The 72,089-nt window shown below is 43.9% G+C and overlaps 1 protein-coding gene across 3 annotated transcripts; it reads right to left on the bottom strand.

Moving 5' to 3' along the window:
- Positions 1–1,967: 1,967 nt before the first annotated feature.
- LOC115155000 (cilia- and flagella-associated protein 54-like) lies at positions 1,968–37,219 on the bottom strand. Of its 3 annotated transcripts, none has more exons than XM_029701767.1 (18): positions 36,899–37,219; positions 35,864–35,969; positions 35,524–35,667; positions 35,181–35,349; positions 34,997–35,055; positions 34,656–34,913; positions 32,442–32,543; positions 29,219–29,411; positions 27,636–27,734; positions 22,658–22,773; positions 22,270–22,387; positions 22,072–22,160; positions 21,837–21,974; positions 18,932–19,082; positions 18,316–18,515; positions 2,769–2,932; positions 2,455–2,550; positions 1,968–1,996 (listed from the first exon to the last, which is right to left on the bottom strand). In XM_029701767.1, exons 2-17 carry the CDS (start codon positions 35,897–35,899, stop codon positions 2,547–2,549), a joined length of 2,040 nt encoding a protein of 679 aa, XP_029557627.1. In that variant the 5' UTR covers positions 35,900–35,969; positions 36,899–37,219; the 3' UTR covers positions 1,968–1,996; positions 2,455–2,546. The 3 variants fall into 3 exon arrangements, with proteins under 3 accessions (XP_029557627.1, XP_029557626.1, XP_029557628.1); XM_029701766.1 differs by lacking the exon at positions 36,899–37,219 and adding an exon at positions 36,345–36,873; XM_029701768.1 differs by lacking the exons at positions 1,968–1,996; positions 2,455–2,550; positions 2,769–2,932; ... (1 more) ...; positions 18,932–19,082; positions 36,899–37,219 and adding an exon at positions 36,345–36,874 and having other exon boundaries at positions 21,765–21,974.
- Between the last annotated feature and the right edge of the window lie 34,870 nt (positions 37,220–72,089).

The raw sequence follows: 72,089 nt of genomic DNA on the forward strand, positions 1-72,089 counted from the left end.
CGACTCAGGCCTTAATCTACACAGACCGGTGGGCCATAATATGCAAATAGCCATTGCCATATATGGATCTGCCATTCACTTTGAACTGGACTGTGTTTACAGCATGAGCAGTCATGAGTAGAAGCGGTTGTTTTGAGATCAAAGTGAGAGCTGTATGTAGCCACCTGTGCACATTTTCATATTCTTTGCTAGTTAGTGAGTTATTAGCCCAGTTATAGCTCATTTCTAGTCAACAATGGGGGAGTGGTTGCTTCCTACAAGAGCACAAAATGTGTGCATTTCAGACATCTTTGAAAAGCAAGTCAGGTGAAGAGTTTTTTTTTATGTCTTAAAGGGGCAGTGTTGTATTTTGAGACGGCTATGTAGCCAATAGGCAGATTGCAGCATCATTTGTCTGATTATCTGTAATAATGGGAATAATAATTAATTACATTTTGTAAGGTGGTTTCTTTCATCAAACAACAAAACATTTTCAGTCACCTCTTTGCCTAAAGGACAAGTGGATAAACAGGTTAATGTCAAGTCCTGCATGTTTTTTTTTCTCAAAAGTCTATTGGAATGTAGGCCTACATTGAACACCACACATTTGCTGCTACTGTAGCATAGTTTTTGATGGTAGGCCACTCTGGTAGGCCAACATTATGATCAAATAGCCACAGTAGGCTACTTGGCCACTGTTAAAACTAACTTAAAGCAGGTACAGCCTCAGTGTTCACAGTAAACATGCGGCAAGAATTTTTACAACGTTCAAGTTTGCACTCAGCAGACCTGAAATTTGGCCTGTACTAAAAACAAATTGTGGGAACATTGGTGGGGCTGCATTGAAAAGCAACAGAACTGTAATACATACCTATGGCAATATAAAATGTGTACCTGAAGAGGGCAGCAGACAAGGAGAGAACTTGCTGTGTAGGTGTCAGTAGACATTATGTAGAGTAACTTACCTCGTCTCCAGTGCCCACCAGGTTGCTGTCTCCTAGTCTGACTTTCAGGTTGATTCCCTCAGCCTCACGTGCATAGATATGGTACCAGCACACCTGCACCACACCGTGGAGAGACAACATGCTACTGTCTATATAATATGATCTACCATACTATCATTACAGTAAAACACTATCATATGAATCCCTAAAATTGCATCCACAAAGACATACAGTATGTCATTCCTCCCAGATACAGTATGAGAGTAGCATGAGAACATTACTGCCCCTACTTCAGACTGTACTTAGAGTGACAGTTGCTCTGGATATGATCCTCATGATCCCAATCATAATGATCACCATCCTCATGCTGTAGGCTACACAATGATTGCTCCAGACAGGAGTGTCTGCTTAGTGTAGACGTCCTATCACCTGTTCCTCCAGGGCGTAGGGTGCAGGGGTGAAGGTCATGGAGTGGTAGGTACGGGACAGGAGGATAGGAGGAGGAGGTCTAGTGTTTCTCTCCTCCTCTCCTCCTCTCTCCTTCCTCTCTGACAGACCAGAGGAGCTGAACAGCTTCCTCTCCTCCACCTCTGCCTTCTCTATCAGGACAACAGCCTCCTGTGACCAACACAGGAGAATACAAGGAATGGGTGAAAACCTCAATGGTGGGCAAACCTCAAGTAAGGCTAGCAGAACTAGCTATTTATTGTGTATACCAATTAAAGGCATTAGTCATTCTCTTGTAATGTACATATCAACATGACGGACAAGCGAAGCATTTTTATAGAATGGCATTTGTGATATTATGTGTCTCCAATCATAATGTGTCATATCAACAGTAAGACTAGCTGTCGCCATTGGCATCGGCTAATGGGGATCCTAATAAATCAAATCAAATCAAAATCAACATGATATTCAATTGACATTTTCAATGTCATTTTGTGTCTTTACCTCTAGCAGTCTCTTGGTGGCGCTGCTGTTCTGGTCCTTCCTGTGGGACAGCAGAGCCTTCTGGACCAGGAACAGAGCTTTGGAGATCGTATTCTTTCTGATCCGCTCCAGAAGCACTGACTCTGTAAACAGAGGTTTTAGGGATCACACATTCATTATCACAATAATTGGCAATATCTTCTGTTTATAACACATTATGATTATGACACATAGTCTTCCCTGTGGCTCAGTTGGTAGAGCATGGTGTTTGCAATGCCAGCATGGTGTGTGCAACGCCAGGGTTGTAGGTTCGATTCCCACGGGGGGCCAGTACAAAATTGTTAAAAAAAATTTAAAAAATGCTTGAAATGAAATGTATGCATTCACTACTGTAAGTTGCTCTGGATAAGAGCGTCTGCTAAACGACTAAAATGTAAATGTAAAATAACTAATGCATTACCTAAATACATATTCATGAAGTAGTCAAACTTAAGCACAATATCAGCTTGAAATACACAACTGCTTGTGTCAAAGCTGAGAACCTCATGCAGCCATGTAAAGTATGGAGTGCAGGGCCATGGGTGAGTGCTCTCAGTCTCACCTCCTCTGGTGCTGTTAGCCATGGTCTCAGGTATCTCCACACCACCAGGGGGCCTCATAGATCTCCTACTGTCACCAGCATGCTGCTGCAGCTCAGCTAAGGGAAGGTACACAACATACAGAGTGGATGGGTCGAGGGGAAGTGAGGATGGCAGATTTGAGATGATGAGCACAACAATAACTCTTAAGAAGAGAGGGATACAGGTTTGGTTTTGTGTACGTTTCAATGATGATGAAATAGAGGATAATGTCTTGGGAAAGAAAAGCATTCTGGGATGGTGGAGGTCTATCTGTCTGGAGGCCTTGCTGACATACCTGGGCAGGTGTTGAGCAGCTTGAGGGAGACTCTGTGCTGGACAGACAGCAGTTCCAGATGCAGGTCCATGGGAACCAGAGAGAGAGCGAGACGGGGAGGGACTCTTCACCCTCTCTCCCTCTCCTCCTCCTGCAGGGGAATGCATGGCCGGCCCAGCAAACTTCTGTAAATAGAGATGTGTGGTGAGAGACCTGGGCCAAAATAGCTGTCACCTCGGAGGTGGTTGTGTAGAGTCTTGCACAATGCAAAGCACCTAGTGAAAAGCACTAGTCTAGCAATGCAATAATACATTATCATCATTACTATCAGGTAGTAGGGTGTCCACCCAGTGGGTGAAAACGTGCTTTAGTGATTAAATGTATAACATATATTGTACCAAGACAAATGTGATTATTCATGTTCTAAATTGTTCAGGGTTTCTCTAACATTTCATTAACAGTATATCAAAAAAGTTAGATTTCGTAACCCAATACATCCGATAATAAGCACCGAGCTTTGTTGACAGAGCGGCATCTTTCTCGCCAACTTTTGAGGATTTGTCATGTTGTGGTGGTCGTCTTCATAGCTGTTTCCGATGGTTGCAAAAAAGGTAAATTAGCATGACACAAGCTGAATTAAATGTAAAAGGCTTTGAAAATAAAAAGCTTGCGGTAAGCTCAGTGCTCCTTTGACATTTTACAGAGATAAGCTTGTTTTTGTGAGAAATCTTTGAAAAATAACAGGAATTTCGGATGAATAAGAAGCGCATACACTGAGTATGTTCCTAATATTAAGTTGCGACCCCCCTTTCCCCCTATTGCCCTCAGAACCGCCTCAATTCGTCGGGGGAATGGACTCTTCAAGGTGTCGAAAGCATTCCACAGAGATGCTGGCCCAAGTTGACTCCAATGCTTCCCATAGTTGTGTCAAGTTGGCTGGATGTCCTTTGGGTGGTGGACCATTCTTAATGCACACAGGAAACTGTTGAGCATGAAAAAAACCCAGCAGCATTGCCGTTCTTGACACAAACCAGTGCGCCTGGCACCTACTACCATACCCCGTTCAAAGGGCACTTACTGTAAATCTTTTGTCTTGCTCATTCACCCTCTGAATGGCATACACAATCCATGTCACAATGGTCAATGCTGAAAAATCCTTTAACCTGTCTCCTACCCTTCATCTACACTGATTGAAGTGGATTTAACAAGTGACATCAATAAGGGATCATAGCTTTCACCTGGTCAGTCTCTGTCATGGAAATAGCAGGTGTCTTTAATGTTTTGTATACTCAGTGTTTACTAAAATGAAAACACACATGTCATGTCTGAAAATCGATATCTATCTTACTTCAATATTATTTTATGTCCTGTGGATTCGAGAAGAAAGATGACAAGTTCAATGGGAAAGTGAGCCTGTCAGGTAGCCTTCATTCTCGCACACAACCCAGCCTAGCTGACGTCAAAGCTGTTTCATCTTCCTTATTTTTGACCACTTTTTTTCTCTGGCCTCCATTGATTTAGTCACCCAAATTTTGGCCATCCTACAATAGTAAAAAAAAAAAAAAAGTTTTACATAAAATATATATATATATATATACAGTACCAGTAAAAAGTTTGGCACACCTACTCATTCAAGGGTTTTTCTTTATTTTTACTATTTTCTACATTGTAGAATAATAGTGAATACATCAAATCTATGAAATAACACATATGGAATCATTTAGCAACCAAAAACTATTAAACAAACAAAATATATTTTAGATTCTTCAAAATACATCTTTGCAAACTCTTGGCATTCTCTCAACCACCTTCATGAGGTAGTAACCTGGAATGCATTTCAATTAACAACTGTGCCTTGTTAAAAGTTAATTAGTGGAATTTCTGTCCTCCTTAATGCGTTTGAGCCAATCAGTTGTGTTGTGTGACAAGGTAGGGGTGGTATACAGAAGATAGCCCTATTTGGAAAAGACAGAGTCCATATTATGGCAAGAACAGCTCAAATAAGTAGAGAAATGCCAGTCCATCATTACATTAAGACATGAAGGTCAGTCAATCTGGAAAATGTAAAGAACTTAGAAATTTCTTAGAGTGCAGTCGCAAAAACCATCAAGAACTATGATGAAACTGGCTCTCAAGAGGACCGCCACAGGAAAGGAAGACCCAGAGTTACCTCTGCTGCAGAGGATAAGTTCATTAGTGTCTTTGTGAGATGCAAAGTAGGTGAACGGATGATCTCCGCATGTGTGGTTCCCACCGTGAAGCATGGAGGAGGTGGTGTGATGGTGTGGCTGTGCTTTGCTGGTTGACACTGGACAATGACCCAACACACCTCCAGGCTGTGTAAGGGCTATTTGACCAAGAAAGAGAGTGATGGAGTACTGCATCAGATGACCTGGCCTCCACAATCACCCAACCTCGACCCAATTGGGATGGTTTGGGATGAGTTGGACAGCAGAGTGAAGGAAAAGCAGCCAACAAGTGCTCAGCATATGTGACCCGATTCAGTAAACTAGGCGTATGTCGCAAGTCACGACCTTACAGAAGAGTCGTTTGAACGTAAAAAAATATTTATATCAAGGCAAAGGACAGCTATTTGAAGAATATAAAATATATTTTGATTTGTTTAACACTTTTTTTGGTTACTACATGATTCCATGTGTTATTTCACAGATATTTCATATTTTTTTGAAAATGCATTATAAATTGAGGTATCAGATTTACATAAGTATTCAGACCTTTTACTCAGTACTTTGTTGAAGCACCTTTGGCAGCGATTACATGCTCGAGTGTTCTTGGGTATGACGCTACAAGCTTGGCAGACAAGTATTTAAGACGTTTCTCCCATTCCTCTCTGCAGATCCTCTCAAGCTCTGTCAGGTTGGATGGGGAGCGTCACTGCACAGCTATTTTCAGGTCTCTCCAGAGATGTTAGAGGTATTGCAATGATTCCTGTATTGAAAATGTGAAAAATACTTGTTGGTCTGCTGTAGAATATCCTGAAGCTGCACTTGAAACATTAATGATATTGCTTCTTCCGGTTACTGACAGGCATGAACCCATAAAAAACTGACTGTTAAAACGGCCAAATCCCCATGGATAGATGATGAATTGAAAAACTGAGAGGGATGAGGGTAAGGGTAAGGCAAATACATTTTATATACACAAAAGTAGTGGACACCCCTTCAAATTAGTGGATTCAGCTATTTCAGCCACACCTGTTGCTGACAGGTGTATAAAATCGAGTGAACAGTCATGCAATCTCCACAGACAAGCATTGCCAGTAGAATGGCCTTACTGAAGAGCTCAGTGACTTTCAACATGGCACCGTCATTTTTTTTAAGAATTTAAGAACAAATTCTTATTTACAATGACGGCCTACACCGGCCAAACCCGAACGACGCTGGGCCAATTGTGCGCCACCCTATGGGACTCCCGATCACAGCCGGTTGTGATACAGCCTGGATACAAACCAGGGTGTCTGTAGTGACGCCTCTAACACTGAGATGCAGTGCCTTAGACCGCTGCACCACTCGGGGATAAGATGCCACCTTTCCGACAAGTCAGTTTGTCAAATTTCTGTCCCGCTAAAGCTTCCCTGGTCAACTGTAAGTGCTGTTATTGTGAAGTGGAAACGTCTAGGAGCAACAACGGCTCAGCTACGAAGTGGTAGGCCACACAAGCTCACAGAACGGGACTGCTGAGTGCTGAAGCATGTAAAAATCATCTGTCCTTGGTTACAACACTCACTACCAAGTTCCAAACTGCCTTTGGAAGAAACGTCAGCACAAGAACTGTTCGTCGGGAGCTAAATTACAGTGGCAAGAAAAATTATGTGAACCCTTTGGAAATACCTGGATTTCTGCATAAATTGGTCATAACATTTGATCTGATCTTCATCTAGGTCACAATTCTACATTTTCATGTCTTTATTGAACACACTGTGTAAACATTCACAGTGCAAGGTGGAAAAAGTATATGTGAACCCTTGGAGTTAATAACTGGTTGATCCTCCATTGGCATCAATAACCTTAACCAAACATTTTCTGTAGTTACGGATCAGACCTGCACAATTGTCAGGAGGAATTTTGGACCATTCCTCTTTACAAAACTGTACAGCAATATTCGTGAGATGTCTGGTGTGAACTGCTCTCGAGGTCATGCCACATCATCTCAAATCGGGTTCAGGTCAGGACTCTGACTGGGCCACTCCAGAAGGCGTATTTTCTTCTGTTGAAGCCATTCTGTTGTTGATTTACTTCTGTGTTTTGGGTTGTTGTCCTGCTGCATCACCCACCTTCTGTTGAGCTTCAATTGGCGGACAGATAGCCTATATTCTCCTGCAAAATGTCTTGATAAACTTGGGAATTCATTTTACGGTGATAGCAAGCTGTCCAGGACCTGAGGCAGCAAAGCAGCCCCAAACCATGATGCTCCCTTCACCATACTTTACAGTTAGGATGAGGTTTTGATGTTGTGTGCTGGGCTTTTTTTCTCCACACAGTGTTGTGTTCCTTCCAAACATCTGAACTTTAGTTTTATCTGTCCACAGAATATTTTGCCAGTAGCGCTGTGGAACATCCAGGTACTCTTTAGCGAACTTCAGACATGCAGCAATGTTTTTTAGGACAGCAGTGGCTTCTTCCGTGGTGTCCTCCCATGAACACCATTCTATTGTTTTACGTATTGTTTATTCGTCAATGGAGATGCTAGCATGTTCCAGAGATTTCTGTAAGTCTTTAGCTGACACTCTAGGTTTCTTCTTAACATCATTGAGCATTCTGCGCTGTGTTCTTGCAGTCATCTTTGCAGGACGGCCACTTCTAGGGAGAGTAGCAACAGTGCTGAACTTTATCCATTTATAGACAATTTGTCTTTGGTATCAGTTATTTTGGTGTTATGAAATCTCTCAGCAGCTCTGGCTGCAACTTGCTGAATTGCAGGAGCTATATGTTCTCTCATTGTCATCAAAATACTTTGTACCCGTGTGAATCATATGTTTGGTACCATATAATGTGTTGCTTGACAGACTTTAAGGCACTTTGGCACCATAGCTTTCTGACTGACATGACAGGGAATTGCAGTTTCTCTCTAAAAGATTTCCCATTGGACTCACATAAAATGAAGACCATAGGGTGATTTGCCTGGGTGCTGCTGTTGTGAGCTGTGGTGTCTGGAGTGATGTTCTTTGGATGGAGTGGGATGGGGACCACAGTTGGCCTTTCGTTGTCTTCCTTTCTCCTGAGGATCCCAGCATGGCTGCGCTGGCGCTGGTGATCTGGGGCTGGGATGTGAGGATCTTAGAGAGGTCTGGTCAGACCCATCTGATGAGGGTAAAGTGCTGGTGTGGGAGGAGTTGTACTGGGTCTGGTTACTGACCTCTGTGTTGTAGAAATTATATGACTGCTGACAACTCCCTTTGTGGCTCCTGCCTGATGTCAGCTACCTCTCGCCTCATGATGCTCTCGACCGTTGCCAGTTTCTCTCTCAGCTCCTCCTTATCCTGCCTCAGAACTGTCACCTCACCACAAAGCTCATTCACCTCTACCTCCAGTAGGGAGATACTCCCAAAGCCAGCTAGCTCGCGCCTCTGACATTCATCCTAGCTTTACTATCAACTGGCTAGCATCATCAGTCAGCTTTAGATGTGAAAGGGGAAAAAATGAATATTTGCTAGTTAACCATCTGATAATGTTGATAAATGCCATTAGCAAGCTAGCTAGCTAGCTAAATTGCAACTTGTTCTTGGAGTTTATTCACAAGGTTAGATAGAAATAGATCCACAAATGATATTATTCTCTGTCATGCAGAATTGTAAGCGTGTAACTTCAGAAGTTTATTCAATAATACAGACATGGGTGATTTCTGAATGAACTGTGTGAAAGTTTTTGTTCAATTTAGACCACAGTTAGTTGACTGAGGTGTAAGTGAAGTGCTGAAAAAAAAAGATATGAAAACACTCCTGTAAAAAACCTGTGGCTGGCATGACTTCAATTGACTAAATAGATTTGTCATCTGATTTCTAGGAGCCTGGTGGAGATAGATACAACCATACTCTAAGGCAGGATTCCTGCCGGACATTTCCCTGCATCCAGGTTGAGGTCTGCTACCAGCTGGAACATGGAGCACTCCATGTCAGTGTCAGCCATAAATATTTTTTCTGTATATACAGTGCATTCGGAAAGTATTCAGACCCTTGACTTTTTCCACATTGTGTTACATTACAGCCTTATTCTAAAACTGATCAAATATTTTTTGCCCTCATCAATCTATGCACAATACCCCATAATGACAAAGCGAAAACAGGTTTTTATACATTTTTGCTAATTTATTAAAAGTAAAAAACAGAAATACCTTCTTTACAAAAGTATTCAGACCCTTTGCTATGAGACTCGAAATTGAGCTCAGGTGCATCCTGTTTCCATTGATCATCCTTGAGATGTTCTTTAATGGAAGCCTCTCCAACAAAATCCAGGTAGAATCAGGAATTCCCCTAGGCATCTGTCTAGGCCCTTATTTACAGTAACCCTGGATTGTAAACTGTCATCGTCAAAACATATTGAAACAACAGTAGCCAGGAAGGGGAGAAGTCTGTCCATAATAAAGCGCTAATCTGCCTTCTTAACCTGTTGGGGCTAGGGGGCAGTATTGACAATTTCAGAAAAAATATGTTCCCATATTAAACTGGATTAAGCTAGGATATGCATATTATTAGTAGATTTGGATAGAAAACACTCTGAAGTTTCTAAAACCGTTTGAATGGTGTCTGTGAGTATAACAGAACTCATATGGCAAGCAAAAACCTGAGAGAAATTCTACCAGGAAGTGGAAATCTGGGTGCATGGGCTCTCTTCAAGTCGTTTCCTATTGAATACACGGTGACGTAGTAATAATTGTGCACTTCCTACGGCTTCCACTAGATGTCGACAGTCTTTACAAAGTTGTTTGAAGCGTCTACGATGAACAGAGCCCGAATGACAAGGAGGGGAAGTTGTTGAGGCAGGGGGTGACATCACTTCTTGGGGCACGTTCACGAGGGAGGATCCTCCCGTTCCAAAACCTTTATCAAGACACAGGAACCGTCCGGTTGAAATATTATTGAATCTTCACTTTCTGAAGGCCCTAAAGATTGATGTTTTACAACGTTTGACATGTTTGAACGAACGTAAATACAACTTTTTTTACTTTTCGTTGCGACATCGTCCGAGCGCTTTCTACACTTGGAGTAGCTTACTGGACGCACGAACAACAAGGAGTTATTTGGACATAAATTATGGACTTTATCGAACAAAACATTTGTTGGGGACCTGGGATTCCTTGAAGTGCCTTCTGATGAAGATGATCAAAGGTAAGGGAATATTTCTAATGCAATGTATGATTTTAGATGACTCGAAGATGGCGGCTATCTGTATAGCCTAGTGTATTTTTCTGAGCTCAGAACTCAGATTATTGCAAAGAGTGCTTTCCTCATGAAGCTTTTTGAAATCTTTCATAGCGTTTGCATAAAGGAGATGTTCATCTATAATTCTTTGAATGACAGTTTAATTTTGTATCAATGTTTATGACAAGTATTTTGTAAATTGTGGCGCTGATTCACCGGCAGTATTTGAGGGAAAATATTTTCTGAACGTCACGCGCCGATGTAAAATGCTATTTTTATATATAAATATGAACTTTATCGAACAAATGCATGTATTGTCTAACATGATGTCCTAGGAGTGTCATCTGATGAAGATCGTCAAAGGTTAGTGCTGCATTTAGCTGTGTTTTGGGTATTTGTGATGCATGCTAGTTGCTTAGAAAATGGCTGTGTGGTTATTGTGTCGATGTACTCTCCTAACACAAGAAGTGTATCTATAAAATGGTGTAAAATAGTCCTATGTTTGAGAACTTTGAATTATGACATTTTGTGGTTTTAAATCTGGCGCTCTGATTTTTCACTGGCTGTCCCACTACCCTAGAGGTTAACCCACCGTTCCTAGGCCGTCATTGAATATAAGAATGTGTTCTTAACTGACTTGCCTAGTTAAATAAAAGGTCTAAAAAAAATATTATAATAATAAAAAAATCGGCCAAATCGGCGTCCAAAAATACCGATTTCCGATTGTTATGAAAACTTGAAATCGGCCCTAATTAATCGGCCATTCCGATTAATCGGTCGACCTCTACTTTACAGGGTTGCTACTGGTGTGTAAAATGGTTAGACTCTACCAGACCAGAAAATGGTAAGACCCTCAATCTCTTGAGTTAAGAAGATAAAGACTACATCGGAACATTCAGTCTGCAGCTGTTTAAGTACTTTAGTCTAGTAAACTCGACCGAGGACCACAGCGTGTGTACCTTTGAGGATCCACTCTAACGAAGATGAGAGGGGAAGAACATTGCCCGATCAAACGACCATTGGTACGTCTGATGTATCCATTCTAAAAGAGACTTCCAGAACAAAGGAAAACCTACTACAACTACTAAGGACATGGTCCAGAGACTTGCACAACTAGAGACTTTCTGTCAAACTATTCGTCACAGACTGATGGGGAGATTTCAACAGAGCGAGACGACGAAGACATACAAGCGTAAATACACTGCTCAAAAAAATAAAGGGAACACTAAAATAACACATCCTAGATCTGAATGAATGAAATAATCTTATTAAATACTTTTTCTTTACATAGTTGAATGTGCTGACAACAAAATCACACAAAAAGAATCAATGGAAATCCAATTTATCAACCCATGGAGGTCTGGATTTGGAGTCACACTCAAAATTAAAGTGGAAAAACCACATTACAGGCTGATCCCACTTTGATGTAATGTCCTTAAAACAAGTCAAAATTAGCGCTCAGTAGTGTGTGTGGCTCCACGTGCCTGTATGACCTCCTACAAGCCTCTGGGCATGCTCCTGATGAGGTGGCGGATGGTCTCCTGAGGGATCTCCTCCCAGACCTGGACTAAAGCATCCGCCAACTCCTGGACAGTCTGTGGTGCAACGTGGCGTTGGTGGATGGAGCGAGACATGATGTCACAGATTCAGGTCTGGGGAACGGGCGGGCCAGTCCATAGCATCAATGCCTTCCTCTCAGGAACTGCTGACACACTCCAGCCACATGAGGTCTAGCATTGTCTTGCATTAGGAGGAACTCAGGGCCAACCGCACCAGCATATGGTCTCACAAGGGGTCTGAGGATCTCATCTCGGTACCTAATGGCAGTCAGGCTACCTCTGGCGAGCACATGGAGGGCTGTGCGGCCCCCCAAAGAAATGCCACCCCACACCATGACTGACCCACCGCCAAACCGGTCATGCTGGAGGATGTTGCAGGCAGCAGAACGTTCTCCACGGCGTCTCCAGACTCTGTCACGTCTGTCACATATGCTCAGTGTGAACCTGCTTTCATCTGTGAAGAGCACAGGGCACCAGTGGCGAATTTGCCAATCTTGGTGTTCTCTGGTGTTACGGATACAGGTAGTGTGTATCCTGTATTTGTATTTCTTTTTCTCTCCTTCTCCTCCTCACAGGTGACAATCATCACTCCCCAATCAGTCATCAATCAGTCCCCAAACAGAAGTCACCTGCTCCTCTTCCCTCACCCAATCACAGTCCCTTTCCCTTGGTTTAAAAACCCCAGTCAGTTACTCTCTCTCTAGCTCATTCTCACTCTGTGATCAATCTTTGTGTTCATTCTCTCAATCGCGCTTGTGTCCAATCGCTATCTCCCTGTGTCCCTCTCTCTATATTGATCTATTTGTTTTTGCAACTACCATGTCACATTTGTCCGGTAATCCTGTGAGTGTTGTTTGTTGTTTGGTGGGAAAAGGGGGTACCAAGACAAGTCGCCCATGGGCATACATTACCCGTAGGAATACTTTGTCTAAGTACCCTAGTTAGAACTGGGCGGACCACCCACTGTATTTTTGGTGTAGTTAGCTAGCTGTTGTGGAAATAGGCTAGTCTAGCTTAGTGGTATTTTTGGCTTATTGTTTCTTTGCTTGGGTCCAGCTCAGCCCCTTTTCTCACACCCCTTACGTGTGTTTAAAATAAACCTTTTGAGTTTGACGGTAGATTCAGTTGTCTGTGGTTTTTGGTTCTCACTGTTACTTGTCACGATTATAATTTGCATGATTTATGTTACGGGTCTCGTATCCATCCCCCTAGACTGCTGGGCCAAAGGGATTCGTAACATAAGTGGGAGCTCATCCGGGAACTGTCATTACTGACACCCATGCAAGTTATTGTGTGGTTAGTTCGGTGTTTGCTATTTGTTGGCTCTTGTGTTTGGTAGTAGTTCAAGATGGCTACTTTTGAGTTACAATCCTTTTTGGATAACCCTTCGTGGGAGCTTTTTGACAAATGTCGAAGAGTTGATTTAATGACCTTGGCTGACCATTATTCGTTGTCTATTTCGCACAATTAGTTAAGGCGGAGGTTAAGAAACTAGTGTTAAATGTATTGTTAGAAGAGCAGGTGCTTGTGTTACCGCTGCCTGAACCTATTACCCCTGTAGGGGATGTTGCTGCTCCTGTAAGCCCGTCGGTGTCTGAGACCGAGGGCGAGGCTAAAGCTCCAGCCACATTGCCCCGTTTTGATCCGCTCTCCCCAATGTCAACTGGTGATGCTAGAAGGGATGTCCGTTCTATACAGTTTCAACTGAAGCGGGAGAGAGGGCCCAAATTAGGCGAGAAAATCTCCAGTTAGAAATGTGTAAACTTGAAAAAGAACGAGAACAGCGGCAGTTAGAGTTGGAAATTTGTAAAATTGAGGCAGAAAGAGAACAGCGGCAGATGGATTTCAAAATGCGCCAAATGGAACTGGAGGCAGAGACAGCGAGGCTAGCCTTCGTTCCTACTGTGCTTGTTGTCAACCTTTTGTTGTTAACCAAAAGGTTGATAACAAGCTTGCTAAATGTTTTTCTAGTGTTGTCTCAATGGAAGAGGTAAAGAAGAAGAACGTGGCTTACTTTCTTGATGGTAATCTCCTCATGCGTAAATGGACATCCCATGGTGACGCGGATGGAGATTGGAATGCTGTTTACCAAATAGTGATTCCTACAGCCTTTCGACAAAATGTGTTATCCCTTGCTCATGATCACCAGTGGTCTGGTCATTTAGGAATCACAAAGACTTATGATCGGATCCTTCAACATTTCTTTTGGCCAGGTTTAAAACAAGATGTGGCTCAGTTCTGTCGGACATGCCACACATGTCAGATAACAGGAAAACCAAATCAGGTTATTCCTCCCGCTCCTCTTGTCCTATACCTGTCATAGGTGAACCATTTGAACATGTGGTGGTTGATTGTGTTGGACCGTTACCGAAGACAAAATCGGGTAACCAGTTTTCTGTTAACAATTATGTGTATGGCAACAAGATACCCCTAAGCCATTCCTCTGAGAAGGATTACAGCTCCGGTAGTGAGTAAAGCCTTAATTAAGTTCTTCACGACATTCGGGTTACCTAAGGTGGTATAAACTGATCAAGGTACAAATTTCCTGTCTAAGCTCTTCATGCGGTGTTAGCTACCTTAGTGCTGCGGTAGTGCTGCGGCGTTAGCTACCTTAGTGACTGCGGCGTTAGCTACCTTAGTGCTGCGGCGTTAGCTACCTTAGTGCTGCGGCGTTAGCTACCTTAGTGCTGCGGCGTTAGCTACCTTAGTGCTGCGGCGTTAGCTACCTTAGTGCTGCGGCGTTAGCTACTTAGTGCTGCGGCGTTAGCTACCTTAGTGCTGCGGCGTTTAGCTACCTTAGTGCTGCGGCGTTAGCTACCTTAGTGCTGCGGTGTTAGCTACCTTAGTGCGGTACCTTGGTGTTAGCTACCTTAGTGCTGCGGTGTTAGCTACCTTAGTGCTGTGAAGACTGTTTAGGAAAGGGCTCTGGTCTGTTAGTGCTAGGCATGGTCTACTGGAATAACCCCTATGCTGTTAACATGGTGTTACTAAGCATTGAACAGGCTCCCAGCTGACCTTGTGTGTGCCGGTGCTCTCCGGACCAGATTGAAATGTCCTCTCAATGGGAAGATTCACCCATTCTTTTTTTTTTTAATATGATAGTTTTTGGGCATCTGAGTGATGTTCGGTTGATTCCCGGGGTTATTTCATGCTCATGTGTATACGAGTTCTTGATCAGAAACTCTGGCAATAATACAGCCGGTACAATGCAAAACTGTTTTTGATAATTCTTTATCTTTAACTTGATTGCTGATTTCCAAACATTTGAGACACAAAAAGGGTTCTGATAATGTGTTTGCAGATGCTTTGTCTCGTGTGTAATAATTTTTGTATGTTTCGGAAGATTGACTTTGATCTTGTGAGTATTCATTGTACAGACTTTTGTATATACTCTGTACATACTTTTGGTCGCAATCCCCCCCGAGGGTTGCTCTTTTAAGGGTGGGAGTGTTACGGATACAGGTAGTGTGTATCCTGTATTTGTATTTCTTTTCTCTCCTTCTCCTCCTCACAGGTGACAATCATCACTCCCCAATCAGTCATCAATCAGTCCCCAAACAGAAGTCACCTGCTCCTCTTCCCTCACCCAATCACAGTCCCTTTCCCTTGGTTTAAAAACCCCAGTCAGTTACTCTCTCTCTAGCTCATTCTCACTCTGTGATCAATCTTTGTGTCCATTCTCTCAATCGCTCTTGTGTCCAATCGCTATCTCCCTGTGTCCCTCTCTCTATATTGATCTCTTTTGTTTTTGCAACTACATGTCACATTTGTCCGGTAATCCTGTGAGTGTTGTTTGTTTGTTTGGTGGGAAAAGGGGGTACCAAGACAAGTCGCCCATGGGCATACATTACCCAGAGGAATACTTTGTCTAAGTACCCTAGTTAGAACTGGGCAGACCACCCACTGTATTTTTGGTTAGTTAGCTAGCTGTTGTGGAAATAGGCTAGTCTAGCTTAGGGGTATTTTTGGCTTATGGTTCTTTGCTTGGGTCCAGCTCAGCCCCTTTCTCACACCCCTTTACCGTGTGTTTAAAATAAACCTTTTGAGTTTGACGGTAGATTCAGTTGTCTGTGGTTTTTGGTTCTCACTGTTACTTGTCACGATTATAATTTGCATGATTTATGTCACGGGTCTCGTATCCATCCCCCCTAGACTGCTGGGCCAAAGGGATTCGTAACATCTGGCAAATGCCTAACGTCCTGCATGGTGTTGGGCTGAAAGCACAACCCCCACCTGTGGACGTCGGGCCCTCATACCACCCTCATGGAGTCTGTTTCTGACCGTTTGAGCAGACACATGCACATTTGTGGCCTGCTGGAGGTCATTTTTCAGGGCTCTGGCAGTGCTTCTCCTGCTCCTCCTTGCACAAAGGCAGAGGTAGCGGTCCTGCTGCTGGGTTGTTGCCCTCCTACGGCCTCCTCCACGTCTCCTGATGTACTGGCCTGTCTCCTGGTAGCGCCTCCATGCTCTGGACACTACGCTGACAGACACAGCAAACCTTCTTGCCACAGCTCGCATTGATGTGCCATCCTGGATGAGCTGCACTACCTGAGCCACTTGTGTGGGTTGTAGACTCTGTCTCATGCTACCACCAGAGTGAAAGCACCGCCAGCATTCAAAAGTGACCAAAACATCAGCCAGGAAGCATAGGAACTGAGAAGTAGTCTGTGGTCACCACCTGCAGAACCACTCCTTTATTGGGGGTGTCTTGCTAATTGCCTATAATTTCCACCTGTTGTCTACTCCATTTGCACAACAGCATGTGAAATGTATTGTCAATCAGTGTTGCTTCCTAAGTGTACAGTTTGATTTCACAGAAGTGTGATTGACTTGGAGTTACATTGTGTTGTTTAAGTGTTCCCTTAATTTTTTTTAGCAGTATATGTACATTGCGCTTCTAAATCCGAATGAGCGGTTGTTAGGGTGCTAAATATCCACACTTACGATGAGGGTATTATTCAACTGTCTGTACGATTGTTGAATTCCTTTGTCTCTCCTTCCACTTTCTTTCCCAACCCCTTTTCATTGTGTACCCAGCCGTCATATCGGGTTTGTCCACTAGGGGGTTTTCATTACATTGTTAGTAATCAACGTATAATCTATTGTTTATGGATTTCTGTGTGATTCTTTCATTAGTTAGTAAATAAATAATCAAGCCAATTTGTGTAAGCTGATTCATCATGGAGACTTGGGTTTGTGCAGATTTATAGGACATTACAACGTTCAGAATGAGACTGAAATAGGAGCAAATGATTAATGGATGACGGATAGTATATCGAGATATTCAGATATTTTTGGTTAATTCCGGACCCGGTAACTCGTTAAATAAACTTTTCCCGTGGTGCCCTAGATTACTGCTTAATTAATTGTTATGATTATTTAATCGCTTAATAATTGAGCGTGGTATGTAATTATTCGATGAATAGCCGCCATCGCATTAATGGTAACAACGTCACGACACCATAAACATGTCTAATCCTGGAGTAACTTGCTGTCGGTTTGGCAGGAGGCCTTGGTCAATGGGAGGTCAAGGGTGAAGAGCTGAGGGCTTACAGTGGAGTGAGAGCGAAGTTACAGACATGAAGATACAACTTGGTTGAGCTGGTTGAGAGAATGCCAAGAGTGTGTAAAGCTGTCATCAAGGCAAAGGGTGGCTATTTGAAAAATCTTAAATATTAACACTTTTTGGTTACCACATGATTCCATATGTGTTATTTCATAGTTTTGATGTCTTAATCAAATAAAGAAAAACCCTTGAATGAGTAGGCGTTCTAAAACTTTGACCGGTAGTGTATACTTAACAAAAATATAAACGCAACATGTAAAGTGTTGATCCCATGTTTCATGAGCTGAAATAAAACATCCCAGAAATTATCCATACGCACAAAAAGCTTATTTTTCTCAAGTTCTGTGCAAAACTCTATTTACATCCCTGTTAGTGAGCATTTATTCTTGCCAATATAATCCATCTACCTGACAGGTGTGGCATATCAAGAAGCTGATTAAACAGCATCATCATTACACAGGTGCACCTTGTGCTGGGGACAATAAAAGGCCACTCTAAAATATGCAGTTTTGTCACACAATGTCACAGATGTCTCAAGTTGAAGGAGCTTGCAATTAGCATGTTGACTGCAAGAATGTCCACTACAGCTGTTGTCAGTGAATTGAATGTCAATTTCTCTACCATAAGCCACCCTCCATAACCAAAATTGTTTCAGTAAGAGGAGGGCAATGATCGGTGTCGTTTTGGTTTATCGTCCCAGCTCTCTCGCTCTCTCCTCTATCTCCTCTGGCAACAGCCCGACTCACACACGCACATGACGTGCACACAGAGGCGCACATGTGGATAGCTCTCTAACATCTTGAAAGTTTGCCTTGCGTATTATTTGATGATCAATTGTTTGTCTTTTGTTGCCGTGGTGGCAACAATTAAGCAGCGGCACAGTATAATGGTAATACACTGTAGTCATCTCCGTCGCATTTTGTAAGACCTTTAAAAATTGAACATTTTAAGACTTAAGGCCTTTAAATCAGATGAATTAATTTAAGACTTTTTAAGACTCTAAGTATGTACTTTTTTTGCTGTACAGGGGAGGAGATAACATTAGGTGTTAAGGTGAGGTCTTACCTGCATGAAGACCATGTCAGAGATGGCTGATCCATCACAGGGCAGTAGTCTGGTCCAGCCTCTGATCACTCCCTCCAGACCTCTCTCTACCACGTTCCACACTGACTGCAGCTGCTCCGCTGTCGACTTCTTGAACATTGACAAAGTGTCTGTGTTTTTCTCTGTGGGTGTCGACTCCACGCTGTCGTCTTCGCTTGATGCTGTGGGACAACATGGGAAAAATACATCACTGCAGATCAATGGACCTAAGTACACTGACATTGGAGAAGAGTCAGGGAAAATCTGGAATAAGACAATTATTTCAATATAGTGCACTTCTTTTGATCATACAGTGCCTTCAGAAAGTCTTCAGACTCCTTGACCTTTTCCACATTTTGTTACATTACAGCCTCATTCTAAAATGGATGAAATTGTTTTTTTTCCCCTCATCAATCTACACACTACCCCATAATTGTCATTATGGGGTATTGTGTATAGATTGCTGAGGATGTTTTTTTATTTAATCAATTTTATAATAAGACTGTAACATAACAAAATGTGGAAAAAGTCAAGGGTTCTGAAATAGGGTATCAGTGTGAGCCTCAGTGTGGTAGTGGTGGTAGTAACAGTTAACTACCTGTCTTCCTGCCTGAATGGACAGTGGAGTCAGCAGTGCTCTCCAGCACCATGGCCAGCCTGATGGTCATCTCAGCTAACACCATGGGATCCGAGTCAGCCAGCTCACACACATGAGCCACCTCACTGAGCACAGACAGGGTCCACACCCACTACACAGAGAGAGAGAGAGAGAGAGAGAGTGTATAACACATGAAATAAGTAGCTATCATGTACAATACATATTTGCAGAGATTGATTTGTGTAGAGCAGTGGTTCCCAAACTTTTTTATAGTCCCGTACCCCTTCAAACATTCAAACTCCAGCGGCGTACACCCTCCAGCACCAGGGTCAGCGCACTCTCAAATGTTGTTTTTGCCATCATTGTAAGGCTGCCACACATACACTATACGATACATTTATTAAACATTAGAATGAGTGTGAGTTTGTCACAACCCGGCTCATGGGAAGTGAAAAAGACCTCTTATAGGACCAGGGCACATATAATAATGATCAATAATTTTGCTCTTTATTTAGCCATCTTACATATAAAACTATATTTGTTCATCGAAAATTGTGAATAACTCACCACAGCTTAATGAGAAGAGTGTTCTGGAAAGGATGCACATAACTCTGAAATGTTGGGTTGTATTGGAGAGAGTCTCAGTCTTAAATCATTTTTCACACAGTCGGTGCCTCTATTTAGTTTTCATGCTAGTGAGGGCCGAGAATCCACTCTCACATAGGTACGTGGTTGCAAAAGGCATCAGTGTCTTAACAGCGCGATTTGCCAAGGCAGGATACTCTGAGCACAGCCCAATCCATAAATATGGCAGTGGCTTCTGATTAAATTCAATTTTCAGAGCCGCTAGTTGCAATTTCGATGAGGTTCTCTTGTTCAGATATTGGTAAGTGGACTGGTGTCAGGGCATGAAATGGATAACGAATCCAGTTGTTTGTGTCATCCGTTTCGGAAAAGTACCTGTGTAATTCCGCACCCAACTCACTCAGGTGTTTCGCTATATCACATTTGACATTGTCCGTAAGCTTGAGTTCATTTGCACACAAAAAATCATAATGACGGAAAGACCTGTGTGTTGTCCTTGTTAATGTAGACAGAGAAGTGCTCCAACTTCTTAATCATTTTCTCCCGCACATTGAATATAGTTGCAGAGTCCCTGTAATCCTAGATTCAGAATATTCAAGCGAGAAAAAACATCACCCAGATAGACCAGTCGTGTGAGAAACTTGTCATCATGCAAGCGGTCAGACAAGTGAAAACGATGGTCAGTAAAGAAAACTTGTCAATACTTTGCCCCTTGATAACCAGCGCACTTCAGTATGTTATAAAAGCATTACATGGTCGCTGCCCACATCATTGCATAGTGCAGAAAATACACGAGAGTTCAGAGGCCTTGCTTTAACAAAGTTAACCATTTTCACTGTAGTGTCCAAAACATCTTTCAAGCTGTCAGCCATTCCTTTGGCAGCAAGAGCCTCTCAGTGGATGCTGCATTGTACCCAAGTGGCGTTGGGAGCAACTGCTTGCACGTGCGTTAACACTCCACTATGTCTCCCTGTCATGGCTTTTGTGCCATCAGTACAGATACCAACACATCTTGACCACTAAAGTCCATTTGATGTCACAAAGCTGTCCAGTACTTAAAAAATATCCTCTCCTGTTGTCCTGGTTTCCAGTGGTTTGCAGAAGATGTCTTCCTTAACTGACCCCCCATAAACGTAATGGACATATACCAGGAGCTATGCCAGGTCCGCCACGTCTGTTGATTTATCCAGCTGTAACACATAGAATTCACTGGCTTGTATGCGAAGCAATAATTGTTTCAAAACATCTCCTGCCATGTCACTGATGCGTCGTGAAACAGTGTTGTTTGATGAAGACATTGTCTGTATAGTTTTTATTGCCTTTTCACCCAGCATTGTCCCAGCCATATCCACAGCAGCAGGAAGAATGAAGTCCTCCACAATAGTATGGGGCTTGCCTGTCCTAGCCACTCGGTAGCTCACCATATAAGACGCTTCTAGCCCCTTCTTATTAATGGCATCTGTTGCTTTTATACATGTCTTACTACTCTAAAGTCATCTTAATTCTCGCTCAAAACATGTGGCTTATTCTTCAAATTGGCATGTTTTGTTTCTAAATGTCTGTGCAAGAGTGAAGGTTTCATCGAGTTGTGAGAAAGTACTTTATAACACACTGTGGCTGAGGAAAGGCACAACTGCCAATATAAGTGAACCCCAAATCAATGTAGTTCTCATCATATTTGCGCCTCGTCGAAGGTCCAACGTCCCTGTCTGTTGTTCGGTGCTTTCCCGGGTAAGGGGGCAGTAGCTCTTGGGCTACATCAGATTCACAACTGTCAGTGTCCATGCTAGCTGAGCTAACAACAAATGTAAAATGACTGATGCTAGCATTGGATGTGCTCGTGGAAGCAGAACAACTTGTGTTGTCAACAGGTGCAAGTGTAGTACAGCTGGTAGTATCAGCACTACTAGAGCTGGTATGTGACTCTACATTTTTTAAACAATTTATACATTTTCAAGCAAACGGAATGAGCAGCAGCTACATTTGGCTACATAGTGGAATTCCCACGAGAGAGTAACGGTTAATGTGATTGGATGTTAATTATTTGACTAGGCTACCTGTATTTGACATTGTGCTGTTATTTCGCTCAACACTAGATGGTTTAATTTTATTTTTGGCAGTGAAACGAGGCTACTCAGGTGAGAAAAAAATCTCCCCCAAATGTATAGCCCTGTTGGAAAATATAAACGTATTGCTTGAAAATGTTTTTTTTTTGTTTTTTTTGTTTTTTAAACGTGAATCAATTTTTATTTGGCGTACCCCAGACGGCATTGCTTGTACATATCCAAGTTTGGGAATACCTGGTGTAGAGCTACTGTACCTTGTCCAGGTTCTCCATCTTGCCCAGGAAGTGTATAGGGTCCCAGTGTCGAACCTGGGCTCTCTGGAAAATGATCTTACATTTAGACCAAAGGTACAGCACTATGTCCATCACCAGGTCTCCGTCAGGTTGCACGTCCTGACAGATGAAGGATACACATAGGTATTCAGTAAGCAGTCACTGATTCAATATGGAATAGATAGATACTATAGGATTCTACAGAGCATTGTCTAACCTGAGCTGAACCACAGACACAGCTGTATAAGGCCTGCACCAGACCAACAAACTCCTCACTCATAACCACTCCCAGATGCCTGTCCTTCTCTGTGGAGACACCACAACAACATCTTAAATCACTGTCCAGCACTCTTTTGTTATATGCCATTTCAATAGTTGTACAGCTAGTTGACAGAAGTATCGACAGCTACAGTACCAGACACAGTGTCGTCCTTGGTGTTGAGTCTGATCTTCTGTGTAGACATTAGGCGCTCCATGGAGTCCAGCAACCTCAGCTCCAGCTCTGACTTCCTGAAAGACCTCCCCTCCATTCTCTGTCCGCACACGCACAAGTCGTGCATTATAACTGTGTATTATAACTGGAATCTAGGAATTCTCACTCCACAAGCATTACAGTAGTTGCTACAGTAGGACCATATTTATCTGGACACAATGATTCTTCTGACCCAAATGTTTTAACTGATCTATGCTGATCTCATAGATCTGGATCCTGAACACGTATGGCTTAGTTAGTCAACTGTGTATGAAACTGATACGACATAATTGTATGAAACCAGTCCCAGTAGAGGTGTGTTGTGACTTACAGGCAGTAGGGTGTGCTGCAGTGTGTCAGAGAGGATACAGAACATGTCCCACTGCTCATATCGAAACAGCAGCTTGACAAACTTCACCGCTGCATCCAAAGACACCTTGTTCTCCCCTGGGGGTACAAAGCAGAGCAGGATAGTCCTCTCAACAACATCGGCACTTTTTTCCAGGAAGTTCTGGTATCCATTAAGACAAGTTACAGTCAGTAAAAAACATCTATCCAGTATTAAATCATTTTTTCATATGTATTCAAATCAACCCACTAATACCATCACCAAATGTCATTATTGACAACATTCACATATTTTAGATATCTTGCTAGAAGCCACATTTAGGTGGAAATTGCCTTCAATTCCTAGTAGTTTTAAGTTATAGTAGCGTGGTGTAACACCCTGGCCATAGAGAGGGGTTTTTGTTCTTTATTTTGGTTAGGCCAGGGTGTTACATTGGGTGGGCGTTCTATGTTCCTTTCTCTATGTTTTTGTATTTCTTTGTTTTGGGCCGTGTGTGGCTCCCAATCAGGCACAGCTGAAGCTCGTTGTTGCTGATTGGGAGTCACACATAAGGAGCATGTTTTTCCTTTGGGCTTTGTGGGTAATTGTTTTCTGTTTAGTGTGTTCCTAACAGAACTGTTGCTAGTCGTTTTTTGGTTTCTTTTGTATAGTGTTCGTTGATCATTAAAACCTTTTATGATGAACACTAACTCCGCTGCACCTTGGTCTCTCTCTCACGATGGCCCTTACACGTGGCTACCCCCTCTCTCCCTCCCTCTCTCCCCCGGCCTGTACTGAAGAGCTCAGTTACTTTCAATGGGGCACTGTCATAGGATGCCACCTTTCCAGCAAGTCAGTTCGTCAAACTTCTGCCCTGCTAGAGCTGCCCCGGTCAACTGAAAGTGCTGATATTGTGAAGTGGAAACGTCTAGGAGCAACAACGGCTCAGCCGCAAAGTGGTAGGCCACACAAGCTCACAGAACGGGACAGAACGTGCTGAAACACGTAAAAATTGTCTGTCCTCGGTTGCAACACTCACTACTGAGTTCAAAACTGCCTCTGGAAGCAACGTCAGCACAAGAACTGTTCATCGGGAGCTTCATGAAATGGGTTTCCATGGCCGAGCAGCCACACACAAGCCTAAGATCACCATGCGTAATGCCAAGTGTCGGCTGGAGTGGTGTAAAGCTCGCCGCCATTTGACTCTGGAGCAGCGGAAATGCGTTCTCTGGAGTGATGAATCACACTTCACTATCTGGTAGTCCGACGAACAAATCTGGGTTTGGCAGATGCCAGGAGAATGTTACCTGCCAGAATGCATAGTGCCAACTGTAAAGTTTTGTGGAGGAGGAATAATGGTCTGGGGCTGTTTTTCATGGTTCAGGCTAGGGAAATCTTAACGCTACAGCATACAATTACATTCTAGACAATTCTGTGCTTACAGCTTTGTGACACCAGTTTAGGGAAGGCCCTTCCTGTTTTAGCATGACAATGCCCCCGTGCACAAAGCAAGGTCCATACAGAAATGCTTTGTTGAGAATTGTGTGGAAGAACATAACTGGCTTGCACAGTTAAGTCCTGACCTCAACCCCACCTTTGGGATGAATTGGAAGGCCAGCAGGATTTGAACCCTGGTATGTAAGGGTGGAAGCCATTGTAATTACCATTAAGCCATGGAGCCTTGAGTGTGGCAGTCTAAAAAGGTGGATTTAGACAGCACCGGGTGAAATTGTGTTTTTACATTGTCCTACAGTGAAAACATAGTTTTTTCTTGCTAGTAATCTAGCTATATTTCTAGATTCGATTGAAAGATGGCATGCTAGCTAGTTAGTTTGTGTTAAAAGACCTAGAGACATAAGAAAGTAGTTGTGTGGTCAGTAGCCCAGTTGTGGTCAGTAGTTGTGTGGTTCAGTAGTATTATGGTCAGTAGTTGTGTGGTCAGTAGTTGTTGTGTGATTGTGGTCAGAAGTTGTGATCAGTAGCTGTTGTCAGTATTTGTGGTCAGTAGATATTGTGGTGAGTAGTTGTGGTCAGTTATTGTGGTTAGTACATTTTGTGGTTAGTAGTTTGTGGCGAGTAGTTGTGGTCAGCAGTTCTTGTGGTCAGCAGTTCTTGTGGTCAGCAGTTGTGTGGTTGTGGTCAGTAGTTGTGGTTAGAAGTTGTCAGTAGTTGTTGTCAGTAGTTGTGGTCAGTAGTTGTATGGTTGTTTTGCAGGTTCTTTGGGACCTACAGTATGGATGTGGTGAGTAGTTGCGGTCCGTAGTTGTGGTCAGTAGTTGTGTAGTTGTGGTCATTGGTTATGGTCAGTAGTTGTGTGGTTGTGGTCAGTAGTTAAAGTACGTCCTCTTTGTGGCACCTGACCACATGACTGGAGAGTAGTCCAGCTGTGACAAAACAAGGGCCTGTAGGACCTGCCTTGTTGATAGTGCTGTTAATAAGGCAGAGCAGCGGACAGATATCTCATCTTAGCTACTGTTGCATCAACATGTTTTGACCATGACCCAGGGTTACTCCAAGTTTAGTCACCTCAACTATATTTCCACAGTATTCACTACAAGATTTAGTTGAGGTTTAGTGTTTAGTGAACAATGTGTTGCTTTTAGTTTGTGAAATATTAGGGACCAACTTATTTCTTGCCACCCATTCGGAAACTGATTGCAGCACTTTCTTAAGTGTTGCAGTAATTTGTGTAAAGTGCTGAGTCATCTGCATACATAGACACACTGGCTTTACTCAAAGTTGTTCTGTGGCTGTGGTCAGTAGTTGTGTGGTTGTGGTCAGTAGTTGTGGTCAGTAGTTGTGATCAGCAGTTGTGTGGATGTGGTCAGAAGTTGTGTAGTTGTGGTCAGAAGTTGTGGTCAGCAGTTTTGTGGTCAGTAGTTGTGATCAGTAGTTGTGTGGATGTGGTCAGAAGTTGTGTAGTTGTGGTCAGTAGTTGTGGTCAGTTGTTGTGGTAAATTGTGTGGTTGTGATCGGTAGTTGTGGTCAGCAGTTGTGTGGTTGTGGTCAGTAGTTGCATGGTTGTGGTCAGTAGTTGAGGTTAGTAGTTGTGTGGTCAGTAGTTGTGGGGTTGTGGTTAGTAGTTGTGTGGTTGTGGTCAGCACTTGCGATCAGTAGTTGTGGTCAGTAGTTGTGTGGTTGAGGTCAGTAGTTGTGTTGTCAGTAGTTGTGTAGTTGAGGTCAGTATTAGTGTGTTTGTGGTCAGTAGTTGTGTGCTTGTGGTCAGTACTTGAGGTCAGTAGTTGTGTGGTCAGTAGTTGTGTGGTTGTGGTCGGTAGTTGTGTGGTCGTGGTCAGTAGTTGTGTGGTCAGTAGATCTGGTCAGTAGTTGTGGGCTTGTGGTCAGTACTTGTGTTGTCAGTAGTTGTGTTGTTGTGGTCAGTAGTTGTGTGGTCAGTAGATCTGGTCAGTAGTTGTGTGGTTGTGGTCAGTCGTAGTGGTCAGTAGTTGTGTGGTTGTGGTCAGTCGTAGTGGTCAGTACTTGAGGTCAGTAGTTGTGGAGTTGTGGTCAGTAGTTGTGTGGTTGTGGTCAGTACTTTCTATCAGTAGTTGTGGTCAGTAGTTGTGTGGTCAGTAGATCTGGTCAGTAGTTGTGTGCTTGTGGTCAGTAGTTGTGGTCAGTAGTTGTGTGGTCAGTAGATCTGGTCAGTAGTTGTGTGCTTGTGGTCAGTAGTTGTGGTCAGTAGTTGCGTAGGTCAGTAGATCTGGTCAGTAGTTGTGTGCTTGTGGTCAGTAGTTGTGGTCAGTAGTTGTGTGGTCAGTAGATCTGGTCAGTAGTTGTGTGCTTGTGGTCAGTAGTTGTGTGGTCAGTAGAGCTGGTCAGTAGCTGTGTGCTGGTGGTCAGTAGTTGTGTGTGGTCAGTAGATCTGGTCAGTAGTTGTGGTCAGTAGTTGTGTGGTTGTGGTCAGTCGTAGTTGCATCTTTTGATCACCGTAGACCTCCATGTTAAAATTTGAATATTCAACTGATTATATTTCAAAAAGTATGATGAGTATCAAAAACATAAATGTAAGGAACTCAAGTTAAACCTCTGCACGTTATAAAGTTAAAATGGTATATTTTGCATAAAAGCTGTACGAGTAGCGGTGGGAATAATAACAATAATAAGCAATTGAAGTATGACAAATAGTAGTGTGTTGTTTCACAATCACACTAATCACAAGTTCAATTGCTCAATATAATTAAATCGTTTTTAAATTGGCCTGTTTCGGCCTCCCGAGTGGCGCAGTGGTCTAAGGCACTGCATCACAGTGCTAGCTGTGCCACTATAGATCCTGGTTCGAGTCCAGGCTCTGTCAAAGCCGACAGAGACCCACGGGTCGGCGCACAATTGGCACAGCATCGTCCAGATTAGGGGAGGGTTTGGCCGGACGGAATGTCCTTGTCCCATCGTTCTCTAGCGACTTCTGTGGCGGGCCGGGCGCACGCATGCTGACACGGTTGCCAGGTGTACAGTGTTTCCTTTGACACATTGGTGCGGTTGGTTAAGCGGGCATTGGTTAAGCGGGCAAGAAGCAGTGTGGGTTGGCTGGGTCGTGTTTCAGAGGACACACGTCTCTCGACCTTCGCCTCTCCCGGGTCCGTACAGGAGTTGCAGCGATGAGACAAGACTGTAACTACCAATTGGATATGATGAAAAAGGGTAAAAAATAATTTTGAAAATAAACTTTAAATATTGGCCTGTTTCCTTGTTGTATACTTGAGAATACCACAGGGTTGGATAATAATTTGGTGAACTTTATCAATGTAATTTGTTTATTGATGAACCAACTTGGGGTTTCGCTACCTGTTCAGACACAAACAAGCTTGATGGGCATACTTCAAATTACTAGGCGATAGCTTGAAGGAGTGGACTGATCATGTTGTTTTATACCAACAGACAGTGTAACATTAGGAAAAGTGGCCAATTTTGGTTTTAGGGTAAACTTCACCTTCAGCACCATACTAGCTAATATTGAAAGACAGTACTCCAAAGTTCTCACCAGCAGCCGCCATGTCCATCAGAGTAAATTTGTCTGTCACTGCATTTAAACAGGTGGGGAGACTCTCATCCCTGGCTCGCTCAGTGGACCCTCCAATTCCTAAACATAAAATGAAGGGAAACAGCATCAATCTCAATCAGTCCAATCAATGGTAGTCTTGTCCAACAGCCACTGTGAGACTACTGAAGTGTAGTCTAATGAAGCTAGCCTATGAGTGTGTGGGCTAAAGGATCTATCATGCAAAATAGATTCTAAATCTCAACGATACTAACCGAGATAACGGTTATATACAGTGCATTCGGAAAGTATTCAGACCCCTTAACTTTTTATTACGTTACAGCCTTATTCCACTCAACCTACACACAATAACCCATAATGACAAAGCAAAAACAAATGGATGGGGAGCATCGCTGCACAGCTATTTTCAGGTCTTTCCAATCGGGTTAAAGTTATGGGTTCTGGCTGGGCCACTCAACGGCATTGAGACTTGTCACGAAGCCACTCCTTCGTTGTCATGGCTGTGGAAGGTGAACCTTTGCCCCAGTCTGAGGACCTGAATGCTATGGAGCAGGTTTTCATCAAGGATCTCTCTGTACTTCGCTCCGTTCATCCTTTGCCTCAATCCTGACTAGTCTCCCAGTCCCTGCCACTGATAAACATCCCAACAGCATGATGCTGCCACCACCATGCTTCACCGTAGGGATGGTGCCAGGTTTCTTCCAGATGTGATGCTTGGAATTCAGGCCAAAGAGTTCAATCTTGGTTTCATCAGACCAGAGAATCTTGTTTCTCATGGTCTCAGAGTCTTTAGGTGCCTTTTGGCAAACTACAAGTGGGCTGTCATGTGCCTTTTCTGAGGAGTGGCTTCCGTCTGACCACTCTACCATAAAGGCCTGATTGGTGGAGTGCTGCAGAGATGGTTGTTCTTCTGGAAGGTTCTCCCATCTCCAAGAGGAACTCTTGAGCTCTGTCAGAGTGAACATCGGGTTCTTGGTCACCTCCCTGACCAAGGCCCTTTTCCTGCGATTCCTCAGTTTGGTGGTTCCAGACTTCTTCCATTTAAGAATGATGGAGGCCACTGTGCTCCTGAGGACCTTCAATGCTGCAAAACATGTTTGGTACCCTTCCCCAGATCTATGCCTCAACACAATCCTGTCTCTGAGCTCTACGGACAATTCCTTCGACCTCATGGCTTGGTTTTTGCTCTGACATGCACTGTCAACTGTGGAACCTTATACAGACAGGTGTGTGCCTTTCCAAATCATGTCCGATCAATTGAATTTACCACAAGTGGACTCCAATGAAGTTGTAGAAACATCTCAAGGATGATCAATGGAAACAGGATGGACCTGAGCTTAATTTCAAGTCTCATAGCAAAGGGTCTGAATACTAATGTAAATAAGTTATTTATGTTTTGTTTTTTATATACATTTGCTAAAATATCAAAAAAACTGTTATCGCTTTGATTGATAAGGACATTTTTTTATTTAATCCATTTTGGAATTAGGCTGTAACATAACAAAATGTGGAAAACGTCAAGTGGTCTGAATACTTGCCGAATGTAATGTAAGTACAATACTAACCAGACAGTATACTGATGCCTGCAGACATGAGTTCCAGGGAGACCTCCTGTATCTCTGGCTCCTCAGGCATGCCTGTCTGTAGTGGGCGGCGGGACGTGTCCCACAGCGCTTCCACTATCGCCAGGAACTGGGCAGCGTTCCCCTCAAACAGCTCCATCAACACTCGCTCTGTAGGGGTTCGAGGCCACGGCATCTAGAGAGGAGCGAGGGAAGGAAGGGGGAGATAGAGAGAGAGAAAAAGAGAGCGAGAAAGAGAAAGCGAGAGAAAGGTAAGGGCTATAGTTGTCAAAATCCAGAAAATAGCTGTTAACTTCTATAACCACCTAAAAGGAAGTGATGCCCACACATTCCACCACAAACACACCCCAAAGAGCCCCGGGACAGCAACACAATTAGACCCAACCAAAGCAAAGAAAGCAAAGAGATAACTATTTGACACACTGGAAAGAATCAACCAAAAAACGGAGCAAATTGGAACATTATCTTGCCCTAAATAGAAATAGTAAATAGTGAAACATAAAAAAATAAAATAATTGATAAAACTATACTAAATATATTCACTTCACCAAATAATTGATTAAAACACACTGTTTTACATTGAAGGTCTACAGTAGCCTCAACAGCATTCTGTAGGGTAGAACCATGGTGTAGCTGGAGGACAGCTAGCTTATATCCTCCTCCGGGTACATTGACTTCAATACAAAGCCTAGGAGGTTCTTGGTTCTCATCCCCTTCCATAGACTTACACAGTAATTATGACAACTTCCGGAGGACGTCCAACAACCTATCAGAGCTCTTGCAGCATAAACTGACATGTTTACATGTCAGTTTAAGCTACAGCTAGCTAGCATAAAATGTGCAGAGTAGTTGACTCCAAGAAAGAGAAAGACAATAGTTGAAAAGTTTTATAGAAATGAATTTCTTCCAAAATTAGAGAAGCAAGAGTGAGAAATAATTTTTCGTAGTACATTTTTTTCACTTTCACTTCCACTTACTTAGCTAGTGTCAAATGCAGCTAGCTAGTTTAGCCTACTCAAACACCGGGCTCAAACAGAGAAGGACGCTATGTTAGCTAGCTGTCTATGGCTATCCAACACCGGAACTCTTCCAAGTCAAGGTAAGCTTTTGGGTTTATTAATTTATTGCCACCGGGGCCGCCGGTGTAACTGCTAAACTGATTGCTGCTCACTACACTGTACCGCATGATTGTAGCGGGTTTACTAATGTGTTAGTTCTAGTAGCTATGTTGACTATGACGTGACAACGATGTAGGCTGTGTGAAGCGGTTAGTATATGAAGGTTTGGCTTGGAAAGGTTTTTTCAGCTGGTCACAGACAGCTGATGTCTTGTGCACTGAAGTTCACAAGCGAAGGGAAATGGTGAAAGGAGGAGAGAGCATTGATATATGCGAGAAGGAATTATATGTGAACCGTTTCAAGAAGCTAGGCGTATGTCATATGTCTCTACTTCACAGGAAAGTGATTTGAATGAGAAAAATAAAATCTTCATCAAAATGCAATTTGACAGAAATGCCTTCTGGAAGATGTGAACTTAATATGTGCCTTAATAACAAAATGTTATGCCATCTGTAAATACAAATAAAATTGTTAAATTACGAGCCTAGTTGGTTTAGTCACTGAAAAAGACATGAACATTCCTGCTAGACATGATTAGCTGAGATAATGGATGGGCTGGACATGCTGAGAGATGAGTTCAGATTGGTCTGCCATGTAGCACGCTTCTATCTATAACATGAGCCGCTCAGTATGTGTAAATAATCCTTGCTACCACAGCTTTTTTGAAAATATATAACGTTAACCATGAAGAACTGCAAAAATGTTGCTACTGCTCTCAACAACATTGCTGCCCTGAATTTAGCAGGTTCTATCGACAAAGATCAGTGGGAAAAAGTTGGGATGGACTACTTTCTGCACACCGTCATTGTGAACCGGAGTGGCTTGACACAACAGGCCAAACAAGCTGTAGCTAGCTACAAACAAAACGGAAAAGACACAGGACGTCTTAGTTAGTACACAGATCACTGCACCTGTACATAGCCCATCTGTAAATAGCCCATCCAACTTCCTCATCCCCATACTGTATTTATTTATTTATTTATCTTGCTCCTTTGCACCCCAGTATCTCTACTTGCACATTCATCTTCTGCACATCAATCACTCCAGTGTTTAATTGGTATATTGTAATTACTTCGCCACCATGGCCTATTTATTATCTTACCTCATTTGCACACACTGTATATAGACTTTTTCCTACTGTATTATTGACTGTATGTTTGTTTAGTCCTTGTGTAACTGTGTTGTTGTATGTGTCGAACTGCTTTGCTTTATTCTTGGCCAGGTTGCAGTTGTAAATGAGAACTTGTTCTCAACTAGCCTACCTGGTTAAATAAAGGTGAAATAAAAAATAAATAAATAAAATAGTTAAAGTGGTTCCAGTTTGCCGTGAAGCGTCCCATCTATGTAAGAGTCTAGACAAAGAATGCTATCTGGCCCTAAACAGAGAGCACACAGTGGCAGAATACCTGACCACCGTGACTGACCCAAAATTAATTAATTAATGTACAGACTCAGTGAGCATAGCCTTGCTATTGAGAAAGGCCGCCGAAGGCAGACCTGACTCTCAAGAGAAGACATGCTATGTGCACACTGCCCCCAAAATTATGTGGAAACTGAGCTGCACTTCCTAACCTGCCAAATGTATGACCATATTAGAGACACATATTTCCCTCAGATTATACAGATCCACAAAGAATTTGAAAACAAATCCAATTTTGATAAACTCCCATATCTATTGGGTGAAACACCACAGTGTGCCATCACAGCAGCAAGATTTGTGACCTGTTGCCACAAGAAAATGGCAACCAGTGAAGAACAAACACCATTGTAAATACAACCTATATTTATGTTTATTTATTTTCCCTGTTGTACTTTAACTATTTGCACATCATTACAACACTCTATATAGATACTAGTTTGTGAGTGTAATGTTTACTGTTCATTTTTTATTGTTTATTTCACTTCTGTTTATTATCTATTTCACTTGCTTCGGCAATGTAACATGTGTTTCCCATGCCAATAAAGCCCACTGAAATTGAACTGAGAGAGAGAGAGAAATACATCAGTCAGAATTGGAGTACTAGGCTGTTTTCACAATACCTGGATAAAGCAGGATTTTGAAGGATTGATACAATAGCAGTGCTTACGCTCTGAATCTCCTTGAGGTTACTCTTCTGCTTGTGTCTGAAGAGACCTTTAGGTTTCCTCCTGGGTTCATACACCGACCGTTTAAACACCATGGTAGCTAGCTGTAGGTGAGTAGAATAAAATACCATTCAAGTGGTTATAGTCCAGTGCATTTGGAAAGTATTCAGACCCCTTGACTTATTCTGCGCAGGCTCATATTTCCTCTGTAAGGCAGTCTGCGCGGCAGTTTAGAGGGAACATTGCCGAAGTCCGAAACGAACAAAACGTCATAAAATGTCGTCATAATATATGCACAAACTCTTCTAGACCGCTTCGGCTGGGAAGCATGCGGACGCCTTAACACCCAACACAGTCTCTGCTTCAGTTCACACGGGTGCAGAGACAACAGATAGCAATAAGAACCTATGTCAGTACATGCCGATACATACCAGTTTCAGAGTATACAGTGCATTCGGAAAGTATTCAGACCCCTTGACATTTTCCATATTTTGTTAAGTTACAGCCTTGTTCTAAAATGGATTAAAATATTTTTTTACTCATCAATCTACACGTAATACCCCATAATGACAAATCGAAAACAGGTTTATAGAAATGATTGCAAATGTATTACAAATAAAAAACAGAAATACTTTATTTACATAAGTATTCACACCCTTTGCTATGAAACTCGAAATTGAGCTCAGGTGCATCCTGTTTCCATTGATCATCCTTGACTGGACTCCACTTGTGGTAAATTCAATTGATTGGACATGATTTGGAAAGGCACACACACCTGTCTATATAAGGTCCCACAGTTGACAGTGCATGTCAGAGCAAGAAACAAGCCATGAGGTCGAAAGACTTGTCCATAGAGCTCCAAGACAGGATTGTGTCGAGGCACAGATCTAGGGAAGGGTACCAAAAACCCTTCTGCAGCATTGAAGGTCCCCAAGAACACAGTGGCCTCCATCATTCTTAAATGGAAGAAGTTTTGAACCACCAAGACTCTTCCTAGAGCTGGTCGGCCGGCCAAACTGAGCAATCGGGGGAGAAGGGTTGGGGAGGAGACCAAGAACCAGATGGTCACTCTGACAGAGCTCCAGAGTTCCTCTGTGGAGATGGGAGAACCTTCCAGAAGAACAACCATCTCTGCAGTACTCTACCAATCAAGCTTTTATGGTAGAGTGGCCAGACGGAATCCACTCCTCAGAAAAAAGGTGCATGACAGCCCGCTTGGAGTTTGCCAAAAGGCACCTAAAGGACTCTCAGACAATGAGAAACAAGATTCTCTGGTCTGATGAAACCAAGATTGAACTCTTTGGCCTGAATGCCAAGCATCACGTCTGGAGGACACCTGGCAGGCCCAATCCCTACGCTGAAGCATGGTGGTGGCAGCTTCATGCTGCAGGGATGTTTTTCAGTGGAAGGTACTGTGAGACTAGTGAGGGTTGAGAAAAAGATGAACGGAACAAAGTACAGAGAGATCCTTGATGAAAACCTGCTCCAGAGCGCTCAGGACCTCAGACTGGGGCAAAGGTTCACCTTCCAACAGGACAATGACCCTAAGCACACAGCAATGACAGTACAGGAGTGGCTTTGGGACAAGTCTCTGAATGTCCTTGAGTGGCTCAGCCAGAGCCCAGACTTGAACCCGATCTAACATCTCTGGAGACCTGAAAATAGCTGTGCAGCGACGCTCCCCATCCAACCTGATAGAGCCTGAGAGGATCTGCAGAGAAGAATGGTAGAAACTCCCCAAATATAGGTGTACCAAGCTTGTAGCGTCATACCTAAGAAGACTCGAGGCTGTAAATCACTGCCAAAGGTCCTTCAACAAAGTACTGAGTAAAGGGTCTGAATCCTTATGTAAATGTGATATTCAAGTTTTTTATTTGTAACACATTTGCAAAAATGTCTAAAAAACTGTTTTTGTTTTATCATTATGGGGTATTGTGTGTAGAATGATGAGGACAATGTTTTATTTAATCAATTTTAGAATAAGGCTGTAACTTAACAAAATGTGGAAAAAGTCAAGAGGTCTGAAACATTTCCGAATGCACTGTAAATTATTGTAATTCATGCCTGGGTGCTAGTCATTTTATTTAATCCTGTTTATCTGGTCTTCATGGCATAGTTTGTCTTTGCTATTAAGGCCATGAGGTAAAATCTCCCCATTAGTTTGTAAGTAGACACTGCACAAATCTTGCAATGTTTTGAAACAACCTGTCCCATACCTTAATGGTGGCCACTTTGTATGCTCTCTGAGTCTCAGTGGTAGCAGGTAGACCACTCATCTCTTCCAGCTTGCCCAGCTCACTAACTTTACCCAGGGCTCGTCGTGCAAACACCTCTGCCTGAACATTGGCTTGGCTGTCGTAGTAGCACTGGCACACAGCACAGTACAGAGTTGCCCTCCACTCCAAGAACCTGGCAGTCATCAGGGGGATGGAGGTCTCCAGACAGATACAGGCCCACAGAAGGAACTCCTCAGCCTGGAGGGGAGGAAGGGACAACATACGCATTTACCAACAATCACATGCACCATGGAAATAAATGTCATTGTTAGATTGTGTACCTGTGCAGCGCGGCTCATGGACATCAGGTATCTACAGATGTTGTAGATATAGAGTGAACCTGAAGAGAGAGAGAGACAGAGACAGACAGACAGACAACACTGAACTACAACTGACAACAACTTCAGACATTGATTCAGCCAACATACTGCTTATACCACTGTAATTGCTACTGTATTACTGTACCATTGTAAAGAAGCCAGCAGAGATGTTCATGGGGAAGCACGGCCTGCATCATGATCCTGACAAACCCCAGGATGCTGAGGAGTCTCTGGACCCCCTTCTGGGTGGGCTGGCTCCCTCTTTCCCTCTCCAGCTGGAAGGCACATAGGCAGCAGCCCTGCAGAGCCCGGAACTAACAGCCACACAGGCCACAGGGACACAGGTAAGACACACAGAGAGGTGGAGGGTAGAGACAGTCACAAAAATACAACATAAACGGCAAGCCCATTGTGTGAGGTGTGTTCTTGTCGGCTTTGTTTCATTCTGAACACAGATCCACAGACACAAACACACACACTGTCCTCACCGTCAGCTTGGCTTGGTCTGTGTCGAACCCCTTGGGGAAGAAGGAGGTCCTGAAGTGGTCAACATCCCTAATGTCCTCTATGGTCACAGTGCTGAACTGCTGCAGGTAGCGACAGTAGCCCTGCCATAGACCAAGCCTGTATAACTGGAGAGAGAGAAAAAAAACTGAGCTTGAACTAACAGAGAAGAAAGTAATACAACGGATTAGGTGTGGCGGGGAATCCTTGTGTTCAAATCAAATACATGTAGCTCTGTGTGTGTGTGTGTGTGAGAGAGAGAGAGAGAGAGAGAGAGAGAGAGAGAGAGAGAGAAAGAGAGGGAAGAAAGGAATACAAACTAACCTTGATGCCAAAAAGAAAATCTGCCATTTGCAGCATGTGTTCTTCATAGTAGTTGGTTGGTAGTCGAGGTTTGTACTTGTTCCATATTTCAAACAGAGTTTTGGCACTACATACATTGGAGGGAAAAAAATCAAATCAAATGTATTTCTAAAGCCCTTCTTACATCAGCTGATGTCTCAAAGTGCTGTACAGAAACCCAGCCTAAAACCCCAAACAGCAAGCAATGCAGGTGTAGAAGCACGGTGACTAGGAAAAACTCCCTAGAATGGCCAGACCCTAGGAAGAAACCTAGAGAGGAACCAGGCTCTGAGGTGTGGCCAGTCCTCTTCTGGCTGGAGAAATTCACACATCAGACTGCTAGCTTGCACGTAAACTGAAGTTACTGCTAGCTAGCTACCGTTAGGCCTAGTTTTCAAACAAAAATAAGATAGCCGTTAGCTAATGTGACACTTGATTTGGATATAGCCAGGAAATGTCTCACCCTCTTGCGTAGGAGTTGTGGTCGTAGGTTGGCAAAGTACTAATTCGTTTCATTAATGACATAACGTTTTTTATGTCTCCATCAAACGCTGATATTACTGGGTTTCTTTTATACATGTTCCCGTAAAATGAAGCTGGCAGTGGTTCCATTTTGGTCGACCAAAATTGCTTCACTGATTCAAATCCAAACACAAACAGCCCCGTTTTATAGGCTAGAGTGGTTGTCATGGTAGCGACCCTCATTTTCTGTGGATTTGGCGCCATCTGCTGGACGCCAAAAACCGACCATCCCATCCCCATGGCCTAATCAAAGATGGGACACTTTTCACGCCACTTCGATACGAAGTGATTTTCGTAGCAGGTTACTGCATTTTCGCTAACCCGTTTCCTACTCTTGACCTGCTACATTAATTACCCCCAACCTACGGAAAAGTCGCATCGGTATCGAAGTGGTGTGAAGAGTGTTTCTCAATAAATGGTGGTTGGCGAAGGGGCGAGACTATGGACACTGTTTATGCTTAAACCGACAACCAAACACGTAAAAATCACTCTTACCTTAATCCTGACCCTAGAACTTATCCTAACCTTAAACCTAATTTTAATACATTCTTAAATGAACTATCGGTTTGGGCATCAGGCGTGTCCTTGTAGCCTTTTCCGGTCCGAAGCGGGAAAACGTGAAGTTGATCGATCTCTGGTTGAGGGAGGTGTTTTTTTTAATAACTGGTTGCAGGATTTGTGAGAAGGGTGCAATTGCGTGATTCTTGGTACTCTTAACAAATCTACTTTGAAACAAAAGTATTCACCTCACACACATGATTAAGGGATTGAAAAAAAGAAGACACATGGACCATGTCCAGCAGCGGTGCTGGGTAAAATCACTGGGGATAATTGCTTTGTTTGTTCTACCCTTACAAAAAAAAGATTGCAATTTTGAAACTGCAGTAAAAGTGCAGTAACTGCACTCCACTGTGGTATTTTGGACGCAGGATTGCTGAACTAGTTATACTACACACTATATTTTTTCGTGAGGATATTCCCTGTTAGGTCATATGCCTTGCTACCGTGATATACAGTGCATTCGGAAAGTATTCAGACCCTTTGATTTTTTGCCCCTTTTGTAACGTTACAGCCTTATTCTAAAATTGATTAAATTGTTTTTTTCCTCATCAGTCCACACACATAATACCCCATAATGACCAAGCAAAAACAGGCGTTTTTGCTGATTTATTACAAATAAAAAGCAGAAATACCTTATTTACATAAGTATTCACACCCTTTGCTATGAGACTCGAGAATTGAGCTCAGGTGCATCCTGTTCCCATTGATCATCTTTGAGATGTTTCTACAACTTGAGTGGAGTCCACCTGTGGAAACATTGGCTAGTTAACATTAGGCCTTCTACATCTAGCTACATGTAACGCCCTGGCCATAGAGAGGGGTTTTTTGTTCTTTATTTTGGTTAGGCCAGGGTGTTACATTGGGTGGGCGTTCTATGTTCCTTTTTCTATGTTTTTGTATTTCTTTGTTTTGGGCCGTGTGGCTCCCAATCAGGCACAGCTGAAGCTCGTTGCTGCTGATTGGGAGTCACACATAAGGAGCATGTTTTTCCTTTGGGTTTTGTGGGTAATTGTTTCTGTCAGTGTTTTGTACCAGACAGGACTGTTGGCTGTCGGTTTTCTCTTTTCTTGTTTTGTATAGTGTTCACGTTGTTTGTAATAAATTCTAATAATGAACACTAACTCCGCTGCACCTTGGTCCACTTCTTCAGACGACAGCCGTTACACTACAATACCAGTCAAAAGTTTAGACACACTTACTCATTCAAGGGTTTCTTTATTTTTTACATTGTAAAAAAATTGTGAAGACATAAAAACAATTAAATCTACTTTGAAACAAAAGTATTCACCTCACACGCATGGTTATGGGCTTAAAAAAACAGAAGACATGTACCATGTCCAGTAGCAGTGCGTGGGTAAAATCACTGGGGATAATTGCTTTGTTTACTCTACCCTTACAAAAAAAGATTGCAATTTTGAAACTGCAGCAACTGCACTCGACTGTGGTATTTTGGACACAGTAATTGCTGAACTGCAGTTATATTACACTGACTGCAATATTTATTTTGTGATGCTCGATACTGGAGACAGGAAGAACATTTAATAAATAATGGACATGAAACAGGACAGGAACAGTGTCTGGAGGGGACAAAGTAACATCAATGCTGACACAGGGAACAAACAGACAGATAATGTCACGTCCTGACCCTAGTAAGATGTGGACATTCATGTGGACATTTCTAAAATAAGTGCGATCTTGTACCCATGTGCAGTTGCAAACCGTAGTCTGGCTTTTTTATGGCGGTTTTGGAGCTGTGGCTTCTTCCTTGCTGAGCAGCCTTTCAGGTTATGTCGATATAGGACTCATTTTACTGTAGATATAGATACTTTCATACCTGTTTCCTCCAGCATCTTCACAAGGTCCTTTGCTGTTGTTCTGGGATTGATTTGCACTTTTCACACCATAGTACGTTCATCTCTAGGAGACAGAATGCATCTCCTTCCTGAGCGGTATGACGGCTGCGTGGTCCCATGGTGTTTATACTTGTGTACTATTGTTTGTACAGATGAACGTGGTACCTTCAGGTGTTTGGAAATTGCTCCCAAGGATGAACCAGACTTGTGGAGGTATACACATTTTTTTTCTGAGGTCTTGGCTGATTTCTTTTGATTTTCTCATGATATCAAGCAAAGAGGCAGTGAGTTTGAAGGTAGGCTTTGAAGTACATCCACAGGTACACCTCCAATTGACTCAAATGATGTCAATTAGCCTATCAGAAGCTTCTAAAGCCATGACATAATTTTCTGGAATTTTCCAAGCTGTTTAAAGGCACAGTCAACTGAGTATATGTAAACTTCTGACCCACTAGAATTGTGATACAGTGAATGATAAGTGAAATAGTCTGTCTAAATAATTGTTGGAAAAATTGCTTGTGTCATGCACAATGTAGATGTCCTAACTGACTTGCCAAAACTATAGTTTCTTAACAAGAAATCTGTGGAGTGGTTGAAAAACGAGTTTTAATGACTCCAACCTAAGTGTATGTAAACTTTCGACTTCAACTGTATAAATATTGGATAGAATACAGATGAGTAATGCAAAATATGTAAACATTATTAAAGTGGCCAGTGATTTCAAGTCTATGTATATAGGGCAGCATCCTCCAATGTGCTAGTGATGGCTATTTAGCAGTCTGATGGCCCTAAGATAGAAGCTGTTTTTCAGTCTCTCGGTCCCAACTTTGATGCACCTGTAGGGGGGCAGGTAGCTTGCCCCCAGTGATGCGTTGGGCAGACCGCACCACCCTCTGGAGAGCCCCGTGGTTGCGGGCAGTGCAGTTGCCGTACCAGGCAGTGATACAGCCCGACAGGCTTTTCATACTGGTCCCCCGTGGGAATAAAACCCACAACTCCTTTTGGCTCCCCACACGGGGGCTCGTGCTCTCTGATTGGCTCAAAGTCAAGTTGTTGGCCACTGATGAGCATTGCAATTCTACAAGTAGAAACGTCAGGTTTGTCACCACCGGTTAGGCACTCAACAGGTAGCGCGTTTGTTCTAGCAAGAGAAGGAGCGGCCTCCCACTGTGGTAAGTACATATCGGCAGACTATACTCTTAGAAAAAAAGTCCCCATAGGAGAACCCTTTTGGGTTCCATTTAGAACCCTTTCTACAGAGGGACCCAAAAGGGTTTTTAGCTGGAACCAAAAAGGGTTCTTCAAAAGGGGTCCCCTATGGGGACAGCCGAAGAACCCTTTTAAATTCTAGATGTCAGCTTTTTTTCTAAGAGTGTATTGGCAGTGAGATTCTCGGTGTGTTTCACTGCTCATGTCTATATCCATCCTTAAGTCCATTCCTCTCTCATCTCTCTCCCTCCTACCCTCACACTTTCTCTCTCCAGGGCCATAACTACATATGAGGACACTGAGGTGGAGACCTCTGTATTTTTTCGGGAAATTGTTTATATTATTATTTTCATTCAATTTGGAAACTCAGTTGGGATCTGAACTTACTGTTGAGAGTTAGAATAGTAGAGTACACTAGGTGAAATTTAGACACTTGGTTGTGCATCAGCAGTTTTCGTCTTGCTATGTCACTCACTGACAGGTACAAAATTAGCCCATGTGTCAGTTAATATTTTTTAGATTGGTAAAATGAGTCTAGTTAGTCCAGCCAGCTATCTAAACTTGTACACTGCAAAAAAGTTCAATCTAAACAAGGCTAAATATCTGAAGGTATTGAGTGATAATTCACTTCAAATGTGTTTTTTGTTTTGTTACACAGCTAATTTATCAAACGTCATTGGCAGATAATTTTGCTTATTTTAACAAAAACAAAGCTTAATACAAGTCACTTCGTATTTCAATATATTTTTCAAGATATTAGATCTTAAACCCCCTCCCCCCCAATACCGGACCTCACTAAAACTCTGGCCCTGGTTACGGCCCTGCTCCATCTCTTCCTGTCGTTTTCCATCGGCCCTCTTTCTTTGTCAGTCCTCTCAGAGCCTGGTGACCAGACGTGGCAAATTAAAAACGTGTCCCATTCAGACGCTGATTATACAGCTACACAGCAGGGGACACTGTGACTAAAGGTAGGTTAGAGAAAGGAGGGAGGAGAGACAGATGGAGGGGGGTGTAGAGAGGAGAGTGAGGTAAGGCTGGATGTATTAAAAGGGGTGGAATGGCTGGAACATAAGGAAATGTATGTGAAAAAAAGGAGGAAGGGAGAGAGTGAGGGAAGGGGAAGAGGGGTTGGATAGATGGGGAGAAAAAAGTAAGGTGAGGTAGAGTGGGAGATAGTGAAGGAGAGAGGATGATGAAGTTTGGGAGGAGTAAGGGTGGAATCGATATGAGTTAAGACAAATGCCAATACACGTTATACTTAAAGGAACAGGAATTGAACCAGAACTGTCACGTCCTGACCAGTAAGGGGTCATTTGTCATTGTAGTATGGTCAGGGGGTGTTTGTTTTGTGTGTTTTGGGGGTTTTTTGTTCTAGGGGATTTTGGTTCTAGTTTTCTATTTCTATGTTTCTTTTCCATGTTTGGCCGAGTATGGTTTCCAATCAGAGGCAGGTGTTTTTTGTTGTCTCTGATTGGAAGCCATACTTAGGCAGCCTGTTTTTTCCTTTGGGTTTGTGGGTGGTTGCTTTCTGTATAGTCTGTGAACCTTACAGAACTGTTGATTGTCGTTTGTTATTTTTGTCTAAGTGTTCACTCTCTTTAATAAATATACGAAGATGAGCACTATACCCGCTGTGTTTTGGTCCCCTTTCATCGACGCTTATGACAAGAACAATCACCTTGAGAGAATCTCCCCGAGACATACAGGGCCATCAGAAAGTATTCATACCCCTCGACTTATTCCACATTTTGTTGTTACAGCCTGAATTCAAAATGGGTTATATATATATAATTCTCACCCATCTACACACAATACCCCATAATGACAAAGTGAAACTCATGTTTTTAGAAATTGGAGCACCCCTGAGTCAATACATTTTCGAATCAGCTTTGGCAGTGAATACAGCTGTGAGTCCTTCTGGGCAAGTCTAAGAGCTTTGCACACCTACGCTACATGACCAAAAGTATGTGGACACCTGCTTGTCAAACATTGCTTCCATTCAGCCACAAAAGCATTAGCGAGGTCGGGCACTTATGTTGGGCAGCTTTCCAATTCCCAAAGTGGTTGAATGGGGTTGAGGTTAGGTCTCTGTGCAGGCCAGTCAAGTTCTTCCACACCTATCTTGACAAACCATTTCTGTATGGACCTCGCTTTGTGCACGTGGGTTTTGTCATGCTGAAACAGGAAAGGGCCTTCCTCAAACTGTTGCCACAAAGTTGGAAACACGGAATTGTCTAGAATGTCATTGTATTCTGTAGCGTTAAGATTTCCCTTCACTGGAACTAAAGGGTCTGAACCATGAATAACAGCCCCATATCATCATTCATCGTCAATCAAACTTTACAGTTGGCACTATGCATTGGGGGAGGTAGCGTTCTCCTGGCATCCACCAAACCCAAACTCGTCCGTCGGACAACCAGACGGTGAAGCGTGATTCGTCACTCCAGAGAACGTGTTTTCACTGCTCCAGAGTCCAATGGCGGTGAGCTTTACACCACTCCAGCCGACACTTGGCATTGTGCATGGTGGTCTTAGGCTTGTGTGTAGCTGCTCGGCCATGGAAACCTATTTCATGAAGCTCCCAACGAACAGTTATTGTGCTGACGTTGCTTCCAGAGGTAGTTTGGAACTCGGTAGTGAGTGTAGCAGCTGAGGACAGATCATTTTGACGCGCTTCAGCACTCGGCAGTCCTGTTCTATGAGCTTGTGTGGCCTACCACTTCGCGGCTGAGCCGTTGTTTCTCGTAGGCGTTTCCCCTTCAAAATAACAGCACTTGCAGTCGACCGGGCCAGCTGTAGCAGGGCAGAAATTTGACGAACTGACTTGTTGGAATGGTGGAATCCTATAATGGTGCCACGTTGAAGGTCACTGAGCTGTTCAGTAAGGCCATTCTACTGCCAATGTTTGTCTATGGAGAATTCATTACTGTGTGCTCGATTTTATACACCTGTCAGCAACGGGTGTGGCTGAACTAGCTGAATCCATTAAATTGAAGGGGTGTCCACAGACCCTGCAGCAATGTTCCAACATCTAGTTGAAAGCCTTCCCAGAAGAGTGGAGGCTGTTATAGCAGCAAAGGGGGGACCAACTCCATATTAATGCCCACGATTTTGGAAAGAGATGTTCAATGAGCCATTGTCCACATACTTTTGGTCGTGTAGAGTGTGTTGTACAACATTTGTACATTTATTAGGGCTTCAAGTGGGGCGGCAGGTAGCATAGTGGTTAGAGCGTTGGACTAGTAACTGAAAGGTTGCAAGTTCAAATCACTGACCTGACAAGGTAAAAATCTGCAGTTCTTCCCCTGAACAAGGCAGTTAACCCACTGTTCCTAGGCTGTCGTTGAAAATAAGAATTTGTTCTTAACTGACTTGCCTAGTTAAATAAAAGTAAAATAAAAAAGTAGTTAATGTGGTGAAACCCTATTGTATTTCTTCTGGTTCACTATCAGGATTCTTATTATACCGGTTTTTCAGACACGGATATTCGTACAGTAAAGAAACTTGGCACGCATGTTCCAAACACTGTCAAGACTCAACATATGCAGGCATATTCAGATCAACCACATTGTAGTGCTATAACGGTCACATGTTTATATATTTTGATCTAATAATGATAAGGGATATGAGTGAAGCTAATCTGTAAAGTATGGTTCAGTTTGGCAACATGGGGGACGCTGTAGGACATAATCTTTCATGCAAGCTCATTGGCTTATTGCGGCCATATTGTTTGAGTAGGACTTGAAGATGTACATCCATAAACGCTTTACACCTAATTTTGAGCCAATCTGACTAACAGTTCTGGAGAAGACGTTTAATGTAGTCAACATCATTACAATTAGTCCAAAATATGCATATTGCATGATCTGTTTTATGTTGTAATATTTGGCAAGTGTGGTAAGGAGTACAGAAGTATCCCATGGCAGGATGTTGTGTCCTATTTGTCCTGATGGTGGAACAGTGGCCCCACAGCTTGAACCCCGGAATTGCTGCCAGCAGCTATATTATTTTATTTTTATTATTCAACCTTGGTCAAGTTGGTTGTTGATCATTGCTAGATAGCCATTTTGCTAGACAGATTGACCATCTTGGCGGTTCTAGTGCTAAGAGCTTTGCACACCTCGATTGTACAATATTTACACATGATTCTTTTTAAAATTCTTCAAGCTCATTAAACATTGCTAGACAGCCATTTTTAAGTCTTGACAGATCTTCAAGCCGATTTTATCTCAAAACTGTAACTAGGCCACTCAGAAAAATTCTATGTTGTCTTGGTAAGCAACTCCAATGTATATTTGGCCTTGTGTTTTAGGTTGTTGTCCTGCTAAAAAATGTATTTGTCTTCCAGCGTCTGTTGGAAAGAAGACTGGAACAGGTGTTCCTCTAGGATTTTGCCTGTGCTTTGCTCTATTCCATTTATTTTTATCCCCAAAAACTCCTTTGCCGATGATAAACATACCTATAACATGATGCAGCCACCACCATGCTTGAAAATGAGTAGTACTCAGTGATGTGTTGGATATTCCCCAAACATAACGCTTTGTATTCAGGATATAAAGTTAATTTCTTTGCCACATTTTTTGCACAGTAATTGCAAACAGGATGCATGTTTTGGAATATTTTTATTCTGTACAGGCTTCCTTCTTTTCATTTGGTAATTTAGGTTAGTATTGTGGAGTAACTACATTGTTCTTGATCCATCCTCAGTTTTTTCAGCCATTAAACTCTGTAACTGTTTTAAAGTCACCATTGGCCTCATGATGAAATCCCTGAGCGGTTTCCTTCCTCTACGGCAACTGAGTTAGGAAGGACGCCTCTATCTTTGTAGTGACTGGGTGTATTGATACACCATCCAATTAAGTGATAATGCCAGAGAAGCCAGTGTTAGGAGGATATATTGGCACGGGTGTTGTTAGGCCCGAGACAAAGTCAAACCATTCCAATATATTCTCCAAACACTGGCTTCGGGGGCAATATCACTTTTATACAACAGGTTACCAACATATTGAAATAATGATTGACATATTTTCTTAAAAAACATTATTTTGATGCATTTATTAATACTATTTCATCCTTTTCACAAGATATAGTCCCAACGCAAATCTAGAGTTGCTACCTAAGCCGGCGGGTCGTTGGTTCTATTGGATCAGTTGCCAGAGACGCGACCCAGTCGTTCAGTCTTTTTGTTCTGTATCTATGGACATTTGTTTTGAATGCCATACTGGCTGGCAATGTTCCTATCCTTTGTTTGCTAGCTAGCCAACTACGGCTAACTTACAGTCACAACAAACAGTGCAGACAGAATAACAACAGTAGCTGCATTTGTTTAAGCTGTTTTCTAGTGACATTTATTTGCATACGTCCATAACAATGAGCTGCGATTTATTTTATTTTTTCTGGCATAGAAAATGTTCTCTCTCGTCAGGACACTGTTGTACAGAGGAGCTAGCCAACAACACAGCTAACACAATCACTTCAAATTGAAGCTGGAAAGACTGCAAACTAGCTGCACTTTGTTTCCTTTGACCTTTTTTCAGTTGACATTTCTTTGTATATATTCATAAAAATGATGCCAGCAGATTCATGATTTCGACTGGCCGAGAAACGCTGCCTGCCTGCCTGCCTGTCTCATCCTGACTCCCGACCCCTAACATTCATTACTATGGGACAGCTGGAGATGGAATTTGAATATTGGTGAAACAGTGTTGCAAATGTCAGCGAGACAGACTGCAAGGTTTATACGAATCTCCGCTGTTGAAAACTAAATGTTAGTCTAAAAGAAATGTGAGAATTTCTTGATGATTTTTATAATGGAGATCAAGTTTCTAACTTCCCTGGCTGGGTTGATGAGACAGTGGATTATGCAGTCATGTGGAACAGAGTAAATAGGCATTTTAACGTCATAGATTTAGCTGGTGGTAACTTGTGGAATAGATACCGGCTGTAATGCGCTTTTAACCAATCAGCATTCAGGATTAGACCCACCCATTGTATAAAGTTAATGAATTACTTCACCACGCTGAAATGGATATTCAATGTCTGCTTTTTTATGTTTTACCCATCTACCAATAGGTGCCCTTCTTTGCAAGGCATTGAAAAACCTCTCTGGTCTTTGTGGTTGCATCTGTGTTTGAAATTCACTACTCGACTAAGAGACCTTATGGATAATTGTATGTGTAAGGTACAGAGATGAGGTAGTCATTAAAAAAAATCATGTTAAACACTATTATTGCACACATTGTGAGTCCATGCAGCTTATTATGTGATTTGTGAAGCAAATGTTTACTCCTGAATTTATTTAAGCTTGCCATAACAAAGGGGTTGAATACTTATTGACTCAAGACATTTTAGCTTTTCATTTTTAATTAATTTGTAAAAACATAATTCCACATTGACATTATGGGGTGTTGTGTGTAGGCCAGTGACACAAAATCTCAATTGAATTCATTTTAAATTAGGTGTGAATACTTTCTGAAGGCACTATACATTATCCTTATCCTAGAACACACACACATCCTTTATCCTTATCCCAGCATCTCCCATTATCAACTACACACTGGGCTAATGAAAGATCGAATCTGTTATTACTCTCTGTTAGGAGGGGAGTGGAAGGAACGCTGGTCGCTAATGCTGTTCCAACACGAAAACACACCAGGTAGATGGTGTTGGGTAACAGTGGCTGGGTCTCTGTACAGACAGTGCTCCACTCTTGGAGATACATGCATCTGCACACACACCAACACACGCGGTACAAGATAAATGGCTTTATTAGATGTGATGGGATTTTAGCTTATGCTGGGGTTTTTGGATGCTCCGGTGTGTACAATCGGATTGGGAGTTGTTAAAGGGTTTGGGGCTGTTCGATCAGCCTAAATTGGTCATCTATCGCACTCTCTCTCTCTCCTCTCTCTCTCTCTCCTCTCTCTCTCTCCTCTCTCTCTCTCTCTCTCTCTCTCTCCTCTCTCTCTCTCTCTCTCTCTCTCTCTCTCTCTCTCTCTCTCTCTCTCTCTCTCTCTCTCTCTCTCTCTCTCTCTCTCTCTCTCTCTCTCTCTCTCTCTCTCTCTCTCTCGCTCTCCATACTGTGGTAAATGACTGTAGATGATGGTAAACACCGGTGTGAGTGGGCGTCTCCCCTAAACTGCTCGCGGTGACTTGTACTACAACGATTCCCTCTCAAACACACATTAAAAATGTATCCCCCTTCCAGATTCTCAATAATTAATTAATCGTCTGCTAATTGGCGCGGGATAAAAGGCTGGTTAACTAGGCTAAGCGTTGCAAGTACAAAAAAACGGAACACAGCAGGGTCTCCGAATTAAAAAAAAAAATCCATTTGGGAGGGGAAGGGGGAGGGAGAGGAGGAATGAAGAAGAGGAGGAGGAGAAAGTTACAAAAGGTCTTATGAAAACAGTATTATTTGTTTGTGTGGTGAATTAGCGCTTATTTAAATTGGTAGAATCAAACCCAGTCCCATCCATAAATCCACCCTTAGGTTTCCCTGTACATGGATGATGTATTTTCCATTATTTTCTGTTGTGTGGATAAGGGTGTATATGAGAAGCAGTAAGCTTAGTTACACAGATCCTTAGGCAAAATGATTAGAGAATATCTACTGTAAGTTTCAGGATTATAAAAAAAGACAAGAGTAGGGGTTTTGGAGAGCACTGTACGGAAGAGGGAGATGGGTTGAGAGGGGGAGGAGTCGGTGTGAGAGAGGGAGAAAATGAAGAACAGTGAGGAGAGAAAGAAAGCAGAATAGGGGAGCGAGAGTGAGTGTATGGGGATCTGCTAGTCTCCAAGCGGCATGTTAAAATATCTCTAGCAGCAGGCCCTTTTCTTTTTGCTCCTCTAACTGCCGTGCAGTTAAAAAAGCCAAGTTCTGTGTGAGAGAGAGAGAGTTTAGGAGATGAGAGCAACAGTAGCTGTGAAAAGAGCTTTCGGCTAATGTGGCAAAGAAGAACAGACTGGCCACTACACTACACAACCGGCTCACTGAGAGGGAAACCAGTTAGGCAGCAGCCAGTCAGAGAGGGCAGGGATGGCGGACAGACAGGGCAGGCAGGCAGACAGGGCAGGGATGGCGGACAGACAGGGCAGGCAGGGAGTAGGCTTGGGCGGTATCCAGATTGTCATCCCTTCATACCGACCTTGTGTAATGCCGGGATATTTGGTAATATCGGAACTGAACACAAGGGGCGCTGTTTACAAACCCCACTGATACTCTGTAATGCAAAGGTTAGCAATGCTAACATGTAAATGTAAAATCCCCATAGAGAATGCTAAGGAGAGCATTGTAAACATTTTGTACAGTTTCGTACCTAAACTATACAACTATACAAGTAACAAAAACATGCTACTCACAGTGTGCCAGAGATTTGTATTGGGTACTATTTAATGAAGCTGCCAGTTGAGGACTTGTGAGGTGTCTGTTTCTCAAACTAGACACTCTAATGTACTTGTCCTCTTGCTCAGTTGTGCACCGGAGCCTCCCACTCCTCTTTCTACTCTGGTTAGAGCCAGTTTGTGCTTTTCTGTGAAGGGAGTAGTACACAGCGTTGTACCAGATCTTCAGTTTCTTGGCAATTTCTCGCATGGAATAGTCATAATTTCTCATAACAAAAATAGACTGACAAGTTTCAGAAGAAAGTTATTTGTTTCTGGCCATTTTGAGCCTGTAATCAAACCCACGAATGCTGATGCTCCAGGTACTCAACTAGTCTAAAGAAAGACAGTTTTATTGCTTCTTTAATCAGGACAGCAGTTTTCAGCTGTGCTAACATAATTGCAAAATGATCAATTAGCCTTTTAAAATGATAAACTTGGATTAGCTAACACAACGTGCCATTGGAACACAGGAGTGATGGTTGCTGATAATGGGCCTATGTAGATTTTCCATTTAAAAAATCTGCCGTTTCCAGCTGCAATAGTAATTTACAACATTAGCAATGTCTACACTGTATTTCTGATCAATTTGATGTTATTTTAATGGACAGAAAATGGGCTTTTCTTTCAAAAACAAGGACATTTCTAAGTGACCCCAAACTTTTGAACAGTAGTGTATTTATATGTATATATGTATGTGTATACCTTGGCGGCAGGTAGCCTAGTGGTTAAGAGCATTTGGCCAGTAACCGAAAGGTCGATGGTTTGAATCCCTGAGCCGAATAGGTGAAAAATCTGTCAGTGTGCCCTTAAGCAAGACACTCAACCCTAATTGCTCCTTTAAGTCGATCAGGATAACAGCGTCTGCTAAATGACTCACGTAAATCTGGTCCCACTCCCATCATTGCCCATATAAAACTCTTTTACAACTAAATAATCACTGTCACACCCTATAGGGTCCTGATTTATACCTGGTTAGGTTACCAGATTAGGAAAAACAATTTGCCCCACCACTCTGGGACCTGTGGTGTCACCTCTGCATCAGGGCGTCATCGGTCCCAAAAATCGTGACATTCGGTTTCAAAGACTATGTGGGAGTGTGGGGGAAAAAGGGATTCAGTTTGTAAAACTTATGGCTCCAAAATCACTGACGCATTGCAATGAAATTGGCATAAAACACTTAACCATTGACTTGAGGACTCAAAACCCCAAATTAGGGACTTGTGACTTGACTCGACCTGAGCTGTGGAACTTAGGACTTTACTTGAGACTTGCCCATTTTTACTTGGGACTAGTCTCGAGACTCGAAGGTTAAGACTTGAGACTTGTTTAGAACTTGCAAAATGGTGAATGGTGATCTCTGCAGTTTGCTGCATACACAAAACAAATATTAGTCTCTTGTAGTTGTGTGCTTGTAAACAAACACCACGTGACTGGGGAATACCGTAAGCTTTATAATAATGTGACAGGTGAAATGAAGAATGCAAAGTTCTTTATCTCCTAATGTATTGCACAAGTTGACTGCGTGTATTTACTTAAAGTAGCTACAAATATTAAAATGTATTAACAAACTTTATTAAACAAGCAAAGAAATGGTTTCAACGGTATTGACGGTACTGGAAAAACCATCCGGTGGCTTTTTCAGAATACCCCGGTATTCAGTATATACGGTACACTGCCCAAGCCTAGCGGTGAGGGCAGTGGTGGGAGTTGTTTCCTGTCTCTCTTCCCAGGGGTATGAGGTCAAGCATACGGCCACACACGGATGCACACACACTCACCTATGCATGCATAGACGGACACACACGGAGATGATCTCTCTCGCGCGCGCGCACGCACACACACTGTAAATTACACTGAATCTTCAGAAGACGTGACCTGCCCTACCTACCACTATGCTGCATGTGTGGGCTTCGTCACGGTGTTGTGTGTAAAGTCAAACACACTCCATCCTCAGACAGCATGTTCAGAAGCCCAGACACACACAAACCACATGAGGTTTGAGGAATGAAAGGAAGTCAGATCCTTTTCGGTCCTTTAGGACCACCAGTTGTGTATGTTTCAGTCCCGGGGTATTTAAACTGAGCAAATGTCACAATATGAGAAGAGCCTCACCTGTAACACCAGATGTTAGGAACAGGCTGTCAGAGTGGCCTCTAAAGCTATAGGGTCCACGAACAGCCCCATGAGATCTGTGGTCCTCATCCTCCTGATCCACTGGTTAAACAGAGCTAATCAGCGTTGGCCTGGGGAGGGAGGGTGTGGGAGGGAGGCTGGGGGTGAGGAGAGGGGAGGGTTGGCGCCCCCAAATCCCCCAGGTCTCCTCTGATCTAGGATCAGCTCTCAGCACATGGCCCCTCCGGTCGACCCCCCCCCCCCCCCACCTCGTCCCGGTTGTCTCTTAAGCTAATGAGATGTCTCCCCGCGGCTGGGCTGGATCGACCACACAGGACAATCCTCCTCCCTCCTCCCCTTACCTCCTCCCCCTACCTCCATGTGTTTGATGCCATTCCATTCCCTCCGTTCCAGCCATTATTATGAGCCGCCCTCCCCTCAGCACAGCCTCCACTGCCTTGTGGGAACCCTGAAGTCCTCACAAGGATAGTAAAACGAGGAAAATTCAGACGAGTGGGGGGAAAAGGCTTTTTTTTAGCTTCAGGAGTTAGGTTTAGAATTGGAATTAGGTTTAAGAGGTCGGGTTTGGGGTTAAGGATTCGGTTAGGGAAAATAGGATTTTGAATGGGAATCAATTGTTTCATCCCCACAAGGATAGTAAAACAAACAGGTGTGTGTCTCAGAGAGAGGGATGGGAATGTTTATCCTGACCGAGCCAGCAGAATAATGTCACAGAAACACAGTAACTGTCCTAGTCCTGGCTGACTCTTTGAATGAGAGGAAGGAGGGAGGGAGGGAGAGAGGGAAGGAGGGAGGGAGGGAGAGAGGGAAGGAGGGAGGGAGGGAGAAAGGGAAGGAGGGAGGGAGGGAGTCAGGAAGGGAGTCAGGGAGGGAGAGAGAGAGAGAGAGAGAGAGGGAGCGGTGCGCTGACAGAGAGTGGGGGAAGGAGAGAGAGGAAGAACAAGCGAAAGGAGGGAGGAACCAGGACTGGGGAGGGAGTGGGAGGCACTAGGGGGTGAATGAGAGTAGGGAGGGATGAGCGAAAGTAGGAGTAGAGGAGAGAGAGTCAAGTCGTGACAGGGCTGTGGTCTGATGTGACGTGACCCAGATAGTGAGTGATGGCGAGTAGATCATCACCCTGAGAGGTTCTTCCTGTGAGCCATTAACACTGCTGCAGACACATTCCTCAGCAACAGATATGGACTATGCTAACCCCCTGTTTCTTTATTACCCTCTTAATAACCCCAATCAACCCTGATACTACCCAGACTCCTATAATTAGTCTGCCCCCCCCCCTCCCCTCCCAGCATTCCTCTTTCACTCCCACCCATGACACCGATAGAGGAGTTGGCTATGACACGTAGAGTATAGGAAGATGCTATGATACTGCTTTGCTTTCACTCCCACCCATGACACCGATAGAGGAGTTGGCTATGACACGTAGAGTATAGGAAGATGCTATGATACTGCTTTGCTTTTACTCCCACCCATGACACCGATAGAGGAGTTGGCTATGACACGTAGAGTATAGGAAGATGCTATGATACTGCTTTGCTTTCACTCCCACCCATGACACCGATAGAGGAGTTGGCTATGACACGTAGAGTATAGGAAGATGCTATGATACTGCTTTGCTTTTACTCCCACCCATGACACCGATAGAGGAGTTGGCTATGACACGTAGAGTATAGGAAGATGCTATCATACTGCTTTGCTTTTACTCCCACCCATGACACCGATAGAGGAGTTGGCTATGACACGTAGAGTATAGGAAGATGCTATGATACTGCTTTGCTTTTACTCCCACCCATGACACCGATAGAGGAGTTGGCTATGACACGTAGAGTATAGGAAGATGCTATGATACTGCTTTGCTTTTACTCCCACCCATGACACCGATAGAGGAGTTGGCTATGACACGTAGAGTATAGGAAGATGCTATGATACTGCTTTGCTTTTACTCCCACCCATGACACCGATAGAGGAGTTGGCTATGACACGTAGAGTATAGGAAGATGCTATGATACTGCTTTGCTTTTACTCCCACCCATGACACCGATAGAGGAGTTGGCTATGACACGTAGAGTATAGGAAGATGCTATGATACTGCTTTGCTTTTACTCCCACCCATGACACCGATAGAGGAGTTGGCTATGACACGTAGAGTATAGGAAGATGCTATGATACTGCTTTGCTTTTACTCCCACCCATGACACCGATAGAGGAGTTGGCTATGACACGTAGAGTATAGGAAGATGCTATGATACTGCTTTGCTTTCACTCCCACCCATGACACCGATAGAGGAGTTGGCTATGACACGTAGAGTATAGGAAGATGCTATGATACTGCTTTGCTTTCACTCCCACCCATGACACCGATAGAGGAGTTGGCTATGACACGTAGAGTATAGGAAGATGCTATGATACTGCTTTGCTTTACTCCCACCCATGACACCGATAGAGGAGTTGGCTATGACACGTAGAGTATAGGAAGATGCTATGATACTGCTTTGCTTTCACTCCCACCCATGACACCGATAGAGGAGTTGGCTATGACACGTAGAGTATAGGAAGATGCTATGATACTGCTTTGCTTTCACTCCCACCCATGACACCGATAGAGGAGTTGGCTATGACACGTAGAGTATAGGAAGATGCTATGATACTGCTTTGCTTTCACTCCCACCCATGACACCGATAGAGGAGTTGGCTATGACACGTAGAGTATAGGAAGATGCTATGATACTGCTTTGCTTTCACTCCCACCCATGACACCGATAGAGGAGTTGGCTATGACACGTAGAGTATAGGAAGATGCTATGATACTGCTTTGCTTTCACTCCCACCCATGACACCGATAGAGGAGTTGGCTATGACACGTAGAGTATAGGAAGATGCTATGATACTGCTTTGCTTTTACTCCCACCCATGACACCGATAGAGGAGTTGGCTATGACACGTAGAGTATAGGAAGATGCTATGATACTGCTTTGCTTTTACTCCCACCCATGACACCGATAGAGGAGTTGGCTATGACACGTAGAGTATAGGAAGATGCTATGATACTGCTTTGCTTTCACTCCCACCCATGACACCGATAGAGGAGTTGGCTATGACACGTAGAGTATAGGAAGATGCTATGATACTGCTTTGCTTTCACTCCCACCCATGACACCGATAGAGGAGTTGGCTATGACACGTAGAGTATAGGAAGATGCTATGATACTGCTTTGCTTTTACTCCCACCCATGACACCGATAGAGGAGTTGGCTATGACACGTAGAGTATAGGAAGATGCTATGATACTGCTTTGCTTTTACTCCCACCCATGACACCGATAGAGGAGTTGGCTATGACACGTAGAGTATAGGAAGATGCTATGATACTGCTTTGCTTTTACTCCCACCCATGACACCGATAGAGGAGCTGGCTATGACACGTAGAGTATAGGAAGATGCTATAATACTGCTTTGCTTTTACTCCCACCCATGACACCGATAGAGGAGCTGGCTATGACACGTAGAGTATAGGAAGATGCTATGATACTGCTTTGCTTTTACTCCCACCCATGACACCGATAGAGGAGTTGGCTATGACACGTAGAGTATAGGAAGATGCTATGATACTGCTTTGCTTTCACTCCCACCCATGACACCGATAGAGGAGTTGGCTATGACACGTAGAGTATAGGAAGATGCTATGATACTGCTTTGCTTTTACTCCCACCCATGACACCGATAGAGGAGTTGGCTATGACACGTAGAGTATAGGAAGATGCTATGATACTGCTTTGCTTTTACTGCCACCCATGACACCGATAGAGGAGTTGGCTATGACACGTAGAGTATAGGAAGATGCTATGATACTGCTTTGCTTTTACTCCCACCCATGACACCGATAGAGGAGTTGGCTATGACACGTAGAGTATAGGAAGATGCTATGATACTGCTTTGCTTTTACTCCCACCCATGACACCGATAGAGGAGTTGGCTATGACACGTAGAGTATAGGAAGATGCTATGATACTGCTTTGCTTTTACTCCCACCCATGACACCGATAGAGGAGCTGGCTATGACACGTAGAGTATAGGAAGATGCTATGATACTGCTTTGCTTTTACTCCCACCCATGACACCGATAGAGGAGTTGGCTATGACACGTAGAGTATAGGAAGATGCTATGATACTGCTTTGCTTTTACTCCCACCCATGACACCGATAGAGGAGTTGGCTATGACACGTAGAGTATAGGAAGATGCTATGATACTGCTTTGCTTTTACTCCCACCCATGACACAGATAGAGGAGTTGGCTATGACACGTAGAGTATAGGAAGATGCTATGATACTGCTTTGCTTTTACTCCCACCCATGACACCGATAGAGGAGTTGGCTATGACACGTAGAGTATAGGAAGATGCTATGATACTGCTTTGCTTTTACTCCCACCCATGACACCGATAGAGGAGTTGGCTATGACACGTAGAGTATAGGAAGATGCTATGATACTGCTTTGCTTTTACTCCCACCCATGACACCGATAGAGGAGTTGGCTATGACACGTAGAGTATAGGAAGATGCTATGATACTGCTTTGCTTTTACTCCCACCCATGACACCGATAGAGGAGTTGGCTATGACACGTAGAGTATAGGAAGATGCTATGATACTGCTTTGCTTTTCACTCCCACCCATGACACCGATAGAGGAGTTGGCTATGACACGTAGAGTATAGGAAGATGCTATGATACTGCTTTGCTTTTACTCCCACCCATGACACCGATAGAGGAGTTGGCTATGACACGTAGAGTATAGGAAGATGCTATGATACTGCTTTGCTTTCACTCCCACCCATGACACCGATAGAGGAGTTGGCTATGACACGTAGAGTATAGGAAGATGCTATGATACTGCTTTGCTTTTACTCCCACCCATGACACCGATAGAGGAGTTGGCTATGACACGTAGAGTATAGGAAGATGCTATGATACTGCTTTGCTTTAACTCCCACCCATGACACCGATAGAGGAGTTGGCTATGACACGTAGAGTATAGGAAGATGCTATGATACTGCTTTGCTTTTACTCCCACCCATGACACCGATAGAGGAGTTGGCTATGACACGTAGAGTATAGGAAGATGCTATGATACTGCTTTGCTTTTACTCCCACCCATGACACCGATAGAGGAGTTGGCTATGACACGTAGAGTATAGGAAGATGCTATGATACTGCTTTGCTTTCACTCCCACCCATGACACCGATAGAGGAGTTGGCTATGACACGTAGAGTATAGGAAGATGCTATGATACTGCTTTGCTTTTACTCCCACCCATGACACCGATAGAGGAGTTGGCTATGACACGTAGAGTATAGGAAGATGCTATGATACTGCTTTGCTTTCACTCCCACCCATGACACCGATAGAGGAGTTGGCTATGACACGTAGAGTATAGGAAGATGCTATGATACTGCTTTGCTTTCACTCCCACCCATGACACCGATAGAGGAGTTGGCTATGACACGTAGAGTATAGGAAGATGCTATGATACTGCTTTGCTTTCACTCCCACCCATGACACCGATAGAGGAGTTGGCTATGACACGTAGAGTATAGGAAGATGCTATGATACTGCTTTGCTTTTACTCCCACCCATGACACCGATAGAGGAGTTGGCTATGACACGTAGAGTATAGGAAGATGCTATGATACTGCTTTGCTTTTACTCCCACCCATGACACCGATAGAGGAGTTGGCTATGACACGTAGAGTATAGGAAGATGCTATGATACTGCTTTGCTTTCACTCCCACCCATGACACCGATAGAGGAGTTGGCTATGACACGTAGAGTATAGGAAGATGCTATGATACTGCTTTGCTTTTACTCCCACCCATGACACCGATAGAGGAGTTGGCTATGACACGTAGAGTATAGGAAGATGCTATGATACTGCTTTGCTTTTACTCCCACCCATGACACCGATAGAGGAGTTGGCTATGACACGTAGAGTATAGGAAGATGCTATGATACTGCTTTGCTTTCACTCCCACCCATGACACCGATAGAGGAGTTGGCTATGACACGTAGAGTATAGGAAGATGCTATGATACTGCTTTGCTTTTACTCCCACCCATGACACCGATAGAGGAGTTGGCTATGACACGTAGAGTATAGGAAGATGCTATGATACTGCTTTGCTTTCACTCCCACCCATGACACCGATAGAGGAGTTGGCTATGACACGTAGAGTATAGGAAGATGCTATGATACTGCTTTGCTTTCACTCCCACCCATGACACCGATAGAGGAGTTGGCTATGACACGTAGAGTATAGGAAGATGCTATGATACTGCTTTGCTTTCACTCCCACCCATGACACCGATAGAGGAGTTGGCTATGACACGTAGAGTATAGGAAGATGCTATGATACTGCTTTGCTTTTACTCCCACCCATGACACCGATAGAGGAGTTGGCTATGACACGTAGAGTATAGGAAGATGCTATGATACTGCTTTGCTTTTACTCCCACCCATGACACCGATAGAGGAGTTGGCTATGACACGTAGAGTATAGGAAGATGCTATGATACTGCTTTGCTTTCACTCCCACCCATGACACCGATAGAGGAGTTGGCTATGACACGTAGAGTATAGGAAGATGCTATGATACTGCTTTGCTTTTACTCCCACCCATGACACCGATAGAGGAGTTGGCCATGACACGTAGAGTATAGGAAGATGCTATGATACTGCTTTGCTTTCACTCCCACCCATGACACCGATAGAGGAGTTGGCTATGACACGTAGAGTATAGGAAGATGCTATGATACTGCTTTGCTTTTACTCCCACCCATGACACCGATAGAGGAGTTGGCTATGACACGTAGAGTATAGGAAGATGCTATGATACTGCTTTGCTTTTACTCCCACCCATGACACCGATAGAGGAGTTGGCTATGACACGTAGAGTATAGGAAGATGCTATGATACTGCTTTGCTTTTACTCCCACCCATGACACCGATAGAGGAGTTGGCTATGACACGTAGAGTATAGGAAGATGCTATGATACTGCTTTGCTTTTACTCCCACCCATGACACCGATAGAGGAGTTGGCTATGACACGTAGAGTATAGGAAGATGCTATGATACTGCTTTGCTTTTACTCCCACCCATGACACCGATAGAGGAGTTGGCTATGACACGTAGAGTATAGGAAGATGCTATGATACTGCTTTGCTTTTACTCCCACCCATGACACCGATAGAGAAGTTGGCTATGACACGTAGAGTATAGGAAGATGCTATGATACTGCTTTGCTTTTACTCCCACCCATGACACCGATAGAGGAGTTGGCTATGACACGTAGAGTATAGGAAGATGCTATGATACTGCTTTGCTTTTACTCCCACCCATGACACCGATAGAGGAGTTGGCTATGACACGTAGAGTATAGGAAGATGCTATGATACTGCTTTGCTTTCACTCCCACCCATGACACCGATAGAGGAGTTGGCTATGACACGTAGAGTATAGGAAGATGCTATGATACTGCTTTGCTTTTACTCCCACCCATGACACCGATAGAGGAGTTGGCTATGACACGTAGAGTATAGGAAGATGCTATGATACTGCTTTGCTTTCACTCCCACCCATGACACCGATAGAGGAGTTGGCTATGACACGTAGAGTATAGGAAGATGCTATGATACTGCTTTGCTTTAACTCCCACCCATGACACCGATAGAGGAGTTGGCTATGACACGTAGAGTATAGGAAGATGCTATGATACTGCTTTGCTTTTACTCCCACCCATGACACCGATAGAGGAGTTGGCTATGACACGTAGAGTATAGGAAGATGCTATGATACTGCTTTGCTTTTACTCCCACCCATGACACCGATAGAGGAGTTGGCTATGACACGTAGAGTATAGGAAGATGCTATGATACTGCTTTGCTTTTACTCCCACCCATGACACCGATAGAGGAGTTGGCTATGACACGTAGAGTATAGGAAGATGCTATGATACTGCTTTGCTTTCACTCCCACCCATGACACCGATAGAGGAGTTGGCTATGACACGTAGAGTATAGGAAGATGCTATGATACTGCTTTGCTTTTACTCCCACCCATGACACCGATAGAGGAGTTGGCTATGACACGTAGAGTATAGGAAGATGCTATGATACTGCTTTGCTTTCACTCCCACCCATGACACCGATAGAGGAGTTGGCTATGACACGTAGAGTATAGGAAGATGCTATGATACTGCTTTGCTTTAACTCCCACCCATGACACCGATAGAGGAGTTGGCTATGACACGTAGAGTATAGGAAGATGCTATGATACTGCTTTGCTTTTACTCCCACCCATGACACCGATAGAGGAGTTGGCTATGACACGTAGAGTATAGGAAGATGCTATGATACTGCTTTGCTTTTACTCCCACCCATGACACCGATAGAGGAGTTGGCTATGACACGTAGAGTATAGGAAGATGCTATGATACTGCTTTGCTTTCACTCCCACCCATGACACCGATAGAGGAGTTGGCTATGACACGTAGAGTATAGGAAGATGCTATGATACTGCTTTGCTTTTACTCCCACCCATGACACCGATAGAGGAGTTGGCTATGACACGTAGAGTATAGGAAGATGCTATGATACTGCTTTGCTTTCACTCCCACCCATGACACCGATAGAGGAGTTGGCTATGACACGTAGAGTATAGGAAGATGCTATGATACTGCTTTGCTTTCACTCCCACCCATGACACCGATAGAGGAGTTGGCTATGACACGTAGAGTATAGGAAGATGCTATGATACTGCTTTGCTTTCACTCCCACCCATGACACCGATAGAGGAGTTGGCTATGACACGTAGAGTATAGGAAGATGCTATGATACTGCTTTGCTTTTACTCCCACCCATGACACCGATAGAGGAGTTGGCTATGACACGTAGAGTATAGGAAGATGCTATGATACTGCTTTGCTTTTACTCCCACCCATGACACCGATAGAGGAGTTGGCTATGACACGTAGAGTATAGGAAGATGCTATGATACTGCTTTGCTTTTACTCCCACCCATGACACCGATAGAGGAGTTGGCTATGACACGTAGAGTATAGGAAGATGCTATGATACTGCTTTGCTTTTACTCCCACCCATGACACCGATAGAGGAGTTGGCTATGACACGTAGAGTATAGGAAGATGCTATGATACTGCTTTGCTTTTACTCCCACCCATGACACCGATAGAGGAGTTGGCTATGACACGTAGAGTATAGGAAGATGCTATGATACTGCTTTGCTTTTACTCCCACCCATGACACCGATAGAGAAGTTGGCTATGACACGTAGAGTATAGGAAGATGCTATGATACTGCTTTGCTTTTACTCCCACCCATGACACCGATAGAGGAGTTGGCTATGACACGTAGAGTATAGGAAGATGCTATGATACTGCTTTGCTTTTACTCCCACCCATGACACCGATAGAGGAGTTGGCTATGACACGTAGAGTATAGGAAGATGCTATGATACTGCTTTGCTTTCACTCCCACCCATGACACCGATAGAGGAGTTGGCTATGACACGTAGAGTATAGGAAGATGCTATGATACTGCTTTGCTTTTACTCCCACCCATGACACCGATAGAGGAGTTGGCTATGACACGTAGAGTATAGGAAGATGCTATGATACTGCTTTGCTTTCACTCCCACCCATGACACCGATAGAGGAGTTGGCTATGACACGTAGAGTATAGGAAGATGCTATGATACTGCTTTGCTTTCACTCCCACCCATGACACCGATAGAGGAGTTGGCTATGACACGTAGAGTATAGGAAGATGCTATGATACTGCTTTGCTTTCACTCCCACCCATGACACCGATAGAGGAGTTGGCTATGACACGTAGAGTATAGGAAGATGCTATGATACTGCTTTGCTTTTACTCCCACCCATGACACCGATAGAGGAGTTGGCTATGACACGTAGAGTATAGGAAGATGCTATGATACTGCTTTGCTTTTACTCCCACCCATGACACCGATAGAGGAGTTGGCTATGACACGTAGAGTATAGGAAGATGCTATGATACTGCTTTGCTTTCACTCCCACCCATGACACCGATAGAGGAGTTGGCTATGACACGTAGAGTATAGGAAGATGCTATGATACTGCTTTGCTTTTACTCCCACCCATGACACCGATAGAGGAGTTGGCCATGACACGTAGAGTATAGGAAGATGCTATGATACTGCTTTGCTTTTACTCCCACCCATGACACCGATAGAGGAGTTGGCTATGACACGTAGAGTATAGGAAGATGCTATGATACTGCTTTGCTTTTACTCCCACCCATGACACCGATAGAGGAGTTGGCTATGACACGTAGAGTATAGGAAGATGCTATGATACTGCTTTGCTTTTACTCCCACCCATGACACCGATAGAGGAGTTGGCTATGACACGTAGAGTATAGGAAGATGCTATGATACTGCTTTGCTTTTACTCCCACCCATGACACCGATAGAGGAGTTGGCTATGACACGTAGAGTATAGGAAGATGCTATGATACTGCTTTGCTTTTACTCCCACCCATGACACCGATAGAGGAGTTGGCTATGACACGTAGAGTATAGGAAGATGCTATGATACTGCTTTGCTTTTACTCCCACCCATGACACCGATAGAGGAGTTGGCTATGACACGTAGAGTATAGGAAGATGCTATGATACTGCTTTGCTTTTACTCCCACCCATGACACCGATAGAGGAGTTGGCTATGACACGTAGAGTATAGGAAGATGCTATGATACTGCTTTGCTTTTACTCCCACCCATGACACCGATAGAGGAGTTGGCTATGACACGTAGAGTATAGGAAGATGCTATGATACTGCTTTGCCATAGTCCTCCAACCTTCTTCTTCTTCCTACTTTTATTTCGTTTAACCTTTTATCCCACTTTTTGTTTTAACGCCGTAATATTACTATGACATTACTTTTCATCCTTCAAACCGCCACTTAACGACTTCTTCCTAACCTTCATGTTACTTATTCTCTAATACTTCATGCGTACTTAATACTACTTCATTGTACTCGGTGCGTATGTTGCTAGAGCCAACTGGCAGCCATACGAACAGCCTGTATGAATTCAGTCCATCTGGCCAGTTCGTTAACCCATCTTTAAGGCAGGCGGACGGGAAACCATCACCTTGCCTAGCTATAGCTAGCCTATTTCTCAAAGCTCCGACTATACGAACTCCACTCAGCTCTAGTTTAGGGTTGTGTTCATCAGACGTCAATTGGACTGAAACAGGGAGGGACTACCTGTCCAGCAAGTAACTCTCGTTTTTGTTTTCCATTGCAGATGTTTTGATTCGGCGTGCACTAATGAATACGACCCTGAATACAAGTTATTGTAGGGAACGAGAAAGAAGAGGAAAGCCATGCATATACTGTTGTTGTTAGCTGAGACCTGTTAGACCTAAGAAGATAATGGATAGTTGCAGCCCTAGAGAGAAGGAAGGTGTGAAAGGGGGATGGAATGTCGAAAGGACAGGGGTCCTGTGTGGCTCATGTTGGTTGATCATGGCACTTGCAATGGCAGTGTTGTGGGTTCGATTCCCACTTGGTGCCAGTACAGGGGAAAGTTAAAAAATAAAAATAAAAAAAAAACGTACTCACTACTACTGTAAGTCGCTCTGGAGCGTCTGCTAAATGCCAAAATTGTAAATGGTTCTCGACTCCGCATAGTACCTCTAGTAACCAGGATGTAAGGTTTCTGTGTACCACATCAGAATGGGAGAGAAACACATACAGTGGACACATTTTTTTGTTGTCCACAACAACTCCATAACAAGATCTGTCTTGTATAAAGGCTACGCCAACAACAGGATTAAATCTGATACTCTGGCTGCGTGCATACACACGCAGACACACTCTCTGATGCACGCAGGCACGCACGCACACACACATCCACATCTTACTATGCATGCCTTGAGGTATGGAACGTGCAGTTTTCTATTTTTTGCCATTTTCTCCAATCATTCTCTTTGTCCGCCTGTCTTGTGGTAAGCACTAACGTGCAGACACACACATTTTTTTATTGCTCCCAGTGCTGGCCGAAGACCAACTGGAGGAGTTAAATTTCCTTCGAGGCGCACTCCCTCTCCTTCAGTAGCATATCGCTCACTACTTTCTCTCCCTCTCCCTCTCTCCTTTCTTCCCCCTCTCCTCCCCATGAACAAAAGAGCTCCCCTCACAGTGCAAAAGAGCTCCCCTCACAGTGAGAGAACGGGGTTTGATACCGTTCTCTCACATTTTACTTGGTAGAAATGAGCTGTTATGGGACTGTTTTATTTACTATAACTCTATTACTAATAAAATGTGTTGTAAGGGAAAGGAAAACATGATGCTACATGTTGCAGTAGGCCTTTTGAATAACGCAAAAAAATTTTTTTGGCTCTTATCCAACTTATTGAGCGATGCCAGTAAGCCTGCACATCCGGTCCATTGAAACGACTAAGAATTTCACACATAATAAGAGTTATCCAATGGACAAGAGTATGTGACACCTGTGGCAGGTGCACACGAAACAAGGCCCATGAAAACGATGTGCAGTGCAACCGATTTGTTTGTGGGGCTTGCTCACACAAAGCCCCTAAGCTGTGTGCTGACTGTGGACCCCAAGCCTAAAGAGAAGACGATATTGATGAATGCGTAAAGGCGCGCGTATAAGGCCACAATCCATGTCCGATACAATCAACAAATGACTGTTTTTATATCCTGTCATGAATATATTTCCACAAATATTTATTTATGCGATTCATCCTTTACAATTGTTGATGCGCTGGTGCTTTTGTTTAGGAATATAGAAAATAATTCCACATGTGTACCTGGCTGGTTATATTGTTTTTTAGTTTCTACTTTGTCTAAATAAGCTGTAGCTGGACTTTATTAATTACTAGAACTCTATTACTAATCGGATCAACAAATAAAAATGATGAAATGGATTTGACTGTCGTGTTTTTATTGTAAGGGAAACGGAAATAGGCTATTAGGCTTACGCTTTTTCTAGGACTTGATATATTTCCACAAGTATTACCTTAATACAATGAATCCTTTATAGTAGTTTATGCACTATTTATCAAGCGTTGGTGCTTATGTTTGCCGCACCATGCGGGTTGATATGCATCCGATGCGCTTGCTAAAGGGGATGCCCGGCAACGTTGTCTGACGGGTATTTACAGGCTGAAGGCCAGGCAGTTCTAGTGTTAACTGGTTTTGTGCCAATCTCTCTCTTTTTTTCCACCACCCTCTGGTAAACAATTCAAATGTCAAAAGGCAGGATGAATAGTCATGATTGCCTATCAAAATGGTGTCAAAAGCAATTAGGACTTCCTGTGAATGAGAGAGACCATAACCTGTCCTTCCTCTCGGGCTATGGGAAGCCACACACACACACTCATACCGTCTTTACCTTTCCCCCCTTCTCCTCTCTTTCCTCCCCTTCTCTCCTCACTCTCTCTCTCTCTCTATACCCCACCTCACACTGTCTTTTGCTCCCTCTCTACCTTTCCATTTCTTTTCATCCCACCCCTCCCTCCTTCTCTCTCTCCACTGGAGCCCAGCTATAGTGCAGGAGCGCGTGGGAGAGAAAAAAAACGGATGGAGTGGTTTCTTTCTTTCTCTTTCTTTCGTTCCCTTCTTCTCCGCAAAGAAAAGAGGGCCAGAAGAATGCTTGTCAGAGGGGCGAAGGAGGACAAATGCCCCCCCCCCCCTCCTGTACTTCTTCAACCGTGCAGCCCCTCCATCTCTGGAGCTTTTTGAGAATGTTCACTTGATGGATGTGCGTGCTCCTGTGCGTGTGGGATTGTGTGTGATGCATGTATATGGATCTTACAGTTATTGATTGCACACTGAAACCCCTCTAGATCTGTGGACTGTAATGTTGGTGCTGGTTCGTGCGTCCGTGCGCGTACACAGCCCAACAGTGCACATTCGTTCAGAGATCTAGAGTTGTGTGCTTATCGTGAATTCCAAATGTAATCTAATTTGATCTAAACTAGAAGTAACTCACTGACGAAGGCACTGACAACTGCAGTATTGTAAATATGTGCGGTAATTCAATTGGATTCCAACTTTATCTCGTTGATACAAATCGTTAGTTATATTCACATGAAATCCCTCACAATTCAATCACCCGTCATTCATGTGACAGAGTCCGCTGCATTTACAGTTGACACTGCAGGGTCACGGTACTGACACTGCAGGGCCACGGTACTGACACTGCAGGGCCACGGTACTGACACTGCAGGGCCACGGTACTGACACTGCAGGGTCACGGTACTGACACTGCAGGGCCACGGTACTGACACTGCAGGGTCACGGTACTGACACTGCAGGACCACGGTGCTGACACTGCAGGGTCACGGTGCTGACACTGCAGGGCCACGGTACTGACACTGCAGGGCCACGGTACTGACACTGCAGGGTCACGGTACTGACACTTCCGGGCTTCACGGTGCTGACACTGCAGGGTCACGGTACTGACAATAAAAACAATTGTTTCTCTTTTTTATTTTTCACAGTCTGAGTGCTGTGTTCTTTCTTTAGTTAAAGTCTCTCCCATCAGAAGGGGAAAATGGGGATCCTAATGAAATACTAAATGTGTGTGTGTTTGTCTGTCATGCGTCCTTGCCTCCCTGCTTTCTGCCCAGATTTACCCATGCCATATTCAGCATTATTAGCAAAACAAGAAAAACAAGACAAAGAACATTTCTCGGGGAGTGTGAAAGAGAGTTTAGAAAACAACAGAAAATAGCCTGTACCACTTGACCTGGTCTGACCTCCTCCCTCTCTTTCCTTTTTTTCTCTTCAGCTTCTATGTTCCTCTCTCTCTCTCTCTCCTCGCTCTCTCTGTCTCTCTCTCTTTCCTCTCTTCCCCATCTTTCCTTTCTTCCTTTCCTCTCTTTCTTTCATCTCTCTCTTTCCTCTTTCTCTCTATATCTCTCTATTCCCTCTTTCTCTATATCTCTCTATCTCTATTCCCTCTTTCTCTATATCTCTCTCTCTTTCCTCTTTCTCTCTATCTCTATTCCCTCTTTCTCTATATCTCTCTCTCTCTTTCCTCTTTCTATCTCTTTTCTATATCTCTCTCTCTCTTTCTATCTCTTTCCTCTATCTCTATTCCCTCTTTCTCTATATCTCTCTCTCTCTTTCCTCTTTCTATCTCTTTCCTCTATCTCTATTCCCTCTTTCTCTATATCTCTCTCTCTCTTTCCTCTTTCTATCTCTTTCCTCTCTCTATTCCCTCTTTCTCTATATCTCTCTCTCTCTTTCCTCTTTCTATCTCTTTCCTCTCTCTATTCCCTCTTTCTTTCATCTATTTCTCTTTCCTCTTTCTCTAGTTGTTTGTTTCTTGTAGCTCTCTCACCCACACTTTATATCTCCGTCTCCTCTCTCATATGTTTCTCGAGCTCTGATTCTTTACCCACTTACCTCTTCTTTCTCTCTCTCTTACTTTCCTACATCTTCTCTCCATCTTCTCTCCGTTCTCTATCGAAGTTCAGACTTTTCTTATCTTTTTCCTTGTCTTTTTGCTCTTCTGTCTCAGGAAAGCTCAGTTGTATCTCTCCCTCCCCATACCTCTTCCCTCCTTTTTAGCCCTCTGTCAGCCCCGTTTCCTCTTCCTTGTCTCTAAACCCTGCTCTCTCTCTCTCTATCTCTCCGTCCCACCCGTGTGATCTCTGCTTCCTGGAGGAGAGTCATAGTGTGTGTGTGTGTGTGTGTGTGTGTGTGTGTGTGTGTGTGTGTGTGTGTGTGTGTGTGTGTGTGTGTGTGTGTGTGTGTATTTTTGGCTCGTCCTGTCCCCCAGTGAGCGATGCCATGGCGCCAGTGACAGGTGTCAGACACTGTCACACTGAGAGAGAGCAGCCAAGACTTGTCCCTGTAGCACCCAGAGATATACATACATACATACATACATACAGCATATGTTAAACTGTCCTTGTGGGGACCTAAAATTGATTTCCATTCAAAATCCTGTTTTCCCTAACCTTAATTCCTAACCCTTAACCTAACCCCTAACCAAAATTCGAACCCTAACCTCTAAATCTAAAATAGCCTTTGTCCTCATGGGGACTTGGGAAATGTTCCTTGTTTTACTATCCTTGTGGAGACTTTTGGGGATTTCCAGTACCCACGAGGATAGTAATACACACACACACACACACACACACACACACACACACACACACACACACACACACACACACACACACACACAGATGAACAAACATACCCACAGCGACATGTTTATTAAAATCCTTTAAAAATGTGATAGACAAGACACTGACCGATCATGGCATCCTCTTCATTGGATCAGTGTGTTAAGCGAACAGACTGACTGACTGTTGTTCGACTGATTTACACAGAGACACCTACAGACATGCCCCTCCTTTTCTATCCTTCTCAATTAACAGGACCCTATCTTTATCCCTCCTTTCTCCTGACTAGTCATCTCTCTCTTCTGTCAGTGCACTCTGTAACCACGCCCCCACCTCCCCTAACTGGTGCTCCACCTCTCCTGCTCCTCCTCCTGTCAGTCATTCATGTGGCTTACTAGGGTCTGGACGTCATGTCCACATGTCCACAAGATGTCATTTTCTATAGTAGAGTAGGGCAGGGCGTGACAGGGGGTGTTTTGGGTTGTTCTATGTTTTCTATTTCTATGTTTAAGTTCTAGTTTGCCTATTTCGATGTTGGGATTGTTTGGGGTTGATCTCTAATTGGAGGCAGCTGATCCTCATTGCCTCTGATTAGAGATCATATTTAAGCAGGGGTTTTTCTCATTGTTGTTTGTGTGTTATCTTTTGAGTAGTGTGTTTTCCTCTCTGCGTCACGGTTTGTTGTTTTGGTGTTTAAGTATTTAAGTGTATTGCATTCAGTTTCACGTTTGAATAAATATGTAGAACTACGAACACGCTGCATTTTGGTCCGCTCCTTCGAACAACCGTGACAGATAAAGGGGAGGCAATCAAATAAGATAGAGTTCAGGTGGGTCCAATGAGGCGCAGGTGTGCGTAATGATAGGCAGTCTGGCACAGGAGAGGGAGAGCTTGTGGACGTGTTTATGTGAGGTTTGTTGCCAACTTTACGGTTTTATATATTTTTTAAATCATTCTGGACATTGTTCTACTTAACCTCCACCAGCTGAAGCTAAGTAGTAACATTAACATTATGCCTTCTAATTTCAGTAGCTGTACTCATAATATACAGGAGAACGATCACCTTATGGTGAGAATAGCTGTGCTGCAAGCCCAGCTTCAGACGCAATCGTTAGGCAAGGGTAATTTAAGTGTAGGAAAGGATGAAACCGTGTCTGTGCCACCATGTCACGTCGTGTGTGTAAGTGGCAGGGAAGTCAGGCGCAGGAGAAACAAACTTGGTGTAACTGGAGTAGTTTAATAAAGTTAAAAACAAACTCCAAAACCAAAGTACATAATAAAATAAACATGGGTACAATAATCCATCGCGCACCAATCCAACAACACGAGCACATAACAACAAACAATCTCTGACAAGGAAATGAGGGGAAACAGAGGGTTAAATACACAACATGTAATGAATGGGATTGGAACCAGGTGTGTAGGAAGACAAGACAAAACCAATGGAAAATGAAACATGGATCAATGATGGCTAGAAGACCGGCGACGCCGAGCACCGCCCGAACAAGGAGGGGCATCGACTTCGGTAGAAGTCTTGACAGTACCCCCCCCCCCCCCCCCGACGCGTGGCTCCAGCAGCACGTCGACGCCGGCCCCGGGGACGACCCGGAGGACGTGGTGCATTGTGATCCGGATGGAGACGGTGGAACTCTCCAGCCTCCTGGAGCGGGCCAGCCACCACCGGCCCGAGGAGAGACACATGGAACAAGGGGTTAATGCGGTAATCGGGGGGAAGCTGTAACCTATAACATACCTCGTTCACTCTCCTCAGGACTTTAAACGGCCCCACACACCGGGGACCCAGCTTCCGGCAGGGCAGGCGGAGGGGCAGGATTCGGGTCGAGAGCCAGACCCTGTCCCCCGGTGCGAACACCAGGGCCTCACTGCGGTGACGGTCTGCGCCAACTTTCTGACGCAGTACGGCGCACTGAAGGTGGACGTGGGCGGCATCCCATGTTTCCTCCGCGCGCCGGAACCAGTCGTCCACCGCAGGAGCCTCGGTCTGACTCTGATGCCAAGGGGCCAGAACCGGCTGATACCCCAACACACACTGAAAGGGAGAGAGGTTAGTGGAGGAGTGGCGGAGCGAGTTCTGGGCCCTTTCTGCCCAGGGCACGAACGCCGCCCACTCCCCCGGCCGGTCCTGGCAATAAGACCTCAGAAACCTACCCACATCCTGGTTAACTCTCTCCACGTACCCGTTACTCTCGGGGTGAAAACCTGAGGTAAGGCTGACCGAGACCCCCAGACATTCCATGAACGCCTTCCAGACCCTTGACGTGTACTGGGGACCCCGATCAGACACTATATCCTCAGGCACCCCGTAGTGCCAGAAGACGTATGTAAACAGAGCCTCTGCAGTTTGTAGGGCCGTAGGGAGACCGGGCAAAGGGAGGAGACGACAGGACTTAGAAAAATGATCCACAAAGACCAGGATCGTGGTGTTACCCTGCCAAGGTGGAAGATCGGTTAGGAAATCCACCGTCAGGAGCGACCACAGCCGTTGTGGAATGGGTAAGGGTTGTAACTTACCTCTGGGCAGATGTCTAGGAGCCTTGCACTGGGCGCACACTGAGCAGGAGGAAACATAAACCCTCCCGTCCTTAGCTAAAGTGGGCCACCAGTACTTCCCACTAAGACAGCGCACCGTCCGACCGATCCCAGGATGTCCAGAGGAGGGTGACGTGTGGGCCCAATAGATCAACCGGTCACGGACAGCAGACGGAACGTACAGCAGACGGAACGTACAGACGCCCAGCTGGACACTGAGGGGGAACGGGCTCTGAACGTGACGCCCGCTCAATGTCCGTGTCCAGCTCCCACACTACCGGCGCCACCAAACAAGAGGCTGGGAGTATGGGAGTGGGATCCATGGACCACACCTCCGTACCTTCAGGCTCTGATCAGGCCCTACACCCAAACAAGGGCACTGCGTTCATCCACCTCTGGCCTGCTCGCCTCCCTACCTCTGAGGAAGCACAGTTCCCGCTCAGCCCAGTCAAAACTGTTCGCTGCTCTGGCACCCCAATGGTGGAACAAGCTCCCTCACGATGCCAGGACAGCGGAGTCAATCACCACCTTCCGGAGACACCTGAAACCCCACCTCTTTAAGGAATACCTGGGATAGGATAAAGTAATCCTTCTAACCCCCCCCCCCCCCCTTTAAAAGATTTAGATGCACTATTGTAAAGTGGTTGTTCTACTGGATATTATAGGTGAATGCACCAATTTGTAAGTCGCTCTGGATAAGAGCGTCTGCTAAATGACTTAAATGTAAATGTTAAAATGTCATACATACAGCCGGGACAGTGCGTCTGCCTTAACGTTCTGGGAGCCTGGTCTAAAAGAGAGGGTAAACACAAAACGGGTGAAAAACATGGCCCACCTTGCCGGGTGAGGGTTCAGTCTCCTCGCCTCCCGGATGTACTCCAGATTGCGGTGGTCAGTCCAGATGAGAAAGGGGTGTTTAGCCCCCTTAAGCCAATGTTTCCACGCCTTCAAAGCCCTGATGACAGCCAACAGCTCCAGGTCCCCCACAATATAGTTTCGCTCCGCCGAGCTGATCTTCTTAGAGAAGGCACAGGGGCGGAGCTTCGGTGGCATACCCGAGCGCTGAGAGAGCACAGCTCCTATCCCAGCCTCGGACGCGTCCACCTCCACTATGAACGCCAAAGAGGGATCTGGATGGGCCAACACAGGAGCCGAGGTAAACAGAGCCTTCAGGTGCTTAAAAGCCCCGTCCGCCCCAGCCGACCACTGCAATCGTACCGGGCCCCCCTTCAGCAGTGAGGTAATGGGAGCAGCTACCTGAACAAAACCCTGGATAAACCGCCGGTAGTAGTTGGCAAACCCTAAGAATCGCTGCACCTCCTTCACCATGGTGGGAGTCGGCCAATTACGCACAGCTGCAATGCGGTCACTCCATCTCCACTCCTGACGTGGAAAGGCAATACCCTAAGAAGGAGACGGACTTTTGAAAGAACAGGCATTTCTCAGCCTTGACGTACAGGTCATGCTCCAACAGGCGACCAAGCACTCTGCGCACCAGGGACACATGCTCGGCGCGTGTAGCGGAGTATATCAAAATGTCATCGATATACACCACTACACCCTGCCCACGCAGGTCCCTGAAAATCTTGTCTACAAAGGATTGGAAGACTGATGGAGCATTCTTCAACCCGTAGCCAATGCACTAATGGTGAGAGTCAAGCCTCTCACCATTAGGTCTCACAAATTGAAAACCCTAGTCATTGGTGACTCCATTACCCGTAGTATTAGACTTAAAAATAATCATCCAGCGATCATACACTGTTTACCAGGGGGCAGGGCTACCGACGTTAAGACTAATCTGAAGATGGTGCTGGCTAAGGCTAAAATTGGCGAGTATAGGGATATTGTTATCCACGTCGGAACCAACGATGTTAGGATGAAACAGTCAGAGGTCACCAAGCTCAACATAGCTTCAGTGTGTAAATCAGCTAGAAAGATGTGTCGGCATCGAGTAATTGTCTCTGGCCCATAGTCTCACAATTCAATCGCTGGTTGAAAACTGTTTTCTGCCCCACCCAAAAGATGTGCTACCTTGTCCCGGACCTGCTGTTTTCGTCTCTCTCTCACTCTACGGCACCTGCAGTCAATAGCTCTGAATGATCGGCTATGAAAAGCCAACTGACATTTACTCAAGTGCTGACCTGTTGCAACCTCTACAACCATCGTGATTATTATTATTTGACCCTGCTGGTCATCTACGAACATCTTGGCCATTATAATCTACACCCGGCACAGCCAGAAGAGGACTGGCCACCCCCTCAGAGCCTGGTTCCTCTCTAGGTTTCTTCCTAGATTCTGGCCTTTCTAGGGAGTTTTTCATAGTCACCGTGCTTCTACATCTGCATTACTTGCTGTTTGGTGTTTGTTTTAGGCTGGGTTTCTGTATAGCACTTTGTAACACTGCTCAAAAAAATAAAGGGAACACTTAAACAACACAATGTAACTCCAAGTCAATCACACTTCTGTGAAATCAAACTGTCCACTTAGGAAGCAACACTGATTGACAATAAATGTCACATGCTGTTGTGCAAATGGAATAGACAACAGGTGGAAATTATAGGCAATTAGCAAGACACGCCCAATAAAGGAGTGGTTCTGCAGGTGGTGACCCTGCAAAATGACCTCCAGCAGGCCACAAATGTGCATGTGTCTGCTCAAACAGTCAGAAACAGACTCCATGAGGGTGGTATGAGGGCCCAACGTCCACAGGTGCTTACAGCCCAACACCGTGCAGGACATTTGGCATTTGCCAGAGAACACCAAGATTGACAAATTC

Source organism: Salmo trutta, chromosome 19 (assembly GCF_901001165.1).
Source record: "Salmo trutta chromosome 19, fSalTru1.1, whole genome shotgun sequence".
Lineage (NCBI taxonomy): Eukaryota > Metazoa > Chordata > Actinopteri > Salmoniformes > Salmonidae > Salmo > Salmo trutta.

Bases quoted from the DNA above. Each gene is read 5' to 3' on its own strand.
- LOC115155000 (XM_029701766.1), bottom strand. From the start codon at position 36,643: ATGGGGATGGGATGGTCGGTTTTTGGCGTCCAGCAGATGGCGCCAAAT. The intron at 27,735-29,218 runs GTTAGTATTGTA...TTTTATGTTTAG, and splicing joins AGGCATCAGTATACTGTCTG to GAATTGGAGGGTCCACTGAG. The intron at 22,774-27,635 runs GTGAGAACTTTG...TTGTACCCCCAG, and splicing joins GATGGACATGGCGGCTGCTG to GGGAGAACAAGGTGTCTTTG.